The sequence below is a fragment of the Molossus molossus genome, unplaced genomic scaffold (genome assembly GCF_014108415.1).
Source record: "Molossus molossus isolate mMolMol1 unplaced genomic scaffold, mMolMol1.p scaffold_m16_p_12, whole genome shotgun sequence".
Classification (NCBI taxonomy): Eukaryota; Metazoa; Chordata; class Mammalia; order Chiroptera; family Molossidae; genus Molossus; species Molossus molossus.
Window position 1 is genome coordinate 70587820 of NW_023425347.1, and position 51093 is coordinate 70638912.

A 51093-nucleotide genomic window follows, 5' to 3' on the forward strand; every position below is an offset into this window, starting at 1 on the left:
GTCCAAGGCCGGTATCCTCTCAGACCCCGGGTGCCGTGCGGTCTCGTTCAAGGCTCCAGCACTCCGACTGGAGTCACGTTTGCCACCTGGCGGTGCTGGAGGTGGAGAAGCAGCTCCTCCCCAGCACCCACCCCGCCAGCCGGTCAGGAGATAAGGACTCGCGGTCTCGCGGGCTGCACCCCAAGCGCCGCCCTCAGCACCGCCCGCCGCCCTCTCACCTCCCGGCGGCGGCGGCGGCGGCGGAAGCGGGGAGGCGGGCCGGGCGGGCCGGGGCGGGGCCACGAGCGGCATGGAGGAGGCGGAGGCCGCGGCGGGCCGGGCGGAGCGGTGCGGGCCCGAGCGGGGCCCGAGCGGGGCCCAGGGTCCCTGAGCCGTGAGTTCCCCCGGGCGGGTAGGTTTGGCGCGGCCGGGGCAGGTCTCCAAGGCTTCGGGCGGCCCTGACTCCTCGGAGGGGAAGAGCAGGGCCAGATAGGAGGGCGCAAGGGTGGAAGGGTGTGGAGAATGGGGGAAGGGGGGAAGCCGCTGCCCTTGCCCACCCCAGGACCGGGGAGGCCTGGGGCTTGGTCCTTTTGGGGGCTGATGAGCCTTGAAAGCCGAGTATTTGTCCTTTTCCTCTGGGTCCCTGGGCAACCCTGTCAGTTTTCCCAGCCCCGGGGGAGTTTCCAGGTGCTCTGACTCCTCTGAAGGTTTTCTTCCCAGAAAAGTTGAGCCACTTTTCCCAGGTCACACAGTATGGATTCCTGCAGGGAAGAGTTACTGGGAGGTCCTCCCTCATCTCTCCAGAAGGCATCAGACTTTAGGAGGAACACCTTACTCCATGTGACCCTCCGGTCCCCTCAGTTTCCTGAAGGCATGGGGTGTCCAGGACAGTGGTGACTGGTGACCCTCTTGTCTGGCATGGACGACTGGAAGCCCGGCCCCCTCATCAAGCCCTTTGGGGCTCGGAAGAAGAGGAGCTGGTATCTTACCTGGAAGTATAAACTGACCAACCAGCGGGCCCTGCGGAGATTCTGTCAGGTATAGAGATGTCCCAAACCTCCTAGGGGCTTCCTCCCAGCCTTATCCCAGCCTAGACTATGAGCACTGGAACCCACCTTAGCTGCCCTCACCCTAGAAAGGGGTAGCAGGTTCCTGCAGGGGAACCCCTTTTTGTCATGTCCCTGCCAGGTAGTGGTTTGGGCCCAGAACCCAAGTACAGCTTCCTAGGTTTCCAACAGAAGCCTGAAGTCTGATCAGAAGGCTTTGCCTGGGATCCTACACCGGTCAGGAACCTAGGGCTAGGACCCAGGGCTTATGATACCCAGCTGGTGTGCTGGGACTGACTCCATCTCTAGGAACTAATTGTGGAGGGAACCAAGGAAGTCACAGCCTCACATGGAAGCATATAGTAGTTCTGGACAGGGAGAGCCCTGGTGAAGAAGGAAGGGTCAGTGGGGTGTCCTGGAGAAGGTGGTCATGAAACTGGACCCTGGTTGGGGGAGTAGAGCTGGGCAGACAGGGAAGAGAGACAGACCATAGGTTCTCCCTATGTCATCACTATAGCCAGAGCCCTCCTTTCAGGAAAACCCTCAATGATTTGGAGGGGGTGCCCCTTTTTAGTCATCCCCACCTCTCCCCTCAGACAGGGGCTGTGCTTTTCCTACTGGTGACCGTCATTGTCAACATTAAATTGATCCTGGACACAAGACGAGCAATCAACGAGGCCAATGAAGACCTGGAGCCAGAGCAAGACTACGGTGGGGCCAGGCTGAGGATGGGATTGGTGTGTGAGGGAGGTTCCCTGGGATCTCATGGCTGAAACAGCAGACAGATCCCAAAGGATGAGACTGCTGGAGAGATGCCTTCGTGACCTGTCGTATCTTTATAGATGAGGCCCTGGGCCGATTGGAGCCTCCACGGCGCAGAGGCAGTGGTCCCCGAAGGGTCCTGGATGTGGAAGTATATTCAAGCCGCAGCAAAGTATATGTGGCAGTGGATGGCACTACGGTGAGTGGGCTGGTGCCTGGTCTACACTCCTTTCTATTCAGGGTGTGGTACACTGGCTTTGGGGTCCACTGCCTCAGTAGGAACTGTACCTCTGTTAATTTCTACGTGTGTGACTTTGGGGGCCTCAGTTCCTCATCTGTAACCTGGAACTAGTGATTTTGACATGTCAGGATTATATGAAATGTACTATATGTAGTGGGATTTTATCAGAAGTAACCATTAGTATTAGTTAACAGTTAATTCATTGTTATTTATGTCATAATTACTAACTGGTTCCTTCATTAGCCTTGGCCTTGTCTCGGGCACTGGGGACCTGAAAGTAATCACACTTGGCCCTACTTTGAGGGGTTCAGTCTAACAGATCGTGATATCTCCAGCATGAGGCAGAGATAGTCACGTGCCCTAAGAGCCATGAAAGCCATGGAGGGGAAGGTTGTAGAAAGATATGATCTCTTTTGATGGGGCGCTATAGAGGCTTCCTGGAAGAGGTGGCCTTCAAGCTGGGTTGGAAGAGAATTGTGTAAGAGGCATAGATGGGCAGGAGGGGAAGTTTCATTTCATGCAGTTGTTCTTTTTTTTAAGTGCCCAAAAAACAGACCTTGAATGCCAGAGTGAAGAGTTGGACTTTTTCTCTGCCACCCTGTAGGTACTGGAAGATGAGGCCCGCGAGCAGGGCCGGGGCATCCATGTCATTGTTCTCAACCAGGCCACGGTGAGGTTCTAGGGGTGGGGACCTGGAGGGCCAAAGCCGAGTCCTCTTTGCTGATGACACTAACTCATGAGTGGTGTGTGCCCTACCAGGGCCATGTAATGGCAAAGCGTGTGTTTGACACTTACTCACCTCATGAGGATGAGGCCATGGTTCTGTTCCTCAACATGGTGGCACCCGGCCGAGTGCTCATCTGTACCATCAAGGTCAGTGACACTACCTTGGCCCCATCCCCTAAGCCCCAGCCCCCACCCTGTCCATGGCCCTGGGTTTTAAGCCCCTAATGTACCCCTAACAAGAGACTCTGGAGGAATGTAACTCAGATTCCAATACTAGTCTTGTCATTTATATTAATTGAGCATATAGTTATTGAGCACGTACTAATTGCCAGGCACTGCTCTTGGTGTGGGGCTACAATGGGAAGCAAGACAGAGTCCCTTCCCTTAAGGAGTTTGCTCCAGCAAGGCAAGATTTTTTTTAAAAAGCAGCCAAATAAATGTTTAAAGTCAGGAAATTATAACATGAGGAAGAAAATAAAGCAAGTAAGAGAGTAATGGGGGATGTATTTTGGAAAGAGAAGGCCTCTGTAAGGAAATGACATGTGAACAGAAAGCTGGAGGAAGTGTGGAATGAGCCATGTAAATATCTGGAGGGAGAGCATTCTAGAGAGGAAGAATGGCAAGTGCAGAGGCCCTGAAGTGGGAAGGTACTTGGCACATTTGAAGAACAGCAAGGATGCCAGTGGTGCTGGAGCAGAATAAGGGAGGGGAAAAGAGTGATGGGAAGAGGGCAAAGAGAGGTAGCAGGGGACATAGGTGCAAATTGTGTGGGATTATGGTAAGGTTTATTAGCCTGGTGACTTTGGATGGTTCTCAGATTTCTCCCTAAACCTTCAGATTTCTTATCCATAAAATGATAGTATTCATTCACGGAAGGTTGTTGTGATAATTTAATGAGCTAATTTAAGTAAAAGGGTTGACATGGTGCTTGACACATAGTTAGTGCTCCATGAGGCCGGGTCTTCTGGAACTGTGCTGTTCAGGCTGACCGCCTTCTTTGGTCTTCCAGGACGAGGGCTCCTTCCACCTCAAGGACACAGCTAAGGCTCTGCTGAGGAGCTTAGGCAGCCAGGCTGGCCCTGCTCTGGGCTGGAGGGACACGTGGGCCTTCGTGGGACGAAAAGGAGGTGCCGGCACCATGGTCCATCCACCCTATAGTATTAAGGGCCCGGGGGAGCAAAACCCCACATGGGGTGGGGAGGGAAGCAAATAAGTGCCAGTGGTGGTGAGTTGCATGAAATTGGACAGGGAGATGGGAAGAAGATCCAAAACTGGAGTCTAGGCCCCCATTATTTCTCGTCTCTGCCCTTTGCCAGGTCCTGTCCTCGGGGAGAAGCATTCTAAGTCACCTGCCCTCTCCTCCTGGGGGGACCCAGTCCTACTGAAGACTGATGTGCCGCTGAGCTCAGCTGAAGGTGGGATTGGTGGGGGCTGGGCTCTGGGGCAGTGCCTGGGCTGGGCATTTGGCTCTTCTTCATGGGACTTTATTCTCTTGAGGGTGTCTGGAGTTCTTCAGACCACACTGGCCTCATACCCCCATCCTGTTGACCCTTTCTCTCCCTCAGAGGCAGAGTGCCAATGGGCAGACACAGAGTTGAACCGTCGCCGCCGTCGCTTCTGCAGCAAAGTTGAGGGCTATGGGAGTGTGTGCAGCTGCAAGGACCCCACACCCATCGAGTTCAGTCCTGACCTAGTGAGTGGGGCCTTAGGCAGTAAGGCTTGGACTCCTTCCCAGCTTGGCAGGGAGCCCTAGGAAAGATCCAGGTTGGGCTTTCTCTGCCCTAGCCTGGGAAGGGACCAGGAGCTGAGGATTTACACTGAGCTCTGAAAGACAGGGCATCCTGGGCATGGGGTTGGGCAGGGTGCGGAAGGTAGGTCACATGAGCAAAGGCCTGGAGTCAGAGTTGGGGTGAGTGTGTAGAGGGCCCAGAATAGGGAAGCCTGTCTTTTCCGTGAATTCCCCCTAGCCCTCTAAGAACTCTTCCCTTGGTAGGGATCCCAGTTTGAAGAGAGAGTAAGGCGAGAGCTAAAAGCTATTTCTCACTCAGCTCCCAGACAACAAGGTCCTCAATGTTCCTGTGGCAGTCATTGCAGGGAACCGGCCCAATTACCTGTACAGGTGAGCCTGGCAGTGGGCTGCATCCAGCACTGAACAGGAGGGTGCTCAGTGGGTGGGAACCCCAGGCTCATCTATCTGCAGGAGGAACTCTTGAGGTGGGCAGAAAGACAACAAATTTGAGTTCCATTTATATATGTGGGTAAACATGGGGAATGTGGGCCCATCTGTAAATACAGGGGAACCCTGAATTGGGGGACAAAGAGGCCTAACCCATCCCTGGGCTCCCCAGGATGCTGCGCTCTCTGCTCTCAGCCCAGGGGGTGTCTCCCCAGATGATTACAGTTTTCATCGATGGCTACTATGAGGTGAGTGGCACTTGGGGGCTTTGGGTGGAGCAGAGCACATTGTGGGTGCTGAATAGCAGTGATCACAGAGGATTGGCAAGGGAGGCAGCCCAGGCAAAGACTGTGAAATGTGGAGGGCTTGGCATTTCAGAGCCTGCATAGGTGGGTAGGGGGAAGATGGCTAACTGGATGACCAGTGGCCTTCCCCCCCTTCCCCCCCCGCCCAGGAGCCAATGGATGTGGTGGCGCTGTTTGGTTTGAGGGGCATCCAGCACACTCCCATCAGCATCAAGAATGCCCGTGTGTCTCAGGTACTGACTAGGCAGGGATGGAAGGGGCAGACACCTGGCAGCACCGTTCACCCTAAAGCTCATGTGCCCTGTTTCTATTCCCCACCCAGCACTACAAGGCTAGCCTCACTGCCACTTTCAACCTGTTTCCGGTGAGTAGTAAGGACACAATTCTTGGGCCTAGGGAGGGAAAACATGAGCATAACACCTGGCCTTGTGTAGCAAGTTCTTCACCCTCCTTATTTGGAAAATGGGGATAGTGCTGCCTGAGCAGTGGGGTGAGTGTTGAGGAGACATGAAACTGGAAAGATCCTCTTAGGATCATGTTATCCCCTTCCTCCTGCAGGAAGCTAAGTTTGCTGTGGTTTTGGAAGAGGACCTGGACATTGCTGTGGATTTTTTTAGGTGAGGGGAGTGCCCCTCAATGCAGCTTCTATAAGCTGCATGGGGTCTCTTTGCTGACTAAGTCTCCAGGGAAGAAGGCAGTGAGGTGTCTTGAAGAATTTTCTGGAAGAAACAAGCTCAAAAGAGGGGGAAAAGTCTGAGCAAATGTAGGATGGCAGGTGTTGGGCTGGAGTAGAGAATTGAAAGGATAAATGGAGACAGTGGAGATTTAGGAGGAGGGGGAAGAGGCATGACTTTCTAGACCCATCTTCAGCCTTTCCTGCATCACTGTGTGACTGGGTTTGTCCCTGTCCCTCCCTGAACCCCTGGACCCTGCATCTCTCAGTTTCCTGAGCCAATCCATCCACCTGCTGGAGGAGGATGACAGCCTGTACTGTATCTCTGCCTGGAATGACCAGGTAGGCTGAGTGGCCAGGGGTCAGCTGGGGAGTTTGTAGAGGCCCTAAGCTAATACTACCCACCATGGCCCCCTATCCCCAGGGGTATGAACACACAGCTGAGGACCCAGCAATGCTGTACCGCGTGGAGACTATGCCTGGGCTGGGCTGGGTGCTCAGGAAGTCTTTGTACAAGGAGGAGCTTGAGCCCAAGTGGCCCACACCAGAAAAGGTGTCCTGGCAGGGTAGGGTGAGTGGGCTGGGCTGGGCTCCCCTACCAGCTTGGAATCTCTTAACCTTCATAATGTGCCATGCCCCCAGCTCTGGGACTGGGACATGTGGATGCGGATGCCTGAACAGCGCCGAGGCCGAGAGTGCATCATCCCTGACGTTTCCCGATCCTACCATTTTGGCATTGTGGGCCTCAACATGAACGGCTACTTCCATGTGAGTGGGAGGCAGGGATGTTGGGGAGGGGCACAGTATGATATATAGTGCAAAGAGCATGAACTCTGGAGCAACCCCATCCAGTTCTGCCACTCACTAGCCATGTAACCTTGGGGAAATTACTGATCCTCTTTTTTTTAATCCTCACCTGGGAATGTTTTTTATTGATTTTTAAAGAGAGGAAGGGAGAGAGAGAGAGAAACATTGATTAGTCTCCCATAAATGACCCAACAGGGGATCAAAACTGCAACCTGGGTATGTGCCCTGACCAGAAATCAAACCTACAACCTTTTGGTGTGCAGGACCACACTCCAACGAACTGAGCCACCTGGCCAGGGCTACTGATCCTCTTTTACCTCACTATCTTTATTTGTAAAATGCAAATAAAAATACTGTTTTTACCTCACAGGGTTGTGAGGTTATGAGGTTTAAATGAGTTAATATATGAAAAATGCTTTGAACTATAAGCATTATGTAAGGGTTAGCTGGTATTATTTTTATTATTACTATTCTTAGCACTAGACTGTGGGTGTGGGGAGGGTATTTCTGTTGGCAGGCATTTATCCAGCCCTGTGAGCTCTGCCTTCTGTCCTTGCAAGTACTGGGGTCTGAGCCTAAGTCTCAGCCTGAAGTGAACAGGGAGGTCCCAGGTCTCCACCCCCTACATGGCTGTGTCCATAGGGCCACTCCTCAGTTGTAGCAAGGGAGGCCCTGAGACAGTCCAGCTCAAAGAAATGGGCATCTTCCAGCCTGTAAACTCTTAGAAGCCAGAAGGGTCCTCAGAGGCCAGCTAATACCAGACCTCCATGCATTTCCCCGAGAGGGGCAGGCATTTACCTCAGGTCACTCTCAGCACCTTAGTCATGGCAGTTTCCTCTCTGAGTTCAGACTATCCCTTTGTCCACCACCCTCTGCAGGACGTGCTCCTGGTTTCTGTGGCTCTAGAACAGCAGGCCCGCCCTGGCCGGTTTGGCTCAGCGGTTAGAGCGTCGGCCTGCGGTCCGGAGAGACCCGGGTTCGGTTCCCGCTAAGGGCATGTATTTCGGTTGCAGTTTGTCCCCGGCCCTGGTTGGTCGTGCGGTGGCAGCCACTCGATGTGTCCCTTTCACATCGATGTTTCTCTCTCTCTATCTCTCCCTCTCTCTCTCTCCCTCCCACTCTATCTGTACAAAAAATGGAAAAATGTCCTCGGGTGAGGATAAAAAAAAAAGAACAGCAGGCCCAGGGAGAACCACTGGGGACAGGGACTAACTCAGGGGTCAGTGGCATGAGCTGCTGGTGTGGACATGAGCTCTCTGCCAATTCTTAAGCCCAAATTAAAGCTAATAAGAGCCTGCCAAGGATACTGCAAAGGGGTTGGGGAAGACAGAAGGAAATTAGAGGGACCTTTTAGGTCCAGGACTTCATTTGTGGGCCTGGGGATATGTGGTGGGGCAGTGGGCAGGTGTGGGCCAGACATTGTAAGGCCCTGATTTGGACCCTCATCCCCACTGCAGGAGGCCTACTTCAAGAAGCACAAGTTCAACACGGTTCCAGGTGTCCAGCTCAGGAACGTGGACAGGTTGGGGCTGGGGACAGGGCAAAGGGAAGGATATCTAGGAGCCTTGATGACTAGTATTTGACAGTCCCTTCCAACCCTGGGGCCTTATGTTTACCCCAGCCCTGCTCTCTCCCAGTTCCCATGTGACCCCCAGCCCTGCTCCTGGGACTTTAGGAGCTACCCTCTCCCTTGACCCATATTTCCCTCTGCTTCAGTCTGAAGAAGGAAGCTTATGAAGTGGAAGTTCACAGGCTGCTCAGGTATGGCCTAGGGCAGTAGGGTTATGTGGCAGGGAGTCAAATACTGGAGGTCTTGGCCTCATAATTTGTGGGGCCCACTGCAAAATGAAAAGTGGGGCTCCTTGTTCAAAATTTATTAAGAATTTCATGACGGCAACAACTAAGCAAGGGGATTTGTGTGATACACTCATGAGTGGAGCCCTATCTTGCTCTCCCTCCCACTCCCCCACTGCAGTGAAGCTGAGGTTTTGGACCATAGCAAGAACCCTTGTGAAGACTCTTTCCTGCCAGACACAGAGGGCCATACCTATGTGGCCTTTATCCGAATGGAGAAAGATGATGACTTCACCACCTGGACCCAGCTTGCCAAGGTGCCCCAATACCACACCTACCCTAGGAATACCTGTTCCCCTAAGATACTGGCAGCCTTTGTTCTAGAATCTTCTACCTCAGAACCTTCTCTTTATCCTCTCAAAACCCCTCTTCCAATCCCCTTGTCTAGATTCATATTTAAAAAATGCTACCTCTTATTAAAAATACTTTAAGAAAAATATTAATTTGGGAGATTTGTAAAAAGAAAGAAAAAGATGCTATCTCTTACAATTGAAGAGGCTGCTGTATTTCGCCCCCACTAGTGCCTCCATATCTGGGATCTGGATGTGCGTGGCAACCACCGGGGCCTGTGGAGATTGTTTCGGAAGAAGAACCACTTCCTAGTAGTGGGAGTCCCAGCCTCCCCCTACTCGTGAGTGACTTTTTTTTGCCCTTGGAAATGGGAAACTAGCTGGATTAGGTGACTTGCCTAATGACCTCTTCTTATCTTTCAGGGTGAAGAAGCCACCATCAATCATCCCAATTTTCCTGGAGCCACCCCCAAAGGAGGAGGGAGCCCCAGGAGCTGTAGAACAGACATGAGACTTCCTTCAGGACCCTGCAGAGCTGGGTACTGTGTACCCCCAGGCAGGCTAGCCCTTCACCCCATGTAGGATTTTGTAGACACTGACAGGGGTTGGGCTGGTTTGTTTTTAACATAAGACTTAATTACTAACTTCAAGGGGAGGTTCCCCTGTTCCATCGCCCCTATTTCTGAGTTGGAGGTCTATTTATTTACTTCCTTGTTGGGAAAGGGCAGGGTAGTACCTGGTCTCCCTGGGCAGCTAATCCTGCCCTTTGCATTTCTCCTCCCAGGCCTGGCTCAGAATTTAACCTATTTATTTACTGTTGTGAGGGCCTTGGAAACAGGGTGAAGCCTGAAGGACCTTGATTCCTTTATGTATTGGGGTGCTTCCCTGAGGGTGGGGCTGGCTCTTACTCAGGAAATTGCTGTGCCCAACTCCCGGACAGGCCCAGGAGGGGCCCACCCACTGATGCAGACACTCTGAGACCCTCACACTGAACCAGGCCTCTTAGCCTCATCTTTGTCCAGGTTTCCAAAGCTGGATAAGGTGGTCATTGATTAAAAAAGGAGAAAACCTCTAGGGATGTGTCTTATGATTGTGTGTGTGTGTGTGTGTGTGTGTGTGTGTTATGAGAGAGAGAAAGTGGTCTAGATGGATGGTGAATTGTCTTATGATTGTGTGTGCATGTGCGTGTGTGTGTGTGTGTGTGTGTGATGAGAGAGAGAGAAAATGGTCTAGATGGATGATGAGTTTTCTTTACTGCCCTCCACAGAGTTTATCTTGCATTTGGTGCTATTTAGCCACCAGGGGATGCCCAAGTCTTAGACTTCAAGGTTTTTCTTAGGTTCCACCCTAGAGCCTGATCTGTTGGGGCTGAGCTTGGAGTAGCCACCGGACACCTTTTTTGCCACTGTTTGACCACCAACCTGTTTCCTACTTATCTTATCAGGGCCAGGTACTTGTCCCCAGAGATGGAACAAAAGAGCAAAAAGAGATGCTTGGGGGTGGGAAGGCAATGGGAGCACAGGTGAGTATAGTGAGGTGTGGGTGGGAAGGAAGTGGGTAAGACTTGGATTGGCATCATTCAGGAGGCTAGAATTGGGCTGCAGATGGAGACATAGAAACAAGGATTTTTGTGGCCCTTAGGGGACTGTATGCAGATTTCATAGCTGGGCATTTTTTTCTGGAGAAAAGCCTTTACACACACACATATATATATGTTTTTTTCCTTTATTGATTTAGAGAGAGGAAGTGAGAGGGAGAGAGAGAGACACACATCGATGAGAGAGAACATCGATTGGCCTCCTCCTGCATGCCCCCCAATGGGGATCAAGCCCACAACCTAGGCATGTGTCCTGACTGGGAATCGAACCGGTAACCTCCAGGTGCATGCCACACCAGCTGGACTATATATGTTTTTATTGATTTTTTTCTAGAGAGAGAAACATCCATTGGCTGCCTCCTGCACACTCCCTACTGGGAGTCGAGCACATAACCAGAGCATGTGTCCTGACCGGTATTGAACTGAGACTCTCAGTCCATGGGACAGTGCTCAATCCACTGAGCCACATCGGCCAAGCAAGCCATTGTTTTTATCACATTCTTACCCAGTCATTGATTCAGAGAGGTTAAGATCTAAGTCACAGAGACATGAGAAACATTAATGGGATTGTCCATAGAGAATGAATGAGATAGTTCAAAGCAGGGGAAGTTTGACATTTAAGGGATCTATGAAGGACTAGGATCAGAAGAGAGTATAGAACATTTCTGAGAAAAGGTCTGCCTGCAGAGCCCTTGTGAGGTGAGCCTGGTGAGCTCCTCTAGAGCCTTGGGCAGGAAGGCAGGAACTGATAAACTCCTGCCCTTTCGCCAACTCTGCCCCTGCCTCCCCAACTGGTGCCTGGAGCTCAGCTCCGCGATGCAGGAGGTTGGTGTGTGGTTTGGATGGTTCTTGCCAACCTGTTGCCTTCAATGTTTGCTGGAGTTAGAAATATTGCTTGAGGTGTCATAACAGCCAGATTGAGGAGCAATTAGCTCACAAAGAGGTGTTAGGCCCGCCCTGGGCAAACAAATATGCAAGCTTCCCTATTAGGCCCTAAAAACTGGACTGTCCCACCCAAGCTGAGTACTTCCTGATATTGCTGGTAGTGCCTACCATCAAGAAAGACTTGACACACCTCTGAGGGGTTATGTGTGCAAGGTATAGTAAAGTGGGGAATGGGGCTCATTGTTTTCCCTGCCTGCCCCCTAGTAGGCCCCTGATTTGGGCCTCAAACTAGCTCTGGCCAGGTCACTGTTTCTTTTTGGGCTCAGCGAGGGTTGATAGTTCCTGGCTTCTTTAGAAAAACCAGAGAAGAGGGGTCCAAGAATTAAGAGGAAGCAAGGAGGACTGGTTAGCCAGGTGAGGTTTTGCTTAATAGCAGATACTGTATTCTCCAGCCATAACCTCCTCAGTGTTTCTGGTTCAGCAGCAATCAGATCTACATGGGGGGCATTCTGGCCTTCTGGTAAATCTGTTGCCATGTCAGATGGCGTAGATCCAAACTCTTCACAGAAGGTGTGGGCCTGGAACTAGTCACATGGCCTTTCTAGGCCCAGTTTCTAGGGGGTGGTTAAAGCAAAATGGAGATCAGATCTGGACAGTAGTTGGCAGGCTAAAATCAAGAATAAGTTCTTTCAGAAATTCCCAAATCGGACAGGTGTGGGGCTTTGCCTGAGTGGCAAGGGTAGGCAGCTTGGAGCCTCCAATGGGATTTTCAGAGGGCTTCCCAGAGTCTAAGGAGTGACTCTCTCCCATTGCCCTGGCAATATTTCTGGTCTCTCCACCCTCACCTGGGCACAAGCTTGTTATTTTCATAGCTTTCTGGTCCAGTGCCCCTACCCAGGAATGAGTAATTTCAGACTAAAGTCCTCCTCTATTATAGGAAGATAGACTGACCCAGCCCCTACCTCCTCCCTCAGTGCCCTCTTGGCCATTCCTGTTACACTCCCTCCTAGGCCTGGAATCCAAATGGAGGGAAGAAATAGTCGTCCACCTCCACCCCACTTCTCTTCTGCTACCTTTCCAGGGACCTCTGAGTCTCCAGTCCCAGTGAAACCAATTTAGGCAAGATGGGTACCTTTCCCCAAAGACACAGATGAAAAGAGTCCCAATGGAAACATTTTAATTGGTTTATGAATTCTGAAGTGCCTTCACATCTGCCCAGTTACTGCTGATTTTGCATATACCCAGGATATAGGGTGCCTTACTCCCCAGTGGAATACTGTGGTCACCAAGAGCTCCTGCTGGTCTGAAGGGGTGTCAAGGGTTTAAGAGACAGACTGGAGGAATGGGCAGGAGAACCAGCTACCCTAGAACTGGCTCTGAAACCAGTGGGCCACAACCCCATCAATGGAAGGCAAAGTCAGGCCCAGACTGAAGGGGTGGTCCCTATGTGGCCCCAACTCCACAGCAGCAAGGCTGGGCCCACTCTGGCCCAAATGACACTGTTAGATCCTGTCCCCACCCTGATCACAGCCTCCTGCAGTGCCAGGGTGCTTCTTCCCAGTTCTTGTGTAACAGCAGCAGTGGCGGAGGCAGAAGTAGACTTATTTCAAATTGCAGTACAGATACATGGACACAATCATGGCAGCCAGCTGGTGGGAAAGCAATAGGGAGAAATGAGGGGACATGATCATGGTCCTTAAGCTTTAGTCTCCTGCCCCTCAACCCCCCTACATGAAGCTCTGTTAGAAGTCCATCTCCTCTAGAGAGGCCTCAGAGCTGGGTCAAGTAGCTGTGGTCCAGTGGGGATATCCTGCTCCAGCCTTCTCACCCTCTTACCTCCAAGCCCCCAATTCCGGCCGCCACACCACCCACAGTGACTGCATTGGTTTGGATGTCACTCAGCAGCTGATTGAAGCAACCCTTGGAGAAGGGAAAAGAGCACTTTAGCACCTGCCTCTCACCCTCCTTCAGCACTCTGAGGTCATTAAAGCAGCCCAACCTTCCATGCCAGCCCACACCTCTACAGCTTTCTCCTCGGCCCTCTTCTTGGTGCAGGATTCCGTGACTGTGCTATTGACATCAGAGCAACAGTATGGGGGAAAGACTTTGTGGTCTCTGAAGTATGGAGAGTTCTCAAAATCTGTGTAGTTGTTGAATCCACAGCACTTGAGCTGGAGACAAGGAGGGGAGGGGAGTCAGTGGGGCCTTGCTTCTTTCTCCCCACTCCAAAACCTCTCCCAGCCCACCTTACCGCTTCCATGGTGGTGTCCCACACTTGGGTGAAATCTTTCTGGGAACCATATTCATTCTCAATGGTGTTCACTACCACCAATGTCAGGATGTTCTTAGCCTAGGTGGAGCAGGCCAGTGTTTAGGGCCTGATAGTGAAGGTGGCCATTCACAGGCCACAGCCCATTTCCAGGGCTTTGCCCAATCTTACCCCCCTGCCCTGTCCTCAATCCTCACCGTTGAAGTATACACCAAGGCGACCACAGCAGCTGCAACCTCAGCAATGAAGATGATGAGGAGGATGAAGAAGAACTGAGTGGGAAACAGGTTTGCATTTTAGGGAGAGACAGTCTCATGACTTTCTTGCTAAAACCCACCCCTATAAAAACGAGGGAGGGGCCCCTTTACTGAGGCCCTTAGAGTCTAGAACAGGGTTTGGGGATCACCAGGACCTGGTGTCAAGGGTGAGGGGGCCCTGGGCCTTGGTTATGGGCCCGTGGAGCTGGGTTTGACACACCATCATGAGGGCACACTTATTCTCCGTGTGAGCACCATAGCAGCCCAGGAAACCAAGAGCAAAGAGCACAGCCCCAGCTGCGATGAGGAAGTAGCCCACGTTGACAAACTGCATGGCACTGGATGATGCTGGCCCGAAGATCTTCAGGAAGGATGGTCCATCGACTGACACCCAGATCCCCACTGCCAATAGGGCCACACCACAGAGCTGTGGACAGAGAGGCAGACCTTGAAACAGTGCTGGCAAGCAGTTTCCTACCACACAGTTGAGTCAGGATAATGGGAGATGAGAAACTTCCCCTTATATTGGCTAAGGAGTCTAAAAATTCATTCTGTAGGGAGGGAAAACATCCTGTAGGGCCAGAAGGATGGGAGCTGGGATACCCATAGTCAGCACCAGGCTACACACCCAGGTACATATAAATAGGATCAGAGGTTCCTAAAATATCCACTGGAGGGGGTTGGGGACAAGACTTCTCCTCTCACCAATGCTGCCAGGATCCTGCCACATAGCTAAGCACCTACCCTAGCCTATTTCCTCCCCAGGCTATAGGTGCCTGGAACACCTCTATCCTCTGATAGGTGGAAATGGGGGTGGTAGCATTAAGCAGGCTCAATAGTAACCATGGTAACGAAGGCGGGGCTGAGTAACATTTACTTACAACCTTGCAGAGGGAGGTGGTGAGAAGGGACACCTATCCTGAGGCCCCATTTGGTTCTTGTCCAAGGTTAGACTCCAGGCCTGCCCTTCATCCACCCTAGACCTCTCCTTATAGAGACCAAGGGGAAGTTCAGCCAGAGCTCTAAGCTCTCTAGCTCAACCCCAAACCTCAGCGGGAATCCTGAGGCACAGACTGGGGAGGAGGGCACTGCCCAGTTCCCAAAGTTCTTAAAGCAAAGCCTTGCGGATCCAGAGCTTCAGTGGATGAATCATTCTGACACCGCATTGGTGGCCCAGTTCCCACTTTCCAGCTATAGAAACTGAGGCTAGAACCAGGAGTGAAGTGGCAGATTGTGGCTGGATTCCAGGCATGTTTGCCCAAGGACAAAAAGCTGGGCTTACAGCCTCCAGGGTCAAATTTCAAGGAGTCTAAGGCCTGCCCTGCCCTGCCCAGGCTGGCAAGGTCTGTGCTACAGAGGCCAGAAACCAAACCGGATTTGCCTTTAACCCCCTCCAGCCAGAGACTTTACAGTCCAAATTGCTGGGACCTGTTTCTTTTCTAGATACATGGCTAAAGGCTAGTTCCCAAAAGTCAAAGGAAGCCCAAGACACAGGACTCAGAGACACTGGAGTCAGAGTGTTTCATTCCCCCCAGACCATTTTCTCCAAATTCATCTATACTTCATGTCTCCACCTCCTCACCTTTTACTCATTCGAACCCACTCTAATGTGGCTCCAAGGTCTCTGAGGACATCCTGTGCTAAATCTGGTAGCTACCTCACGCCATATCCTCCTTGTCCTCTCTACCTCACTGTCCTTGTTTTCCTCCCATTGCTCTTTCTTTCTCCATCTGCTTCCTGGTGGCCATTTCTCCCCTTACTCCTTATAAACTGGGTTTCTCGGAGTTCGCTCTCCCTTAGTGCTCTCACCCACGGCTTCAACGACCACCTGTGGGCACATGACTTCCAGTTCCCACCTGAGCTGCTATTCTGACCTGCCTATGAGACATCCCCTGGGGTTGTTCATGCCAGAGACATGGGCATCATCTCCAAGACCTCTGTCTCCCTTGCTCCTTCTTCCATTCCTCAGCTACCATCTGAGGGCTTTCACCGTTGTCTACTTTGTAGATTTCTCCCCATTTCCATTACCATCTCCAGGGTTTACACCTCATTGCTCAACTTCCTCAAACATATCCTACCCAATTTGTTCCTGGTTTTTACTGCCTCTGGGCCTTTCCATGCTTTACAACTCCCTCAGGCAGGGCAAACTCCCCCCCACCGCACCCCACCCCCAGTGTTAGCTATTCCCTCCAGGAAGTCTTCTCTGACCAGCTTGAGTTCAAGCTCCTCTTACGGGTTCCCACAGCCCTTGTACAAATGCCAGAAATACGATGTTGCGGCTGTTTGCTTATTTGGCCTTCTGGACCCGAGATCCTCCAGGGCAGAGAAAGAGCTTGCTTACCTGTCACCCCAGCACTAAGCATCGAGACTTAAGCTATAAATGTATGTTGAATGAATAGGGCTGCTTGAGGCAGACCTTCTGCTATGTGATCTCTGGGTCTTTTCTTTTTTCTTTTTTGGTTTTCAATTAAATTCTTTTTTTTTTTTTTTAACTTATCTTTATTGTTGAATGTATTACAGATGTCCTCCCTTTGCCCCCTATTGATCCCCTCCTCCCGGCTTCCGCCCCCTTTCTACCTTCCCCACACTATTATCTGTGTCCATTGGTTACACATATATGTATATAAGTGCTTTGGTTTATCTCTTCCCACCTCCCCTCCCTGCTTCCCTTTGAGGTTCTGGGTCTTTTCTTTCAGCTCCCCATCATTACAGTGGCCACCGAATTTCCTTCCACATTAGGTGACTAGGGCAAACCATTTCCCCAATGCCTATGAAAAGGGGAGAATCGTTCTTGTTAGCCTACCCTGCCCTAAATCTGGGCTGAAGCTTCCTTTCTTTACTCTAACTTATGTGTCATCCAGGTGCTTCTGAGGGGACTTGGCATTTGGGAGACTTCTGTACCTCATCGTAAGGGGAAACTTGCAGGAGAGTCTGGGCATAGCAGTCTCCTATTCCTGAGCTTGAGCTCTGCTTAAGTTGTAACCCACTCCTATAGGGAGCCCCAAAGAGCCCACAACCCCCACACTTACAAAGATGAGAAAATTGAAGAAGATCATCATGGTCTTAATGAAGCTGTAGCACTGCATGGTGGCTCCTGGGAAGCAAACATGTATGAATTAGGACCTCCCCCTGCAACCCCAAGGCTGGCCCTGGCCCTGGCATTGAATCCTGAAATTTCATATTCCAGAATCCTGAATCCAACTTCCCCTAACACCAAACTTCCCCTGCATCTGGACTCTGGTACCTCAGGACGTTTCCCAGGTCCCATCCTGACACTCCTATCTGTCTGCACTGCCCAGACCCCCTACCAGCACTCGACACTCTGAGATCCTAACAGGTTCATCCACTGCCACCCAAGCCCAACTTCCACACTATAGGTCACTCCATGCCCTTCCCTGGCACCTATATATCCTTAATCCCTCCCCAAACCAACTATAGACTCCTTCAGGACCCTCCCCAGGGTCTTCCATTTCCCCAAACCTACTTTCAGATCGAGTTCCCTTCATAAGGTAATCTCTACCCTATGCCATTACCCACCTGTTCAGGACTCTTGGTAGTGACTTCTGAAAGAAGGATCTTCTGAGGCTCCAGAGGGGACAGAGAGCTCTAGGAAACTGCCACTGAGTGGGTAGACAGAGAGACAGAGAGCTGGTTCTCACACACCACTGGTCACCTGCAGGTGGGGCAGGTGTTTTAAAGGCTTCCTTCTGCCCGCCTGCCTGACTGCTCCACCCCAGCCCAGAGGCCTCCTCTTGCCCCTGCTGCCCCCTGCTGCCTGAAAATCCATCCCCACAGCCACAGGAACAGTGGGCCTCCACCTGGCAACACCAAGCTTGGGCAACGCCCGACCTGATCTGAGAAGGGAGAGAAATCTGGGCATGGGGACACAGAACTTCTGAGTGCCCTCCACCACAACAGTGTACATATGCATCTTACTCTATATCTACAGATACATTTATACATACCCTATGTGCTCACAAGAATACACGTTTGCCATCTAAATATTCACACCAGATACATACACAAACACCTACTGGTGCTCCTGAGTACACACACGTACACACACACACACACACACACACCACACACTTTTTTTTTTTTTAATCCTTACCCGAGGACATTTTTCGATATTTTGTTCAGATAGAATGGGGGGGAGAAAGAGAGAGAGAAAAACATCGATGTGAAAGGGACACATTGAGTGGTTGCCACCCACATGACCCAACCAGGGCCGGGGACAAACTGCAACTGAGGTACATGCCCTTAGCAGGAACTGAACCCGGATCTCTCAGGACCACAGGCTGACGCTCTAACCGCTGAGCCAAACTGGCCAAGGCTCTTTTTTTTTTAATCCTCACCCGAGGATATTTTTGCATTTATCTTCAGATAGAGTGGGAGGGAGGGAGAGAGACAGAGAGAAAAACATGGACGTGAGAGGGACACATCGACTGGTTGCCTCCTGCACGACCCCAAAAGACCCCACAAGACCCCAACCGGGGCCAGGGACAGAACCAAAACTGAGGTATGTGCCCTTGACAAGAATTGAACCCTGGACTCTTTGGTCCTTAGGCCAATGGTCTACTGCTGAGCCAAACCGGCCAGGGCCACACACACACACACACACACACACACACACACACACACACACTTTCAAGGAAGTGACCAATGTTTGGCAGCTTCTGCTCTTTCCTGTGAGTAGCAAACAACTCCTAGTCCTTTTCCCTTCACAAAACCTCAAATTCCCCATCTTCCTCCTCCCTTCATCTCTCCTCCCCACTCTTCTCTCTCCCCCTACTTCCCATCTTCTCTTAGCTTTCTGTGCATATCCTTTTCTTTCTGCCAGCAGGTGACACCATGGTCCCACAAAAATGTCACTGCCCAGTTGTAAAGCTCTGTAATGTCCACCACCTTCATTAATCCTGTGAGGCTGCCATCCCACTTCCCATTTTAACATTCCTGATGGTGAGGTGCTGGGATAGTTCTGGCTTTTGAGTCACTCAGACCAGGTGCTCAAATCCTGGTTGTGTTGCTTATTAGCTATGTGACCCTAGGGGGCATTTCTCTGACTTGGTTTTAAGCCTCTGAGTCCTAGTTTGTTAAAAGAATTGTTATAGGGTTGTTGTTGTTGTTTTTTGGTATGTGCCCCTAGTGGGAACCAAACCCAGGTCTCTCTGGACCGCAGGCCGACACTCTAACCGCTGAGCCAAACCGGCCAGGGCACAGATCATGTTTTAAATGCATTATATATATAGTAAGACTTTTTTCCCTTTCACAACAATCCTATGAGATAGAGTCCCTTATCTCTCTCTTAAATATGGGGAAACAGACGCACAGAAAGGTTAAGTTCTTGCTATGATCACACAGCTTATAAGTGGCAGAGCCAGGATTTAGCCCAGTCAGTCTGCTGCCAGAATCTACATCTTAACCACCAGACTGTCTATATTGATGGAATCTCTTAAAAGGCAGGAGGGGCTGGCTTCCAAAAAGAACAGGGAAAGAGGCCTTGATCTGGGACTTAAGTAAGAAGGTGGCCCAGGGCACATGGGTTTATAGGTATAGTGGCTAAAAGTTGATGGGGGGCAGGGTCATTTTCTACAACTGAGGATGGCAAGAGTGGAAGCTGGAAGGGCAGAAGGTGTGGGGACTTTGAGTGTGGTGTGGAGGGCCTCTCAGCCTCCCAGCTGGCTCCTGAGGGAAAAGAGACAAGGTGAAGGCTGGGGCGGGGGGGAGGGGGGAGTCCTACAGGTGGAATAAGAGGGAAAGGAAGAGAGGGCTGAGATGTAGAGGGAGATGGGGCAAGCCCAAAGTTCTAAAAGAACTCAGTGCAAGGCCTGGCAGAGCTATGGACGTTCCTGTCTCCTACAAGAATGGAGATAAACCCAGGGTTGGAACATCTTACATCCCTGGGGACGTAGCTGTTTCTTCACCTGCACTGATTGTTCACATGGCTTTCTCTTTTGTCTCAGGAAGAATTGGAATCAGGTCACATTAATCTATTTCCCCATTGTCCTGCACATATGAAGTTGTTAGTGAACATTTCCTGAATGAATGAATGCAGAATAGCGAGAATTAAATTTCTGGGCTTTGGCCCTTGGCCATGATGGATTTGAACCCCTGCCTGCCTCTGATTGTGCGACTTCACCTGAACCTCAATTTCCTTATAGGATTGATCCTTATCATTCACAGATTACATATTTGTGAATTTACCTACTCATTAAAATTTATTTGTAACCCCAAACCAATATTCACAGCACTTTTGCGGTTATCCATGGACACGCACAGAGCTGCAAAAAATTTGAGTTGCCCAACTCTCATTTTTTCATCTGAGGCTGTACAAGAGAATACCCTGCCTTCTCATTTCAGCTATTATAACATAAGCAAGTGTTCTTTTTGTGGTCTAGTTAGTGTCACATTTTTCTCATTTGGGGGCTTTTTATTGGTGATTTTGCTGTTTAAAAGACCCCCAACGTAACACTGAAGTGCTGTCTAATGATAAGCACAACAAGGTTGTGATGTTCCTTACAGAGGAAATACGTGTGCTACATGAACTTCATTCAGGTATAAGTTATAGTGCTATTGGCTGTGAGTTCAATGTTAATAAGTCAACATTAATTTTTAAATTAGGTGTCTTTAAACAGAAAAACACATAAAAGTAGGTGATATACTGATCAATTGATGAAAATATCATGACCTGGTATGAATCTAACCCTGAATTTCTCCTAGGAGCACTGGCTCAATGTTTGCTAATTCAGTCTTCATAGTGGTGACTTTATTAGAACATAAGTACCATCAATAACAAGAGTCAACTGTATATGAACTAGAAATAATTATACAATCTCCTTGTAAGGTTGTTGTGGTATTAAATGAGATAATGTTTTTAAGGTACGTGATACCATATTTTTCATATAGTAAGTGCTCAGTAAAAGTTATTAATATTGTTAATGTGGATGAGTGAGAAAGTAAAGGAGTGATTTTCTCCTCCTCAGAGTTCCTTTTCCCCAAGGGGCTAAGCTAAAGTTTTCTGGCTGGACTGATCCACGGAGAGAACTGTGAGAGAACCTGACCTATGGGAGGGGCCAGGGACCAGGATCTGTAATAAAGAGCCCCGCCCATATACAGACTCTGTATGTCACAAAGACCTCAGCTGCCCTGGCCAGCAGCACCTTCAGGCTCACTACAGAAGCTCTCTGTGCCCATGGGGCCTTCTCAGCTTGTCCGTGCCCCTCGGCCCCGGGGTTTACGTTCTCCCTACAGCAGGCCAGGTATGGGCTGGCCGAGGCCCAGGTTTCCCAAGATGTTCAAGTGTAGCCGCAGAAGGTACCGGCAGAAACCCCAAAGCCTAACTGCCACCACTGCAGCCACCAATCTTGCCACCATGGCCAGAGATATCAACAATACCCACACTGTCACCACCAATGTGTGGATCCTTCCACTGCAAGGTTAGCCAAGGGCCCTGAGCCAGGATTTGGGGTTGGGAAAACAGGGCCATTGAAGTTTTCCCCCACCTTAGACCTGCATAGGCTTTCAAGGGGACACATGCTCTGTGAAATATCACCCCGAAGGTATGGAGGGGTCTTGATGGCAGGTATCCTAAAAAGCTGAGAGCCTTAGTGGAGGATATATTGTCTGAAAGTGAAAGACTTGGGCAAGTGGGTGAATCTAAGAGCAGTTGAGCTTCCAGGACTGCTGCCTTCCTCACATTATTCCCTCTCCTTCCTCTCCTCAGTTCTCAGACGCCTCTGTCAACCTGGCAGCTTTTTGATCCTCTAGAAATGCCCAGAAACTAGTCCAGAAGCTTGGCTGGCTCCGGACCTGTATCTTCTAGGGGCCATGGGTGGTGAATAGCAGCCAAATACAATCATTTCTGCTCCAACTGCCTATTCCACTCTGAGGTACTTCCAGCTGACTCTGCAGGGTATGAGGGCTGGGACAGGCTTCAGTGACAGCAGCAGGGATCACAGTTAGACAGTGCAAGGACAGGACAAGGTCAGCAACACACACCATTTCTCCATCTTTGGCTTCAGCTTTTGATATGCTTTAGGAGGTTCAAGGGCCGTCCTGCCTTGCACTCCCTTTTGCACAGGGGAAAGTGTCTCCATAGACAACTTGGAACCTATGGGAAGCAAGGTCCTTGGGGAGGAAGATAGAGGCACAGATCTGAAAAGGACAGGATGGCCCTGGCCGGTTTGGCTCAGCGGTTAGAGCGTCAGCCTGCGGTCCTGAGAGACCCGGGTTCGGTTCCCGCTAAGGGCACGTACCTCGGTTGCAGTTTGTCCCCGGCCCTGGTCGGTTGTGCGGGTGGCAGCCACTCGATGTGTCCCTTTCACATCGATGTTTCTCTCTCTCTCTCTGTTCCTCTCTCTCCCTCCCACTCTACCTGAGCAAAAAATGGAAAAATGTCCTCGGGTGAGGATAAAAAAAAAAAAAAAAAAAAAAATGAAAAGGACAGGATGAAAGATTTCACTGCTTGAGTGTTACCTCATGGGTGCTTGAGTGTGGTATAGGTAACTCTGTGTGTCTGGATGGTCAGTGTGTAGGTGTAGCTACTGGTGTGAGTGTCTGAGAGTGTGTGTGTGAGACCAGAACAATGGGAATGTAAGTGGACATGTGACTGAGTGTGCCCTTGCAATTGAATGTGCCTCTATGGCTTGCTGTGAGTGTTAAGGTGTGTTTGTGAGGGTATGTGTATACCCGAGAGAGGCATCAGCTCTGCTAAGAAGAATGAAGGTCAGGAGGGGGATGGGAAGCAGCCTGAACAAGGAGACAGGTTGCTTCTGAGGAAGGTGTACCACCTTCAGCCCCCTGAGGCACTCTCTGAGGTCAGTATTTTCCAGGACAGAAAAACAGCTGAGCCAGGCCTTTGGGGGTGGGGCAAGATTGAGTTTGAGTCCAGAAAGAGGGAGGTTGCTAAGTATTCTGACCTGGGGATTTTCCATTTGAATTTCTGAGTGTGTACCCATGTGTCATTGGGTGTAACTGGGTTTCTGTGGGGTGTGTCTCCATGGCATTGTATCTCAGTGACAGGAAACATTGTGAGGGGCCCTGTCTCTAATGTGTCACTTTATGCATGGGTTAGTGTGTGTCTCAGTGCACCAAAATCTGGCTCCAGTTCCAGGGCTCCCTTCCCTGAGCGTTGGATCCTTTGGCCTGGCCCCTGGGGCTCAGGAAGCCTGTGGGGAGAAAATGAATTGTGTCTGTGTCCATCTACTCCAAAGAATGAGACCCTGAGAGGAGGGGAGGGACAGAGAATTCACTGATGTATTATGTCCAGACAGTGCTGGGTAGGGGATGAGATTCCTCAGGGTATTTGGGGGTGGGGGGGCTGAACCTCAATCAGAGCTGGAAGGTGACTGGGCTAGTGCCCCAGGTTTACAAGGGAGCCCACACATATAAAGACACATGACACAATCCATGAACACATGTAGACATATAAATATAAGTGGACTCATAGATGTTCAATGTAACAAATACATGTGCATGCAAGTACATGTCTATAAACAGAGATATGCACAGACACTAATACACATAGAGCTCCCCACATGATACATGTAACATATCTACATGCCTACAAATGAACACATAGTCACAAACATGCATGCACCCAGACACAAGCACACAGCATATAAACACATGCAACCAAATTCATACAAACCCAGGCATAGACACACACACATACATGCAGACACACTCACCAGACTTCCCTGCCCCCTCGGCCCTGGGACCCAGAAGCCTCCCTCCCCTATAAGTGTGAGCATGCGTGTGTGTATATGCATGCCCACACTTGTGTCTGTGTATCTGTGTGTGTGAGAGTAAGTGTGTATATATGTGAATGATGGGGTGCTGAGCTGTGGGAACCGGATGACATCATCTCTTCTGGCTATTTTTAGTTTCCTCTGCAATGCTGGCTACTGCCCTTCCCCCTCCAGGCTCCCACCTCTCCTCCTCATCCAGGCTCCCAGAGGCATCAGCAGCTCAGACGAAGGGCACCCACCACCTCAGTCTAGGTGACCCCATCGATGACTGGGTACAGCTCACTCTCTCCCATTCTGCCAGAGCTCCCTGGAAGCTGAGAATACGGGGCTCCCAGGCCAGAGGAGAAGGCTGGGATTGCGTGGCAGCTTGGAGCAGGGGCCTGGGTTAGGTGAGCTGACCTGGCTGGTCTCCAGCCCCTGGAGTGCCTCTGCTTCTGTTTTTCAATCTGAAACTCTGTTTCAGTCAATAGTGCCTGCTATGTGCCAGGGAGGGTGCTGAGTTTTGGAGATAGAGCAGTGAGCAAGACAGTGGGAGTTCTTCCTGGTGGGAGTTACAGCTCCATGGGAGATGGACATTAAACAGATCACAGCAAGGCACTGCACTAAATTGTGGTGAGGGCTCTGAACACTGGTAACAACGGGACTTAATCTGGGGTGATGTTCTCTGTCTTTCAGTCTCCCATAGAGATCACCTGAAACCAGAGGGGCATACTCCCTTCCCCTGTGCCTTTCACCCTAACAACCACACCTCCAGAATTTCACAGAGCAGGGCTTCCTTCTCAGACCCCAGGCTGTGCTCCCAACATTGCACCAACCCACCACTCAAGGGGTGGCCCACTGCTATTCACATCCATCTTTTCTTTGGAACCTCCCCACAGTTGATTTGTAGATGAGAAAACTGAGTAGTCAAGGTCATGGAGACATAAAATAAAACTGGTTGCAAGGGCTGAGGGGAGGGAGGAATGGAGAGTTACTATTTAATAGGTACAGAGTTTCTGTTTGGAGATGGATGGTGGTGGTAGTTGCACAACGATGTGAACATACTTAGTGTCACTGAACTGTACACTTAAAAATGCTTAATATGGTATATTTTATGTCATGTATATTTCATCACACACACACACACACACAAAAGCTGGATCAAAAACAAAACAAAACTGAGACCTTGCTCTGGCCAGTTTGGCTCAGCAGTTAGAGCTCCAGCCTGCGGACCAAAGAGTCAGTCAAGGGCACGTACCTCACTTGCGGGTTCGATCCCTGGTTGGGGTCGTGCAGGAGGCAACCAATAGATGTTTCTCTCTCTCTCTCTGTTTCCCTCTCTCAAACTCTATAAAAAAAAAAAATCAATGGAAAAATATCCTCGGGTGAGGATTAAAACAAATAAACAAAACTGAGACCCAGAGTGGTGGAGCACTGGACCACACCTCCCAGCCCCAGCAAACAGGGGAAGTGGTGGTGGCACAGGTGAGGGAGAGGCAGGGGAGTGGGAGTAGAAGACCAGTGGGGGGAGGAGGATGGTGGCCTGAGGGGTCCATGCCTGGAGGAGGGTTTCCTGCTCCAGTCAGTCTAGGCAGCCACAGGAAAATCAGGTTTGGCAGCTTCAACCAAGCCCTCAGAGCTGGAGGGGGTGTCCAGACAGCTCTGGGGAGGTGGCTTGGAGGCAGGCTCCTCCTCTAGCCCAGAGTCTGGCCAAACCATTGGGGGAGCAGTATGTAATACGGGGACCCTTTGGAATTTGGGGGGAACAGTTTAGGATTGGAGGCAGGAGCCCTGAGTTCCAGTGATCCTTGGAAAGTCCTGCCCCCTTTCTTGGCCTGACTAGGCCCTCCCAAGAAGGAACTCTGGAGGATCAGGTTTCCCACCCCTGACTCCTGCACTAGGGGATTTTCCTGGGAGTCTGACTCCAGGAACCTAAATTAAATGGTAGAGGCTCAACTAGACTGCCCCAGGGCGCCAGGCTGGAGGTCACTTGTCACCAATGGGTCAATGGCAGGAAGCCCAGCTCCAGCCCCACAATGCAATACCGGTCACCCCACCCTTACTAGTGCCCTCACCCACACCCCCACTTCCGGCTTCTGTTCCTTCCTTACCTTCAGGGAAAGCTGCATAGCTCCCTAGAGAATCTCCCAGATCTCCTCCATTGGCTCTCTGCCCATTGCTTAATCCTACCTCCCCCTCTGCTCCTTTGGCCAGGCCAGGCTCTCAGTAAACTTTCTCTGGAGCATGGGGCAGGCCAGGAAGGAAAGGCAGTTGGGTGGGAGGGCTGCAAAGGAGCCTGCTTTTCCTGCTACCCTCAGATACTGGAGCCTTAATGAGGGGTTTGGAGGGAGTTGGTGGATGGGCTGAGTGCTGGGGCCTAGGACTGGGCTGCCCTGGGCATATCCCACTGATGGAGATCCAGGTAGGTGGCATTGCTATCCTTCACCTATCCAGCCATCTCCTTTGTCTGCTCTCAGTGAATTCAGAGAAATGAGCCCAGAGCCAAGACCTGCCTCCTCTGGAAAGAAGTCACAAGAACTCCAGCCAAGTGGGTACTGGATATTGTCACTATGTCAATGACAAATTTATGAAACACAAAAATCATAAAATTCTAAATGCCTAGAATCCATAGTCATGGAATCTTAGCATTATAGAATTCTAGCGCTGTGAAATCTGAGTTACAGAATCTTAGAAATGCAGAATTCTGGCAACACTGAGTCCTAAATCACAAGTTTAGTATCCTTGAACTGGAAGTTTTGAGACGTCAATTAGTGAAGCCCTTATCTTTAGGTGGATGTCTAAACTAGAAGATTCCCATTGGTGATGGACAACGAAGTTCATACATGAACACTAAAGAAGAGGCAGAGAGCTTGGGACACATGAGTTTAGGGTGAGGTAATAAATCTATAATTAACCAGAAAGAAGACAGACCTTATACATGAGGACACAGTCCTGGTTCCTGAGGATGAGGGGAATGGGTGGCAGGTGGGGATAGAAAGTGGGGAACTACATAAATAAAGAAAACATAACCTAAAGAAAAAAATCATCCCTGGCCGATTTGGCTCAGCAGTTAGAGCGTCGGCCCGGGGACCAGAGAGTCCTGGGTTTGGTTCCCACTAAGGGCACGTACTTCCGTTGCAGTTTGTCCCCAGCCCCAGTTGGGGTCGTATGGGTGGCAACCACTAGATGTGTCTCTCTCACATCAATGTTTCTCTCTCTCTTCCTCTCTCCCTTCTGCTCTATCTGAAGATAAATAGAAAAATGTCCTCGGGTGAGGATAAAAAAGAAAAAAATCAAGTAGCATAATACACTGGCCTCAATGCCTCCTGCTTTCCCGTGATTGGGGTTAATATCAGCCCAGGACATTTTCAAAGATTAGTAACACTCTCTATTACATTAAAATAATAACCCATGTCTGTTTTTTTATGGGAAGAAAAAGGTAAAAAACAGAAAAAAGTCCATATACCACATTTTTCTTGGGGCTGCTGGGAGGAGCAGTCTTCAAAGAAGATGCTGTGCCTTGAGCAACATGGTATACACAAAAGCCACCCTGTGGGGTGGGGTTCAGAGCCCCCAGCAAGACCCTGAGAGGGAAACTTGTGGAGGGCATCTGTCTAGGGTGGTGGCTGGAGTGGAGCATCTTTACAAAAGGAGCCAACTTTGAGGCAGAACTTTGTATGGAGACCCTTATCTGATTATGGGGTTGGTTAATCAGGAAACAACAGGGATATTTACCTAGCATTCCTCCGAAACTAACTGCAAACTCAGGAACCCAGAAGGAGCAACTCCAGAGAGAAGCAAATGCCAAGTCCTGCGGGGCATGGGAAATGGAGCAGTGTCAGCTGGAGATCTTTCTTGTCCTTGAATTCAGCTCAATATCTCAGCCCCGACCTCTCTCCACATCCTCATTTGCCTCTCTCTCCCGGCTTGCCTGCTCTTCTACCTGCTTATATCTGCTGTGTGATCTTTGGCAAATGCTGTCCCTCTCTAGGCCTCAAACCTCCTTTGCTCTCTTTTGAAGTCCATAATTGGGTCCTAAGTGCAGCTTTTAGTATTTCACAGTCCTGGTTTTGTCCAGATCAGTTCTAACTTCAGGTATCCCTATTCTCAGCTTCCAGAGAAAGTGTCAGGTAGCTTCATGGGAGAATATACAGACTAGGAAATAGAAATAAGGCTCACATTTGACATCCTATACAGGATGGGGCAAAAGTAGATTTACAGTTATTTGTATGGAAAAAGACATGCAGGTTATGATTATTGCAATAACTTTATTTATTTATTTAATTTTATTTTTTGGTACGTACCCTAGCGGGAACCGAACCTCAGACTCTCTGGTCCGCAGTGGATTTATTCTCCGCATTCTTTCCCTTAAAGCGCGACGCCCCAGGCGCAAGCACTTGGCTGGAAGTGCTTCCTCCAGCCGGCCCTGGCCTAAGGGCGCCAGGGCCTAGAACCAGGAGGTGGGGGATGCTTTCCCGGTTAGCAGATCCTGTGGTTCGGGATGGGGCGAATGTGGGAGTCACGGGGCTGGGCAGGGATTGGGCTGTAATTAACTACCGCGCTGGGTAGGGAGTGGAAGTCGTGGTCTGGAAGACCCTCCCAAGTGGAAGAGGGGAAGCCACCGAGAGTCCGACTTAGGGGTGTGGGGAGTGGAAGGCCCCTTGGGCAGGTGGGACCCTGGTCTCAGGTCCAGGCCTGAGGTTATTTTTGGTATGGAGATCTGAAGATTTAGGGCTGTTGAGCCTGGGGCTAGGAGGGTCGGCCCCAAGCCTGAGGGGGGCTGGGTGCCTTGCCTACTCTCTGTGCAGCAGTGGTTTGGACACTAAGAACAGTATGCTGCCCTGGCCGGTTTGGCTCAGCGGTTAGAGCATCGGCTTGCGGTCGGAGAGACCCGGGTTCGGTTCCCGCTAAGGGCATGTACCTCGGTTGCAGTTTGTCCCTGGCCCTGGTTGGTCGTGCAGGTGGCAGCCACTCGATGTGTCTCTTTCACGTTGATGTTTCTCTCTCTCTCTCTCTTCCTCTCTCTCCCTCCAACTCTATCCTCCAACTCTATCTGTGCAAAAAATGGAAACATGTCCTCGGGTGAAGATAAAACAAAACAAAACAGTATGCTGAGCCCTGCCCTCGCCTCCAGGGATGTCAAGGTGGAGTTACATCCCAGAAGCCTGAGAGCCTGGGCAGATGGAGAGGGAGAAGAGGTAGAGGAGTGGGAGTGTTCTGTTCCCTTCCAAGAGTCCAGCTTCAGGAAACAGAACTGCAGGAATGGTGTGAGCAGTTTATGCAAAATACCATCCAAATCAGCATGTATGTATGGGCATGGAGAGATGGCATTTATTGAGTGCTTACTGTATGCCAGACCAAGGGTATTCATACTTGACAAAAGAGATGTTTACTTTTTCTTGGTACCTTTATAATCAGAAAAGGACAATACAGCTTTTTATTAAAAAAAAAAAAAAAAAAAAAGTAAATAGACCTGGGGTTCAGTGCTGCTAGATTTGGCCTTGGAAATTTTGCTGTAACTTCTACAAGCCTCCGTTTTCTTATCTGCAAAATAAGAATAACAAGGGAACCTAGGTACAGGGTTTGTTGTGAGGATTAAATGAGTTAAAACATCAAAGGTGCTTGGAATATTGCTCTGTAAATGGCAGCAATGAGAATGCTTAGATTAGTTTGGGTGTGTAGGAGGAAATGTGGGAACAAAAAATCTCTGGAAGAGTGGAAATCTGAGCTAAGTCTTTTTTTTTTATCCTCACCCAATAACTTTTTTTTTGTTTTTATTGTCAGAGCAGGAGGGAGTGACAGAAACATCGACATGAGAGAGACATATTGACTGGCTGCCACCCACATGACCCCAACCAGGGCCTGCAACTGAGGTATGTGCCCTTAGCGAGAACCAAACCCAGGACTCTCCGGTCTGCGGGCCAATGCTCTACCCACTGAGCCAAACCGGCCAGGGCTGAGCTAAGTCTTAAAACAGGAGTAGGAGCTGGTCAGTAGAAAAGAGGAAGATAAGGACATTACTGACAGGGAATAACAAGAACAAAAACAGGTGAGAAACAGGACAGTGAATTTGGGAAAAATACAAGGTGTGAGGCAGGGAGTGGAAAGAGATGAGATGATTAGAAAGGGAAGCTGGGGCCAGACGGGGCATGGTCGGGGCCTAAATGACTGAGGCTGGTTTTCTCACGGAGAGCTGTTGGTTTTTCAGTAGCTACAGGAGGAGATAGGCTCCCTATGGGGCCCTGTGGAGATGCGGAGACAAGGAGACCTGTGAGGAGGATAGCAGCATGAACTGTAGCAGCAGCCTTGGAACAGAAAGAAATGGATGGATCTGACAGGTAGAAATGACAGGGCTTGGTAATGGATTGAATGGAAGACATGAGTGAAAGGGAGGTGTGAGGACTGCATCCTGACTTTCAACTTGGGTCCTGGGGTGGTGCTACTCTCTGAGACAGGGAGTGGAAAGAGTAACACATTTGAGGGGAAGCTGAGTTCAGTTTTGGACATGCCTGTAACCACACCCCTGGACAGACCCTCAATAATTGGGGTCCTGTCATCCCACCTGGCAATTACTTTGTCCAGAATATGGGAGGGATATCATTAGGCACTGCTGGCTGTCTGTTCCCTGGCTGCGGCTGGCTAGAGGTCTGGGTGGGGAAGTGAGGGTGGGGGTTGCCACTGCTGGGCTGGGCCTAGTGAGTGTTCTTTTGTGGTTCTTGGCGGACAGGTGGTTTCTTTGGGCACAATCATGTTATAAGAGCTTGAGGATTAGGTTGTCAGATTGTTTCCAAAGAGAGTCCCAGGAGATGGGCAGTGATCTTTGCTGTTGAGATTACTGTCTCCATTTTACAGCTGAGGAAATTGAGGCTCAGGAATTGAGAGGCAGAGGCATGACATGAATAAAGGTCTATGTGATGTCTTCTCAAAATACCAGCTGCCACATCATTAAAGGTGAAATTTGCTCTAAGAGGACAAGGAAAACACCAGGGACATGGTTCCTTGAGGGAGAAATGCAATCTGGAGGGGTAGTGGGTTTAGGGAAAGGGGCAGGGGAAGCTTCCTGGAGGTGGTGCCATTTGTGTTGTCATAGAAGCATAATCTTGTTTTCTGTCTCCTCAACCAGCAATTGTTGGCAATTGGCCATTGCCTGCAGTTAGGGTGACCTTGTCATCTGAGGGGGCTCAAGGCAGAATGTGTCTACAAAACCCAAAAAGTGGCAGGCTAGAATTCTCGCAGACATTTTAGGCCTGAAACGAGGGCACTTCTACCGCAGTCTCTGGCATCCTTAGCCTGAGATTCCCTTTGGCACTGTCTCTTCTTCACTGGCAGCTGGAAGCCCAGTGCCTGTTCATTTTCCCATCAGGGTTCAACACAAGTTTATGCTCTGTTCCCAGGTTTAGTTTTACTTTTTAAAAAAGGAAGCATCATGTGATAAAGTAATGAATTCTTTCTAAGGGAGGATTGGCAATTACAAGAAAAACTGATCTTTCTGTGGATAATTGGGGAAAAGTTCTGTCAAAAATGTTGCTAACCCGTGAGCCCTGGCCAGTTTGGCTCAGCGGTTAGAGCATCAGCCTGTGGTCCAGAGAGACCCAGGTTCGGTTCCCGCTAAGGGCACATACCACACACCCACAAAAAGACAGCCCTGGCTGGCTTTGCTCAGTGGTTAGAGCATCGGCCTGCGGTCCAGAGAGACCCGGCGTTCTGTTCCCGCTAAGGGCACGTACCTTTTTTTTTTTTTTTAATCCTCATCCGAGGACATTTTTCCATTTTTTGTACAGACAGAGTGGGAGGGAGAGAGAGGGAAACATCGATGTGAAAGGGACACATCGAGTGGCTGCCACCCGCACGACCAACCAGGGCCGGGGACAAACTGCAACCGAGGTACATGCCCTTAGCGGGAACCGAACCCGGGCCTCTTCGGACCCCAGGCGGACGCTCTAACCGCTGAGCCAAACCGGCCAGGGCTAAGGGCACGTACCTTGGTTGCAGTTTGTCCCCGACCCTGGTTGGGTCGTGCGGGTGGCGACCACTGGATGAGTCCCTTTCACGTAGATGTTTTTCTCTCTCTTCCTCTCTCTCCCTCCCACTGTATCTGAACAAAAAAAGGAAAAGTGTCCTCGGGTAAGGAGAAAAAGAAAAAGAAAAAGTCCTATGGTTTTGCATGGTGTTCAGAAAAGGCAAATGTACCTGAATTTTTAAAGAATTGTAAGTTGTGCCCTGGCCGGTTTGGCTCAGCGGTTAGAGCATCGGCCTGCGGTCTTGAGAGACCAGAGTTCGGTTCCCGCTAAGGGCATGTACCTCGGTTGCAGTTTGTCCCCGGCCCTGGTCGGTTGTGCGGGTGGCAGCCACTCGATGTGTTCCTTTCACATCGATGTTTCTCTCTCTCTCTGTTCCTCTCTCTCCCTCCCACTCTACCTGAACAAAAAATGGAAAAATGTCCTCAGGTGAGGATAAAAAAAAAAAAAAAGAATTGTAAGTTGTGAAGGTTGAAGGATCTTCACCATCTTCTTTATTCATGTTTTACACACAAATCTCCATGTATTTTATTCAGATATCAGTCCAGCCTAAACTTGCATAATTCCAGGGATGAGGCACTCACTGCCTTTAGAAGTAATCTGGCCCATCTGTGAAGAGTCAGCACTTTTCTTTCTCATGAACTCGAACCAAACTACCCCCATGCCTGAAAATAAGACAAAAGATGGGAAGAATCTTATCTGATGACCCAAGTATTTTGGCCAAATCCTTGGCTATATAAAAGGGAGAGGTTAAAGAAGCTGAATTTAGCATATATGTGTAACCCATGGACACAGAAAATGGTGTGGTGATGGCCAGAGGGAAAGGGGTGCGGAGGCTGGCAAAGGTGGGTGGGAATGGGGACATCTGTAATAGTGTCAACAATAAAATAGTGTTATTTTTAAAAAGCTGAGTTTGCCCTGGCCAGTTTGGCTCAGCGGTTAGAGCGTTGGCCTGCGGTCCAGAGAGACCTGGGTTTGGTTCCCGCTAAGGGCACGTACCTCGGTTGTAGTTTGTCCCCAGCCCTGGTTGGGTTGTGTGGGTGGCAACCACTCGACGTGTCCCTTTCATGTTGATGTTTCTCTCTTTCTCTCTTCCTCCCACTCTATCTGAACAAAAAATGGAAAAATGTCCTCGGGTGAAGATTAAAAAAAAAAAAATTAAAAGCTGAGTTTAGGGGCAGGACAGAGCTAAATGATTTGAAGAACATAATAGGTGTTTGTTTGTTTTTGCCTTTGAGGATTTGGGAGCCAGGAAGGGAGGGCTGTTGACAAAGAAGGGCAAGAGGAAGGAAACTCAAATAATATGGCATAGTAGCAGAAGGGCTTTTAAGAACAAGAATGTCTACGCCCTGGCCAGTTTGGCTCAGCGGTTAGAGCGTCGGCCTGCGGTCCAGAGAGACCCGGGTTCGGTTCCCGCTAAGGGCATGTACCTCCGTTGCAGTTTGTTCCCGGCCCTGGTTGGTCGTGCGGGTGGCAGCCACTCGATGTGTCCCTTTCATGTCGATGTTTCTCTCTCTCTCTCTTCCTCTCCCTCCCTCCCACTCTATCTGTATAAAAAATGGGAAAATGTCCTCGGGTGAGGATAAAAAAAAGTTAAAAAAGAAAAAAAGAACAAGAATGTCTAATACTAAATTTGGAGGGTTTTCTGTGGTTATGCTAAGTTCCTCTGTCTCATGAATCTTCAGTAAAGTTTGGTAACAAAGCCTTCTGGTAAGTGATTATTTTTTAAATGTGTAATAGTAGTTATAGAAAAGGTTGAGGATCAGGTGCAGGACAGGGATACCACATGTGAGGTGTGAGGCAATCCGTAAGCTAAGTTTAGATAGTGGAAGCATAGATTCAGAGACAGAGGTGATTAGAACAATATAATTGCCCTGATCATTTTCAGTAATCTTTGGGAATATTTGGAGGAAATCTTTGAAATGAGGATTTGACCAATCTTATTTGATTCTTTTTATTTTTTTATTATTATTTTTTAATCCTCACCTGAGGATATTTTTCTATTTATTTTCAGATAGAGTGGGAAGGAGAGAGAGAGAGGGAGAGCGAGAGAGAGAAAGAGAAACATCAATGTGAGAGAGACACATCAATTGGTTGCCTCCCACACGACCCTGACCAGGGCTGGGGACAAACTGCAACCAAGGAATGTGCCTTTGACTGGAATCGAACCTGCGACTCATTGGTCTGCAGGCCAATGCTTTAATCGCTGAGCCAAACTGGCCAGGGCTTCTCTGGTTCTTTTTAAAGATATATACATATATATATCTTTATATATATAATTAAATATATGTATATATTTTAAAGGAAGAGGAAGGAAGAGAGAGAGAAACATCCATGATCAGTTGAGGATTGAACCTGCAACTTGGGTATGTACACTGACCAGGAATTGAATCTGTGACCTTTTGGTGCAGTGGATGATGCTCAGCCAACTGAGCCAGACCAGCCAGGGCCTTATCTGGTTCATAAGAGGCAGTGAGAACCCTAGCTAATAATTGGATCATACTCATACTAAGATGAAATCAGCCTCCCTAAAGCTTTCACATGATCTAAAGGATTTGCCTTTGGGGATCATGTTGACCAAGCCTATTCAGTTTGTACTACATGGCAATAACATTGTAATCTGGCTTTGGAGTCAGAATCTGGGTTTGCGCCCTGGCCAGTTTGGCTCAGCGGTTAGAGCATCGGCCTGCGGTCCAGAGAGACCCGGGTTTGGTTCCCGCTAAGGGCGCGTACCTCGGTTGCAGTTTGTCCCCAGCCCTGGTTGGGTTGTGCGGGTGGCAGCCACTCGATGTGCCCCTTTCACATCGATGTCTCTCTCTCTCTCTCTCTTCCTTTCTCTCCTTCCCATTCTATCTGAACAAAAATGGAAAAAATGTCCTCAGGTAAGGATAAAAAAAAAAGAATCTGGGTTTGCATCTTAGATTTGCCTCTGACCAGTTGTATGACCATAGAACTTATAATCTAGTGGGAGGAGATTGAAAATATACAAGTAAATTATGTAGTGTGACAGGTAAGTGCTATGGAGATAAAGAAGGTAAGATGACATGGGAGTGCCACGGGGCTTATTTGTCATTTTATGTAAGGTGGACAGAGAAGACCTCATTGGTAAGGTGATATTTGAACAGAGACTTACAAGAAGGGAGGAAGCAAGCTCTGCCTATACTTGGGGAAAGAATGTTTCAGGCAGAGGGTAGAGCAACTATAAAGATTTGCGGTGGGAGTATGTGGGACGTGTTCAAAAGACCAACAAGGAGTCCAGTGGCTATAACAATGAATTTGCTCTCTCCCAGTCTGTTTGTCATCTAAAAAATGTTGATGATAATAGTACCTGTATCATAGAATGGATGTGATGAGTAAATGTGATAATGCCTAGTGCAATGCCCAGGCCTTGTGAGCTATTGTTAAGATGATAGCTAAGTCTTTGACCTTGTTGACAATTCTTTTTGGATAATGATTTGTGGTTCTCCCTACATCCCAGTTCTCTTACTCTGATCTATGCTCTTGTTAGCCTGTAATCTGCAGTTTGTTAATCAGTCACTAATGGTTACCAGCCCCTGCTACATGCTACACACTAGAATACAGGGCTTTCTTTCTTTCCTTTTTTAATCCTCACCCGAGGATGTTTTTCCATTGATTTTCAGTGGGAGGGAGGAAGGAAAAGAGAGTGAGAGAGAGGAACATCGATGTGTGAGAGACCAAGGGCCAACGCTCTAACCGCTGAGCCAAATTGGCCAGGGTGAGGCCTTTCTTAAGATGCCTACTGTCCCGTGGGGGAGAGTACAAATAGCTACCTTATAAAGCAGAGCACAACCAGGAGACTAACTAACAAAGTGTTCTGGGAGATTAGAAGTGAGTTCAAGAAAGGCTTCTTGAAGAAGGTGACGTTTGGGCTGACCTTTGAAGAAAGGCTTCATGTTTGGAGATGAGGTGAAGAGGGCATTCCAGGGGGAAGAAAAAGGTGTGAGCATGGGCACAGAGGCTGGCATGCTCAAGTCACAGGTGAAGAAGGGGAAATTGCCTGGTGTGGTACAAGTATAGGGTGTTAGAAAGAGAAGTGGGGATACGATTTTGAAGGAATTTGATTGTCAAATTATGGAGTTTGGATTTTGTAAATAACAGAGAGCTGTCAAACATTTCTAGGCAGGGAGTGATATGGTAACCAATGTGTTTTCAAATGATCTGTTTGACTACAGAGAAGGAGGGCTTGGAGTCAGCAGGAACACAAGAGTTGGGGGGTACCCAGCAAGGAGCCTGTAACAGCTGTCCTAGTGACTACTGATGAGGCCTTAGGAACAGAGATGGAGGTTAAAGATGGTACAGATGCAGGGAGAAACAGGATGCTCTATTTTCTACAGATCATTCAGGGAACATACAGGAATTGCCCAAATATAATTACAATGAATTGTTTTGTTAACTCTTCTGAAATTGAGCTATTGAGGTCAGCTATTTTCAGTTCCATTCCACTGAAATACCTTTCAGAAGGAGATCAATAGGAGTAACATGTCTTCCCTGGGCACCTTCCTGTTTTGGCATTTGATAACTGCAGGAAATTTTAGCATCTTGGGGTACTCCAACCATCACTCTGTCTTTCAGGGATCAGCTTTCTGAGCAGGGATTTCTCATGGTTCCCAAAGCAGCTTGAATTGAGAGGTGGATAATTTAATTTTGGCCATAGGAATATCAGGTTTAAAGCTCTTGTGCTGGCCGGTTTGACTCAGCGGTTAGAGTGTCGGCCCTCGGACCAATGAGTCGCGGGTTTGATTCCAGTTAAGGGCATGTACCTCAGTTGCAGTTCATCCCTGGCCCTGGTTGGGTCATGTGGGAGGCAACCAGTCAATGTGGCTCTATAAATTCTGTAAACTTGGAGCAAATAATTCTAGGATTCCCACATCATCTTTTCAAAAGGCCTTTTTATCTAAATCAGCAGTTCTCAACCTGTGGGTCGCGACCCCTTTGGGGGTCAAATGACCCTTTCACAGGGGTTGCCTAAGACCATTGGAAAACATATATTTCCGATGGCAATTCATAACAGTAGTAAAATTACAGTTATGAAGTAGCAACGAAAATAATTTTATGGTTGGAGGTCACCACAACGTGAGGAACTGTATTAAAGGGTAACGGCATTTAGGAAGGTTGAGAACCACTGATTTAAATGGTCTATCTAGTTAAAGACAGAAATCAGCCCTGGCTGGTTTGGCTCAGCAGTTAGAGCATTGGCCTGCGGTCTGGAGATACCCGGGTTCGGTTCCCGCTAAGGGCGTGTACCTCGGTTGCAGTTTGTCCCTGGCCCTGGTTGGGTCGTGTGGGTGGCAACCACTCGATGTGTCCCTTTCACATTGATGTTTCTCTTTCTCTCTCTCCCTCCCACTCTATCTGAACAAAATATCGAAAAATGTTCTCGGGTGAGGATAAAAATAAATAAATAAATAAATAAATAAATAAATAAATAAATAAAGTAACTATAAAAAAACAAAAAGAAATCAAAGATCATCCAAATTTGATAATTTAGGGGAACACTAGATCTGCCATGATGCCAATTCCTTTAAAAAAGGAAAGTCAGCCCTGGCTGGTTTGGCTCAGCAGTTAGAGTGTTGGCCTGTGGACCAAAGAGTCACAGGTTCAATTCTGGTCAAGGGCACATACCAGGGTTGCAGGTTTGATCCCTGGCCCTGGTTGGGGTCATGTGGGAGGCAACCAATCAATGTGTGTCTCTCACTGATGTTTCTCTCTCTCTCTTTTCCCATCCCTCCTCCCCCTTCCGCTTTCTCTAAAAACCAATAGAAAAATATCCTCGGATGAGGATGAACAAAAATAAATAAATAAATAAAATTCACTTTACAATTTTTACATAAGTAAATTAATTTTTTTGGTGAACATTTCTACGGGTTTAGACTATCAATTAGCAAACTAAACTATAAAGAGCTAGATAGCAAATAGTTTAGGCTTTGATGATATACAACCTGTCATAGGTGCTCAACTTTGCTTTTGGAGCACCAGAACATTCACAAGATAATAAAAACAAACTGCAACGGAACCCGGGTTTCTCTGGACCGCAGGCCGACACTCCAAACACTGCGCCAAACCAGCCAGGGCTTCTCTAATCATTTTAAAATATAAAAACCATTCTTGCCCTGGCCGGTTTGGCTCAGTGGTTAGGGCGTCGGCCTGCGGTCCTGAGAGACCTGGGTTCGGTTCCCGCTAAGGGCACGTACCTCAGTTGCAGTTTGTCCCCGGCCGTGGTTGGTCGTGCGGGTGGCAGCCACTTGATGTGTCCCTTTCACGTCGATGTTTCTCTCTCTCTCATCCTCTCTCTCCCTCCCACTCTATCTGAACAAAAAATAGAAAAATGTCCTCGAGTGAGGATAAAAAAAACAAACAAAAGAAAACCACACACACAAAAAAAACATACTTGCCCTGGCCAGTTTGGCTCAGCGGTTAGAGCGTCGGCCTGCGGTCCGGAGACACCCGGGTTCGGTTCCCACTAAGGGCACGTACTTCGGTTGCAGTTTGTCCCCGGCCCTGGTTGGTCGTGCGGGTGGCAGCCACTCGATGTGTCCCTTCACGTCAATGTTTCTCTCTCTCTCTCCTTTCCTCTCTCTCCCTCCCACTCTATCTGTACAAAAAATGGAAAAATATCCTCAGGTGAGGATAAAAAAAAAAAAAAAATACTTGCCCTGGCCGATTTGGCTCAGCAGTTGGAGCTTTGGCCTGCTGACCAGAGAGTCCTGGGTTCGGTCTCTGCTAGGGGCACGTAAAAAAAAAAGAATTAGAGAAGTCATATTGCTTACTATACATAAAGCAGACTTTAGCCTAAAAAAAAAAAAGTCTTAGCTTGTGGGCTGTAGAATTACAGGTGATGGGCTGAATTTGACCCTTGAGCTATATAGTTTTCTGACCTCTGGTTTAGACCAGGGTTTCTGAACCTTGGCACTATTGGCATTTGGGACCAGATCATTCTTTGCTATGGAGAGTGTCCTGTTGAACTACAGAATGTTTAGTAGCATCTCTGGCGTCTACTGAATAGCTGCCAATAGCATCACTTCTCTGTTTGAGGTGTGACAAGTAAAAATGTCTCTAGACATTGTCAAATATCTCCTATGGGGCAGAATCACCCCAGGTTGAGAACCACTGGTTTAGACAATTACATATAATCATTCAGTCACTACCACAATCAAGATAAAGAACAGCTCTATCAGTAAAAAAAAAAAAAATAGTCTTTCATATTACACCTTTGTAGTCAACACTTCCCTCCATCCCAATTGTTGGCAGTCATTGTTTTCTGTTTCCATAATTTTATCTTTTCTAGAAAACATAAATCATACAGAATGTAGCCTTTTAAGTTTGGTTTCTTTCACTTAGTATAGCATTTGAAATTAATTCATGTTGTCGAGTGTTTCAGCTATTCATTCCTTTTTATTGCTGATTAGTATTTGATAATATGACTATATCACAGTGTAAAAGATACTTGTGTTATTCACAGTTTTTTGTGATTATGGTTGAAGCTGCTTTGAACACTTGTGTGCAGGTTTTTGTGTGAACATAAATCTTCTTTTTTCTTATGTAGTCAATACTTAGGAGTGAAATTTGTGGATCATATATGTTAAATTTTATAATAAAGAGCCAAATTGTTTTTCAAAGTGGCTGTACCATTTTAAATTTCCACCAGCCATGTATGAGAGTTCCATTTGCTTCACATTCTCATTACTTGGCAATGTCAGGGATTTGTTTGTTTGTTTTTGTTTTTTAGCCATTCTAGTAGGTATGTAGTAGTGTCTCATTGTGATTTTAATTTGCATTTTCCTTATGATTAATGGTGTTGAGCATCTTTTTATGTGCTATCGGTGTATCTTCTTTAGTGAAGTGTTTATATCTTTTGCCCATTTAAAAAAAATATGTTTTGCCCTGGCCGGTTTTGCTCATCGGTTAGAGCGTCGGCCTGCAGTCCACAGAGACCCAGGTTCGGTTCCTTCTGGGAACACATACCTCAGCTGCAGTTTTTCCCCGGTCCTGGTTGGGCCGTGCAAGTGGCGGCCACTCGATGTGTCCCTTTCACGTCGATCTCTCTCTCTCTCTCTCTCTCCTTCTCTCTCCCTCCTGCTCTATCTGAATAAAAAATGAAAAAAAAAAGTTTTTATTGCCTTTTTTTTTTTCTTTTTAGAGAGAGAGGAAGGGAGAGAGATAGAAACATCGATGATTGGCTGCTTCCTCCATCCTACTGGGGATCGAGTCCGGAACCCAGGCATGTGCCCTGACCAGGAGTCCAACTGGGACCTCTCAGTCCATGGGAGGACACTCAACCCACTGAGCCACATCAGACAGGCTCTTTCACCCATTTTTATTTTATTTATTTATTTAAAAATTTTTTTTCTTTATTGATTTTAGAGAGAGGAAAGGAGAGGGAGAGAGAGATGGAAACATCGATGAGAGAGAACATCAGTTGGCTGCCTCCTGCATGCCCCCCACTGGGGATTGGACCCACAACCTGGGCATATGCTATGACCAGGCATTGAACTGGCGACCTCTTGGTGCATGGGTCAACACGCAACCATTGAGCCACACCGGCCAGGATCTTTTGTCCATTTTTAATGAGGTGGTTTGTTTTCTTACTACATTCTTTATATATCCTGGATACAAGTTCTTTTTTGGATATGTGATTTGTAAATATTTTCTCTCAGTTCATAGGTTTGCTTTTATTCTCTCTTTAAAACATTTTTTCTTGTTGTTTTTTTTCTGAACATCAATTATTTTATTTTTTTATCTTTATTGTTGAATGTATTACAGATATTCCTCATTTTCCCCCATTAACCCCCTCCTTCCCAATCCCACCCCCTCCTGCCTTTTCCCACACTGTTGTCTGTGTCCATTGGTTATGCATATAAGTTCTTTGGCTTATTTCTTCCCACCCCCCAACCCCCTTCCCTTTGAGGTTTTTCAGTTTAGCAACCAATTTGTTCTTCTTAATCTCTTCACCTTTTTCACCCATTCTCCCAAATCCCCTCCCATCTGGCAACCAACAAAATGTCCTCTGTATCTATGAGAATGTTTCTGTTTTGCTTGTTCATTTTGTTTGTAGATTCTATTGCTGATAGATATGCATTCATTGCATTTTGTTTGTTCATATATTTTATCTTTTCCTTCAAAAAAGACCCTTCAACATTTCATATAATAACGGTTTGGTAGTGATGAACTCCTTTAATTTTTTCTTGTCTGGGAAACTTTTTTTTATTTTTATTTTTTATCCTCACCCTAGGACATTTTTTTGCATTTTTTGTTCAGACAGAGCGGGAGGGAGAGAGAGGAAGAGAGAGAGAGAGAAACATCGATGTGAAGGGACACATCGAGTGGTTGCCACCCGCACGACCAACCAGGGCCAGGGACAAACTGCAATCGAGGTACGTGCCCTTAGCAGGAACCGAACCCGGGTCTCTCTGTACTGCAGGCCGACGCTCTAACCGCTGAGCCAAACCGGCCAGGGCTGTCTGGGAAACTTTTTATATGGCCATCAATTCTAAATGACAGCTTTGCAGGATAACATAATCTTGGTTGTAGGTTCTTGCTTTTCATCACTCTGAATATTTCTTGCCACTCCCTTCTGGCCTGCAAAGTTTCTTTTGAGAAATCAGCTGACAGTCTTATGGGAACCCCCTTGTAGGTAACGAACTGCTTTTCTCTTGCTGCTTTTAAAACTCGCTCTTTGTCTTGAACCTTTTGCATTTTGATGATGATGTGTCTTGGTGTGGGCCTCTCGGGGTTCATCTTGCTTGGGACTCTCTGTGCTTCCTGGACGTGTATGTCTGTTTCCTTCATCAAGTTAGGGAAGTTTTCTGCCATTATTGTTTCAAATAGGTTTTCAATTTCTTGTTCTCTCTCTTCTCCTTCTGGCACCCCCAAGATGCAAATGTTGGCAAGCTTGAAGTTGTCCCAGAGGCTCCTTACACTATCCTCATTTTTTTGGATTCTTTTTTCTTTTTGCTGTTCTGATTGGGTGTTTTTTGCTTCCTTGTATTCAAAGTCATTGGTTTGCTTCTTGGCTTTACCTACTCTACTACTGAATCTGTGTAAATTATTCTTTATTTCAGTTAGTGCCTCCTTTGTTTCTGACTGTGCATCCTTCATTTCTGACTGGTCCTTTTTAATGCTCTTGAGGCCCTCACTAAGTTCATTAAGCATCCTTATAAGCAGTATTTTGAACTCAGCATCTGTTAGGTTGCTTATCTCCATTTCGCTTAGTTCTTTTCCTGGAGTTTTGTTCTGTTCTTTCATTTGGGACCTGTTTCTTTGTCTCCTCATTTTGGCTGCCTCTCTGTGTTTGTTTTTGTGTATTACTTAACAAGCGGTATGGGGCTATCTGAGACCAGATGCTGTTTGTTTGAAAGAATTTAGGAAAACCTGAAGCAGGAGCCAAGACAGACCAATCCTATGGTTAAGCAACTGGCAATAGCTTGGGTGGGCTTGAAAGCTGGGTGGGGTGGAGCCTCAGGGAATCACCAGGGCAGGGCAAGCAGTGTGAGCCAGGTTGCTGGAGTCCCAGATATGGTGGCTCTCTGCCGCCCCAGGGAAGGGCTCATCAAAGGAACAAAGGCCTCTGACAGCACGTTTGTCCTGGAGAAAGACCCCTCTCCAGCCCTTGCTCCAATGCCAAACAGCTCAGTTCTTCCCTGTATGTCTCTGGTGCCCCTCGAGCTGCCTCCCTTCCAAGCTTAGAGGAAGCCAGTCTGATAAGTCTATGAGCGGGCCCTTTAAGAGGAGCTGCCTGGGGTTCCAGCCGCCTCAGCCTCCCTGAACCTCAGTTCCCGCTGGTTTTTCCAGCCAGGAGTTATGGGGACTTCTCTTCCTGGCACTGGAACCCTGAGCAGGGCACCTGGTGTGGGATGGGGACCCCTCAGTCCTCAGGGAGGACCTTCCCAGCCGAGGTATCCTCCTGATTTTTATCCGCCACACGTGGGTGTGGGACCAGCCCGTCAACCTCCGCCCTTCCTACCAGTCTTGATGCAGTTGCTTCTTTAATTCCGTATTTGTAGGACTTCCATTCAGCTCGATTTCAGGCCGTTTTGAATGATGGTTGTTCTGTAGTTTAGTTGTAACTTTGATGTGGTTGTGATAGGATGTGATACCGCGTTTACCTACACCGTCATCTTGACCGGAAGTCTGAACATCAACTCTTTTTTGTTATTGTTAATCCTCACTTGAGGATAGTTTTTCTATTGATTTTTAGAGAAAGTGGAAAGGAGGGAGGGAAGGAAAAAGAGAAACGTCAATGTGAGAGAGACACATCGATTGGTTGCCTCCTGCATGCATCCCAACTGGTCTGGGGATTGAACATGCAACCCAAGTACGTGCCCTTGACCGGGAATCAAATCTGTGACCCTTAGGTACATGGCTGACACTCTAACCACTTAGCAACACCGGCCAGGGCTCTTTTATTCTTTTAAGAGTGTGTTTCACAAGCAGAAGTTTTTAATTTTGAGGAATTCCACTTTACCATTTTTTTTTTTCTTTTATGGATTGTGCTTTTATGTCATATCTAAGAATTCACTACCTAACCCAAGGTCACAGAGATTTTTTCTTATGTTTTCTTCTGGGAAGTTTTATAGTTTTAGATTTTACATTTAGATCTGTGACTCATTTTGAGCTAATTTTTTTTTAATCCTCACACGAGAACATTTTTGCATTTATCTTCAGGTAGAGTGGGAAGGAGGGAGGGAGAGAGAGAGAGACATCGATATGAGAGAGACACATCAATTGGTTGTCTCCTGCACAACCCCAACCAGGGCCAGGGACTGAACTGCAACTGAGGTACATGCCCTTGACCAGAATCAAACCCGTGACCCTTTGGTCCTTGGGCCGATGCTCCAACTGCTGAGCCAAACTGGCCAGAGCTTGAGTTAATTTTTGTATAAGGTATATGTGTTGTTTTTTTTTTTGTCTTAGAAAAAGAAAAATTTATTCTCCTATGGTTAGAGGCTAGAAGTCTGAATTCAAGGTGTCAGCATGGCTACACTCCCTCTGAGACTCTTGGTAGAAACCTTCCTTGTCTCTTCCTAGCTTCCTTTGTATTCCTTGGCTTGCAACTGCATCGCTCCACCTCTGCCTCTATTGTTACATGATCTCTGACTTCACATCATCTTCCCTCTGTGAGTGTCTGTATCTTCTGATAAAAATACCAGGCATGCCCTGGCCGGTTTGGCTCAGCGGTTGGAGCAACGGCCTGCGGTACAGAGAGACCCGGGTTCGGTTCCCATTAAGGGCATGTACCTCGGTTGCAGTTTGTCCCCGGCCCTGGTTGGTTGTGCGGGTGGCAGCCCCTCCATGCGTCCCTTCAAATCGATGTTTCTCTCTCTCTTCCTCTCTCTCCCTCCCGCTCTATCTGAACAAAAAATGGAAAAATGCCCTCGGGTGAGGATTAAAAAAAAAACAACAAAAAAAACCAGGCATGTCCGCCGGTGTGGCTCAGTGGTTTGAGTGTCAACCCCTGCCTCCGGTTCTTTGCGGTGCCCCCAGGAGCACACGGGGCCCACCATCCACTTCATCCTTCGCGTTGTAGTTCATCGCCATCGACCCCCCGGGCGGGGCTCTGCGAGGCGCTGGTCGACCGCCCAGGGGACCCGCCTGCGGACCCTGACAGTAGACTCGCTGGCGCCGCTGCCACTGCGACCACCTTTGTAAAAACGGAAGAGGCGGGACCTGTGTTTTGTTTTGTTTTGTTTTTGGCCCTTGGACATCTGTTTGTTTCAGCACCATTTATTGAAAAGACTATCCTTTCTCCATTGAATTGCCTTTGCACTTTTGTCAAAACTTAATTGAGCATATATGCGTGGGACTATTTTTGGGTTCTCTATTCTGTTCCATTGATTGATATGTCTACTTTTTACTAATATTGCACTGTTTAATCTCACATTTTAAGTAAAATTCTCATTTTTAATTAAAAAATTATTAATTTTAGAGAGAGCGAGGAAGGGAGAGAAATATCAATTTGTTGTTTTATCCATCCATGCATTCATTTCATTGGTTGATTCTTGCATGTGCCCTGACTGGGGATCGAATCTGAAACCTTGGAGTATTGGGACGATGCTCCAATCCACTGAGCTACCCAGCCAGGAAATTAATTCTTAAGATGAATTCTTTTGAAACAATTATGTATCTATCTAATCAGTGTTCTGGCATGCTTAACACATTTAAGATTGTGAAATATTTAAAACCCAAAACTTATGTTTTGGTGAAAATCTTGGATCAAAGTTGGAAGGTGGCAGAATTGATAACTCAGACAATAGGAGGGTGCTGAAAAAAGACTGAAGCACTCTGGCTTTGGGTAAATCCCATAGCTTCTCTTAAATCACAATTAAAAAGAACAAAGGAATTAAACTAAGTACAATCAATAAACATTTGTGGAGCAGTATTTTAGGTATTGGTTTATAAATATAAACCATATATCTGACTTTATGGAATTGAATTTCCAATGGGAGATATAGTCAATAAACAAAAAAAAGTAAGTAAAATTATTTCAGATTGTGGTAAGTGCTAGTAATAAACAAAATAGAGTACTGTAATAAAGGTTGAGTAGCCAATACTTTGGCTAGCATTGCCATGGAAGGCCACTTTGAGGAAGTAACATTTGAGCTGAGACCTGAATGAAGAGAAGGAGGTAGTTATAATGAAGATCTGGGATATAGAACATTATAGATAGAGGGATAGCAGTCATAAAGGCCCTGAGGCCTATCTGATCCTGACAGATAAAAGGCCAAAGCTGATGTGAATGAATGTTGATATATGTGTGTGGAGTGGGGTGGGGTGAGGGAGGGAGATTAGAGGATGAGATGAGAGATAGGGATCTTTACAATCAAGCCTCCACTGTGCTTTCTCCTCATCTGCCGCTCTGTTCTGCTCCTTGCACTCTACTTTGTAGGCATTCTGAACTTCTCTGTTCTCTAAACAAGCTGTTCTTATTTGAGGTTTGTCTAGTCTATTCCCTCAAGCCAGAATGTGTGACTGTAACTACTCTCTCCTTCCTTTGAGTAAAATTTCCCTAAATTTTAGCAGGGCATGAGGGTAGAGCCACCTACCCCACCTGGACTACCTGTCTAACCCCTGGACTATTATATGACAGAATAAACTTCTCTCTTATTTGATACACTGTAGGCTGGGTTATAGCAGCTTAGTCTATACTCACTTTTCCTCATCTGCCTGGTAAACTCTTACCTGTCCTGCAAGACCAAGTGTTAATTACCACTTTTCCTACCCTCTCCAGGGAAAGTTCACTGCTGCTTTCTCCATGGCCTCAGAGTACTTTGGATGTACAGCTATTATTATAGTATTTTTCTCAGTCAATAAGCATTAACTAGGAGCCTAATATAAGTCATGCACTGTGGTAAATAAGGAGTTTGTGGTCTACAGAGAAAAACAGACATGTGATGAAATAATTGTGAAGTAGTGATAGTACACTCGGTATGAAAAGTAAGTTGGAGGGGAGCACAGATATGCCTCATTCTCCCTCAACTCCCACATTCAACTCTAGCAAGGTGTCAAGGAATGAATAAGGCTGGATAACACAGATTTGGGGAAACTAACACAAAGGGAAGGAGAGAAGGAGGAAGGCAGTAGCATCAGGACAGCAACTGTAAGTCACACCAGCCTCAAAGGAGCAGATTTCAGTCCCACCACAGAGGTGGGAATAGCCAGCACAGAATGTATCGTTTCTCCTAGAGGCTGGAATGGGTTGCTGAATGTGGTCACTAGTGAAGACACAGTAAGCTCCTGGGAGTTATCTGTCACAGAAGCTGAAAAAATACCATGGTGGCAAGATAACAAGCCTTTGAAGAACTTATTCTCGAGGATTCAAGAGGCCCTAGCAGTAGTGAAGAACCTTTTTTTTTTTTTTTTTTGCCAAGGGCCATTTGGATATTTATAACATCATTCACGGGTCATAAAAAATTATCAAGTTAAAAACTAGCCTGCTATATTTGGTTAGGCTAATTTGGTGAGGCATGTGATTTTAGCTGGTATTGATTTCTCGGGCCTTACCCCTGCAGGCTCAGACATGGCTGACAGACATTGAGGTGGGGTTAATTCCTATAAGTAGGAAAATGGGTGTTCATGATAGAATGATGTGGGTATAAAAGGGTTATAAAATAATATAATCTCTTTTAGTACAGGCAAATGAGGCTGAGGACATGTGGGTTCATTTTGGGGGTTCCACCTGGAAATTTTCTTTTCTTTTTTTTTTTTTTAATCCTCATCCGAGGATATTTTTCCATTTTTTTGTACAGATAGAGTGGGAGGGAGAGAGAGGAAGGGAGAGAGAGAGAGAAACATCGACGTGAAGGGACACCTCGAGTGGCTGCCACCCGCACGACCAACCAGGGCCGGGGACAAACTGCAACCGAAGTACGTGCCCTTAGCGGGAACCGAACCCGGGTCTCTCCGGACCGCAGGCCGACGCTCTAACCGCTGAGCCAAACTGGCCAGGGCCCACCTGGAAATTTTCTAAATTTTACTGAAGTTTATATCTGTACCATGGATTCATTACTGCCACTAGAAACAGAGCCAATCAAAATGTTTAGGACAATGACCAAGATAACATTAGAAAATTTGCACATGGAGGTAGATGAAGACTTCTAGAAGCCTTTATGAATTGCATGATTTGAAAGAAAACCTGAAATTGAAGCGGTTATGTAAACTTCTATTAGGATAGTAAGCATATAGAAAGAATACATCAGAGTCTTCAGGAAGGGAGAGAACACAGCCTTATTCAAGTTTTAAAATTTTATTTATTTTTAAATATGTTAACTAGTCCGTAGTCCTAGGGAGATACCAGGGAACAGAGTTTCAGTGTTGGACATGGTTAGAAATGCTCTTATATGAAAATAGCTCCAACATCCAGCAGAATCATTGGCCTAGTTATTGGGTATAAGTGAAAAAAAAAGGCCATTCAGTTAGAGATTTATGAGGATCCCTAAGTTGAGGGTGTTTGGGGGGAAGGCTACACCTAGCATGACAAAGTATGGTCTTAGTTGGGCACTCTAATGAGATGCTCTGAATAGTGGGTACCAGATGTAGAGAAGTGACTGCAGAATCTCTGAATCTGACAAAGAATTTTCAAGGCTACCAAGGCCTTAGTGTCAGTTGGCTGAGTGTTGAATGCTCTGACCAAGTTAGCAGTTAGGACAGTTTATAATCACAGGGCTGTTCAGATTTTTTTTCTTTGCTATATTAGAGGGTATAAGAAAAGGTGCCTACTTTTGAATTGGGGCTGGGGACACTCTTATAGAGAAGACAAAGGAAACGGCCAAAGATTCAAACAATATGAATCAGGTCCCTCATGTAATAGGCAAGGACTAGGGCTGTCCTAGGGTAAGGTTTGGGGAAAAATCCCACTTGCCAGACCAAGAATAGTCTTTTAGAGTCTTCCAGTTGTTGAAACTAACATGGGAAAAGGAGGAAAGAAGTCAGCTCAAGTCATGAAGTGAAGAAAACTTAACTGAGGTGATTGTGGATACCCAGATTCCAATGATTACCTGAGTACTTCATGGGACAGATGCAAGTCCTAATGATGGCTCCTTTATGCAAAGAGGTATGAAGATGGATACTTCTGAGGCTTTTTCTAAAAATATGTTTTTTATTGCTTTTTTTAGAAAGAGAGAGGAAGGAGAGAGAGAAAGAAACATCAATGTGAGAGAGTGACATTGATTGGCTGCCTCCTACATGGCCCCTACTGGGGATTAAGCCCACAATCTGGGCATGCACCCTGACCAGGAATTGAACCAGGACCTCTCAGTCCATGAGATGATGCTCAATCCACTGAGCCACACCAGCTGGGCACTTCTGAGACTCTAAAAGGCAGACCATCGAAGGAATTTGGGGGTGAGGAGACTCTTGACCAAGAAAAAAATCCCAGTTATCACATTCCTAAGTTTGAAGAGCATAAGGGAAAGAAAGGAGTTTGTTTGTTTGTTTGTTTGTTTGTTTTTTGGTACGTGCCCCTGGTGGGAACTGAATCCTGGACTCTCTGGTCCGCAGGTTGACGCTCCAACCGCTGAGCCAAACCAGCCAGGGTGTGCTGTTTTTAACACTCACAAGAGAAGGCCTCTGCCAGGCGAATATCCCATCTTTGTCTTATGGAGGGAGTATCCTAGGAAGAGGGGCAGCCAAGATAAGCACCTACTCCTAAGTACTGCTTGAAGGTGAATTCACAAGTAGCAAGTACCCAAACCAACCCCCACCTTCATGACAAAAATATAGAATGGGTCAGATATGGCTTTTGTATAGATTATGAAGCTTGAGTTTTCTATAGGACTTTTGGAGATAGGGGGAAAGGAGAAAAATCTGAGGTTATATGTTGGGCCCTGGCTTGGTGACTTGGTTGGACACTGGCTGTGTTTAGCAGACATAGATATGTTGGAGGAGATCAAGTCTAAGTTCTTTAAAGTGTTTACAGAACATATGAAGGGGCAGAACACCTGGATGTTCTAGCCTCATCCAGGTGTGGAAGCCATAAAAAGGAAGAGCCAAAAATTCCTATCCTCTCTGCTTCCACTCTGGGTCCTTTATCTTAAAGCTTTAATTCTGGGAATTCCCCAAATTCAGAGTGTGAAAAGAAAAGGTGTCATAGAAGGACCAAATCAGGAATAGTTTTTTCTCTCCAAGAATGACGAGTGACAGGGCTTAGGGTAAACAACATAAGCTTGAAGGTGGAAACCCAAACCCTTCTGAAAATTGTGCGGGAAGTCTATATTGTTTGAGATGGATAATTTTTTAGATCACCTTAAAGAACTATTGATTGCATCATCTCTGAGTTCCATATTCCATAAATTCCCTTTTGTAATAGTGAACAGAAAAATCAGGTATGATCTGAGTTTGTGTGGATTTTCTGGCTCTGAATAGACAGTCCAAAAAAGTCTAGCAGCCCTGGCTGGTTTGGCTCAGCGGTTAGAGTGTCGGCCTGTGGTCCAGAGAGACCCGGGTTCGGTTCCCGCTAAGGGCACGTACCTTGGTTGCAGTTTGTCCCCGGCCCTGGTTGGGTTGTGCGGGTGGCGACCACTCGATGTGTCCCTTTCACATCGATGTTTCTTTCTCTCTTTCTCCCTCCCACTCTATCTGAACAAAAAATGGAAAAATGTCTTTGGATAAGGATAAAAAAAAAAAAAATTAAAAAACAAAACAAAACAAAAAAAACACAAAAAACAAAATAGTCCAGCAAACTGTGTTCATTATACAGGATGGCTTAACTACTTCCTATGAAGTCAATTGTTTCCAGTATTAGTTGTCAGCAGGGATTATAAAATCCTCATGACTGCAGAGGATATAAATAGGATGAATTTTTTTTAAATCCTCACCTGAGGATATGTTTTAAATGATTTTTAGAGACAGAGGAAGGCAGAGAAAGAAAAACTGATGTGAGAGAGAAACATCGATCAATTGCCTCCTGTACACTCCCCAACCAGGAATTGAACCTGCAATTTAGGTATGTACTTCTGACCGGAAATCAAACCCACAACCTTTTGTTGTATAGGACAATCCTCCAACCAACAGAGTCACCCAGCCAGGGCAAACAGGGTGAATTTTGTTTTTTTTTAATTATTCTCACCCGAGGACATTTTTTTGCATTCATCTTCAGATAGAGTGGGAGGGAGAGAGGAAAGAAGAGAGAGAGAAACATCGATGTGAGAGAGACACATCTACTGGCTGCCACCCGCAGGACCCCAATTGGGGCCAGGGACAAATTGCAACCGAGGTACATGCCCTTAGCGGGAACCGAACCCAGGTCTCTCTGGACCTCAGGCCGACACTCTAACCGCTGAGCCAAACCGGACAGGGCAAACAGGGTGAATTAAAAAAAAATTTTTTTATCCTCACCTGAGGACTTTTTTTTTTTGCATTTATCTTCAGATAGAATGGGAAGGAGAGACAGAGGGAGAGAGAGAGAGAAACATTGATATGAGAGAGACACAATGATTGGTTGCCACCCACACAACCCCAACTGGAGCCAGGGACAAACTGCAACCTAGGTACGTGCCCTTAGCGAGAACCAAACCCAGGACTCTCTGGTCCGTGGGCCAATGTTCTAACCGCTGAGCCAAACTGGCCAGGGCTAACAGGGTGAATTGTATCTGTCTTGTGTAGGTCTACCAATATGAAGGGGTGGGAGTTTCAGGAACCCTGTTACTTACTGTTCAAAGGTTACTGGAGAAAGTGACTGGTCATTTGAATTTATTTGGAAGTATTTATTTATTCATTTATATATAAATATATATAAATTCTCCAAAACCTTGGAAAAGCATGAACTATAATAGCTCTTCAAGAGTAGTGAACATGTTTTTTGCCTGCCCAGATTTTCTTTTGAGAAACTGCCCCTTTCCAATTCTCAGTCTATGTAGTTTGGGTACAGTTGACCCCAAATTTTGCTTCGAAGGGTGCCACGTGATCCTAGGCCTGTCCAATTAGACCATTCTATTTAATTGGACTCAGTGATTGGTTCAGGGATAAA

General features: G+C 47.5%; 3 protein-coding genes across 6 annotated transcripts; 2 read left to right on the top strand and 1 right to left on the bottom strand.

Annotated features, from left to right (window-relative positions):
- Positions 1-265: 265 nt before the first annotated feature.
- On the top strand, positions 266-9935 carry POMGNT1 (protein O-linked mannose N-acetylglucosaminyltransferase 1 (beta 1,2-)). 4 transcript variants are annotated; one of them, XM_036256275.1, is made up of 22 exons: positions 266-373; positions 841-1017; positions 1622-1736; positions 1868-1986; positions 2633-2698; positions 2788-2901; positions 3764-3881; positions 4071-4169; positions 4320-4447; positions 4803-4873; positions 5103-5178; positions 5385-5468; positions 5558-5599; positions 5794-5852; positions 6178-6250; positions 6333-6461; positions 6551-6676; positions 8173-8237; positions 8432-8476; positions 8691-8826; positions 9091-9200; positions 9283-9935. In XM_036256275.1, the coding sequence occupies exons 2-22, from the start codon at positions 898-900 to the stop codon at positions 9368-9370; spliced, it is 1983 nt and encodes a 660-aa protein (XP_036112168.1). In that variant the 5' UTR covers positions 266-373; positions 841-897; the 3' UTR covers positions 9371-9935. The 4 variants fall into 4 exon arrangements, with proteins under 4 accessions (XP_036112168.1, XP_036112170.1, XP_036112169.1 ...); XM_036256277.1 differs by having other exon boundaries at positions 312-373; positions 747-1017; positions 9283-9932; XM_036256276.1 differs by having other exon boundaries at positions 315-373; positions 723-1017; positions 9283-9932.
- Positions 9936-12825: 2890 nt separating this feature from the next.
- TSPAN1 (tetraspanin 1) lies at positions 12826-17515 on the bottom strand. Its single transcript, XM_036256852.1, has 8 exons — positions 17405-17515; positions 16897-16961; positions 14088-14294; positions 13808-13882; positions 13593-13691; positions 13360-13512; positions 13178-13261; positions 12826-12990 (listed from the first exon to the last, which is right to left on the bottom strand). Exons 2-8 carry the CDS (start codon positions 16951-16953, stop codon positions 12943-12945), a joined length of 723 nt encoding a protein of 240 aa, XP_036112745.1. The 5' UTR covers positions 16954-16961; positions 17405-17515; the 3' UTR covers positions 12826-12942.
- Positions 17516-21059: 3544 nt separating this feature from the next.
- On the top strand, positions 21060-21634 carry P3R3URF (PIK3R3 upstream reading frame). The gene is made up of 2 exons (XM_036256700.1): positions 21060-21303; positions 21591-21634. The coding sequence occupies exons 1-2, from the start codon at positions 21060-21062 to the stop codon at positions 21632-21634; spliced, it is 288 nt and encodes a 95-aa protein (XP_036112593.1).
- The last annotated feature ends 29459 nt before the right edge of the window (positions 21635-51093 follow it).

Bases quoted from the DNA above. Each gene is read 5' to 3' on its own strand.
- POMGNT1 (XM_036256275.1), top strand. From the start codon at position 898: ATGGACGACTGGAAGCCCGGCCCCCTCATCAAGCCCTTTGGGGCTCGG. The intron at 4,170-4,319 runs GTGGGATTGGTG...TCTCTCCCTCAG, and splicing joins GCCGCTGAGCTCAGCTGAAG to AGGCAGAGTGCCAATGGGCA. The intron at 6,251-6,332 runs GTAGGCTGAGTG...CCCTATCCCCAG, and splicing joins TCTCTGCCTGGAATGACCAG to GGGTATGAACACACAGCTGA.
- TSPAN1 (XM_036256852.1), bottom strand. From the start codon at position 16,953: ATGCAGTGCTACAGCTTCATTAAGACCATGATGATCTTCTTCAATTTT. The intron at 13,883-14,087 runs GTGTGTCAAACC...TTTCCCACTCAG, and splicing joins ATAAGTGTGCCCTCATGATG to TTCTTCTTCATCCTCCTCAT. The intron at 13,692-13,807 runs GTGAGGATTGAG...TGCTCCACCTAG, and splicing joins CCTTGGTGTATACTTCAACG to GCTAAGAACATCCTGACATT.
- P3R3URF (XM_036256700.1), top strand. From the start codon at position 21,060: ATGGGGCCTTCTCAGCTTGTCCGTGCCCCTCGGCCCCGGGGTTTACGT. The intron at 21,304-21,590 runs GTTAGCCAAGGG...TCCTCTCCTCAG, and splicing joins GTGGATCCTTCCACTGCAAG to TTCTCAGACGCCTCTGTCAA.